The sequence below is a fragment of the Phyllopteryx taeniolatus genome, chromosome 16, assembly GCF_024500385.1.
Source record: "Phyllopteryx taeniolatus isolate TA_2022b chromosome 16, UOR_Ptae_1.2, whole genome shotgun sequence".
NCBI classification, from domain to species: domain Eukaryota; kingdom Metazoa; phylum Chordata; class Actinopteri; order Syngnathiformes; family Syngnathidae; genus Phyllopteryx; species Phyllopteryx taeniolatus.
Genome location: NC_084517.1, coordinates 498955 through 571043, shown reverse-complemented (window position 1 = coordinate 571043; position 72089 = coordinate 498955). Strand labels below are relative to the sequence as shown.

At 45.5% G+C, this 72089-nt stretch overlaps 1 protein-coding gene and 1 long non-coding RNA gene across 2 annotated transcripts; both read left to right on the top strand.

Annotated features, from left to right (window-relative positions):
- The first annotated feature begins 16647 nt into the window (after positions 1-16647).
- On the top strand, positions 16648-31369 carry LOC133466323 (paraneoplastic antigen Ma1-like). Its single transcript, XM_061749908.1, has 6 exons — positions 16648-16680; positions 16975-17107; positions 25499-25514; positions 29239-29266; positions 30056-30529; positions 31358-31369. The coding sequence occupies exons 1-6, from the start codon at positions 16648-16650 to the stop codon at positions 31367-31369; spliced, it is 696 nt and encodes a 231-aa protein (XP_061605892.1).
- Positions 31370-59220: 27851 nt separating this feature from the next.
- On the top strand, positions 59221-66780 carry LOC133465891 (uncharacterized). Its single transcript, XR_009784774.1, has 2 exons — positions 59221-63724; positions 63848-66780. It is a non-coding gene; the product is annotated as an uncharacterized LOC133465891 (long non-coding RNA).
- Positions 66781-72089: the final 5309 nt, after the last annotated feature.

Sequence of the window (72089 nt, the reverse complement as noted above, 5' to 3'; positions counted from 1 at the left end):
TCGGGAGTTGGTTGACATGATGATTAGGAGAAAGGTTGATATATTGTGTGTCCAGGAGACCAGGTGGAAAGGCAGTGAGGCTAGAAGTTTAGGGGCAGGGTTTAAATTATTTTACCATGGTGTAGATGGGAAGAGAAATGGAGTCGGGGTTATTTTAAAAGAAGAGTTGGCTAAGAATGTCTTGGAGGTGAAAAGAGTATCAGATCGAGTGATGAGGCTGAAATTTGAAATTGAGGGTGTTATGTGTAATGTGATTAGTGGCTATGCCCCACAGGTAGGATGTGACCTAGAGGTGAAAGAGAAATTCTGGAAGGAGCTAGATGATGTAGTTCTGAGCATCCCAGACAGAGAGAGAGTCGTAATTGGTGCAGATTGTAATGGACATGTTGGTGAAGGTAATAAGGGTGATGAAGAAGTGATGGGTAAGTACGGTATCCAGGAAAGGAACTTGGAAGGACAGATGGTGGTAGACTTTGCAACAAGGATGCAAATGGCTGTAGTGAACACTTTTTTCCAGAAGAGGCACGAACATAGGGTGACCTACAAGAGCGGAGGTAGAAGCACACAGGTGGATTACATCTTGTGCAGACGATGTAATCTGAAGGAGGTTACCAACTGTAAGGTAGTGGTAGGGGAGAGTGTGGCTAGACAGCATAGGGTGGTGGTGTGTAAGATGACTCTGGTGGTGGGGAGGAAAATTAGGAAGACAAAGGCAGAGAAGAGAACCATGTGGTGGAAGCTGAGACAGGACGAGTGTTGTGCAGCTTTTCGGGAAGAGGTGATACAGGCTCTCGGTGGACGGGAAGAGCTTCCAGAAGACTGGACCACTGCAGCCAAGGTGATCAGAGAAGCAGCCAGGAGAGTACTTGGTGTATCTTCTGGCAGGAAAGGAGAGAAGGAGACTTGGTGGTGGAACCTCACAGTACAGGAAATCATACAAGGAAAACGGTTAGCTAAGAAGAAGTGGGACACTGAGAGGACCGAGGAGAGGTGAAAGGAATACATTGAGATGCGACACAGGGCAAAGGTAGAGGTGGCAAAGGCAAAACAAGAGGCATATGATGACATGTATGGCAGGTTGGACACTAAAGAAGGAGAAAAGGATCTATACAGGCTGGCCAGACAGAGGGATAGAGATGGGAAGGATGTGCAGCAGGTTAGGGTGATTAACGATAGAGATGGAAATATGTTGACTGGTGCCAGCAGTGTGCTAGGTAGATGGAAAGAATACTTCGAGGAGTTGATGAATGAGGAAAATGATAGAGAAGGGAGAGTAGAAGAGGCAAGTGTGGTGGACCAGGAAGTGGCAATGATTAGTAAGGGGGAAGTTGGAAAGGCATTAAAGAGAATGAAAAATGGAAAGGCAGTTGGTCCTGATGACATTCCTGTGGAGGTATGGAAGCATCTAGGAGAGGTGGCTGTGGAGTTTTTGACCAGCTTGTTCAATAGAATTCTAGTGCGTGAGAAGATCCCTGAGGAATGGAGGAAAAGTGTACTGGTGCCCATTTTTAAGAACAAAGGTGATGTGCAGAGCTGTGGCAACTATAGAGGAATAAAGTTGATGAGCCACACAATGAAGTTATGGGAAAGAGTAGTGGAGGCTAGACTCAGGACAGAAGTGAGTATTTGCGAGCAACAGTATGGTTTCATGCCTACAAAGAGTACCACAGATGCATTATTTGCCTTGAGGATGTTGATGGAAAAGTACAGAGAAGGTCAGAAGGAGCTACATTGTGTCTTTGTAGATCTAGAGAAAGCCTATGACAGAGTACCCAGAGAGGAACTGTGGTACTGCATGCGGAAGTCTGGAGTGGCAGAGAAGTATGTTAGAATAATACAGGACATGTACGAGGGCAGCAGAACAGCGGTGAGGTGTGCTGTCGGTGTGACAGAAGAATTTAAGGTGGACGTGGGACTGCATCAGGGAACAGCCCTGAGCCCCTTCCTTTTTGCAGTGGTGATGGATAGGCTGACAGATGAGGTTAGACTGGAATCCCCGTGGACCATGATGTTTGCAGATGACATTGTGATCTGCAGTGAAAGCAGGGAGCAGCTGGAGGAACAGTTAGAAAGATGGAGGCATGCACTGGAAAGAAGAGGAATGAAGATTAGCCGAAGTAAAACAGAATATATGTGCATGAATGAGAGGGGTGGTGGGGGAAAAATGAGGCTACAGGGAGAAGAGATGGCAAGGGTAGAGGACTTTAAATACTTGGGGTCAACCGTCCAGAGCAATGGTGAGTGTGGTCAGGAAGTGAAGAAACGGGTCCAAGCAGGTTGGAACGGGTGGAGGAAGGTGTCAGGTGTGTTATGTGACAGAAGAGTCTCTGCTAGGATGAAGGGCAAAGTTTATAAAACAGTGGTGAGGCCAGCCATGATGTATGGATTAGAGACAGTGGCACTGAAGAGAAAACAGGAAGCAGAGCTGGAGGTGGCGGAAATGAAGATGTTGAGGTTCGCTCTCGGAGTAACCAGGTTGGATAAAATTAGAAATGAGCTCATCAGAGGGACAGCCAAGGTTCGATGTTTTGGAGACAAAGTTAGAGAGAGCAGACTTCAATGGTTTGGACACGTCCAGAGGAGAGAGAGTGAGTATATTGGTAGAAGGATGATGAGGATGGAGCTGCCAGGCAAGAGAGCTAGAGGAAGACCAAAGAGAAGGTTGATGGATGTCGTGAGGGAAGACATGTTGGCAGTTGGTGTTCGAGAGGAGGATGCAGGAGATAGGCTCTCATGGAAAAGGATGACGCGCTGTGGCGACCCCTAACGGGACAAGCCGAAAGGAAAAGAAGAAGAAGGAGGTCTTAAATGTTTTATCTCATTTATGAGTGAGTAGGTATTTCACAAACAGTTCCTTTTTGTGATCTTATTGTTTTTATTTTTATTATTCAAAGCTTGTAAGCCCTTGCCCTTCTATTCATTAAAAGCCTTTTTTCTATCCATCCATCCATCCATTTTCTGAGCCGCTTCTCCTCACTAGGGTCGCGGGCGTGCTGGAGCCCATCCCAGCCATCATCGGACAGGAGGTGGGGTACACAGTGAACTGGTTGCAAGGCACATACAAACAAACAACCAGTCGCACTCACTTTCACACCTGCGGGCAATTTAGAGTCGTCATTTAACCTACCATGCATGTTTTTGGGATGTGGGAGGAAACCCAAGTGCCCGGAGAAAACCCACACAGGCACAGGGAGAACATGCAAACTCCACACAGGCGTTTTTCTAATTATAGAAAAATGTCTTGTCCTTTTATTTTAAGAACATTGTGTTGATTGTGTTGGCAGACATAATAACACTATACCAACGAAGCCTATAATAATTTTACTCCTATTCTTGAAAGGTTATTTCGGCGATAACAGAAATTAATAACAGGTCCTGACTCTTGTATAAAGACCGTGTAGCGGACATGCCACACAAAATATGCCACCCGGCACCCCAGCCCCACACTACCGCCACTCCCCGCCAAGGTAGACGTTAACTGCATAGTCATATGCAGATTCTAAACGAATCAACGCCATAAACCATCAAAAAGAAGACACAGACATTTGCTTTGCCATGCCGACGCTAAGTGAATCACAGCTGCCTGGCGCTTCAAAGCGGAGACCCAAGGATGCCGAGTTCGCCCCCGGACGCTAAGTTAATTAATTCCCCACCAGTCGAAGGATTGCACCAACAAAGACGCCTCCACCCTGTTGAGTACTGCCACTTGGGAGTTGGAACAGGCGACAGCGACACCCACGGACGACGGAACGACACTCCAGACATGGGTTCATAAGACAGTCTGTGACTCGACTGGGACTTAATATTTTAAGAACTTTACATGAACACCACTAGTGACTGTATTGCTGCAAACTTGAATGTCTAACGTCAAATCTTTTGCTAGCTGAACCAGATGGAATGTCTCACCCCACGCCACAAATGTCACATGAAAATAGTGATGTTCTCCACACTACACAACATTTGAAACATTCATTACAGGTATGAAAGAGGATGAGCGTGGAACAATGCAGGGTGAGGAAATGGTCTCATTATCTTAAATCCAATAATTAATATTTTATTTTGAACCACAAAATAATCCTAAAATGGAAAAATAACCCCCTAAGGCAGTCCAGCCCCCCCCCCCCCTTTTTGACCCACTCCGGCCATAAAAGGGGCCGGAGCTGGGACCAGTAGAGAAGTTTTTTTGGAGTTTTAGTGGAGAAGTCTTCCTTTGGTCTCACCCCGACCAACTCGCCGATGACCGGGCCAGGCAGGACGCCCACCTCACCCGAGGCGGCAAGGACACATCGGATGATCCCCGGCTGAAGAGCCTCCTGCAAGCGGTCCGAGCCACCCTGTTCCCGGTGCAGACCGGGCCGGCCGAACACTCGGGAGCCTGAGTCGCCTGCCTCAAACGTGTTCCAGACACGTAAGTCCAACATTGCGGTCTACTAAAAGTACGGATTAGTGCATATTTGGGTTTATATTAACGAGAACAGGAGAAATTACGATAACCCAGAAGTGACGTAGGCGGCGCTTCCAACTCATCGTTTCCTTCTAAATTAAGCGCAATTCTTATTTCAAACAAAACCGCAACAACCGTCCAATTTATCCTAGGTCAGTACCAAGTGCCCGACATCTACTAAGGTTGTGCTGAGGAATATCAATCCAGAGAGCATCCCCTCTTTGAGGACAACAGCCAGGTGGATTGCAAATATTTTATTCTGTATAAATAAAATTACATTCCACAGAGCATCCACTCTGAGGACGGCAGCCAGGTGGATAGCAAATATTTTATTCTTTGTGAGCGGTACGGTGGTCAACTGGTAAGCACATCTGCCTCACTGTTCTGAGGAACCAGGTTCAAATCCGGCCTCCCCTGTGTGGAGTTTGTGTGTTCTCCCCCTGCCTTTGTGGGTTTTCTCCGGGTACTCCTGTTTCCTCCTACATCTCAAAAACATGCATGGTAGGTTAATTGAGGACTGTAAATTGCCCGTAGGTGTGAATGTGAGTGCGAATGGTTGTTTGTTTATATGTGCCCTGTGATTGGCTAGCAACCAGTTCAGGGTGTAGCCTCAAAGTTAGATGGGACAGGTTCCATCATGCCCGCGACCCACATGAGGATAAGAAGTATGGGAAAAGGATGGCTGGATTATTTTTTGTGAATAAAATCATATTCCATGTAATCTTTGAGGGTTTAGGACATCGATTTTTATCAAGATCAGTTTGCTGAGAACACCCTACGCAAGAAGCAAGGGACACCACAAGCTGTTGAGGACATAACCGAGGACAAAACAGACATCTGACGCTGATCGTCCGGTGAGAAGAAAGGCGTCGTAAGAGGCGACGTCACGTAACCAGGAGCTGCAGTTGATCCCTACACTATGCGCGACGGGAGGCCTTGGCCAGACAACTAAGCAACATGCTGAGATCGACGGTGACTCCAGCAGAGATGGCAGACAACATCCAGGGCTCTTCAAGAGGCGACGCCCAGATGGAGGTGTCTGTGCCTGGATCCCAAGGATGACACAACTTACCCATTCAACTTATACTCTACACAGGGGGTACAAATGGATGGTTAAACTAGTGAGAGATAGATTTGAGAAATTAAATCCTTCCACATTACCAGATGAACTCCCAGGTAAGGTGGATGGAATTATTAGTGAAAATGGAGTGAAGTAACAGAAACTACCACTGGGAGTGTCAGGGTCTGGTTAACAGTAGTTATAAAGCACCTGACAGCCCCAACGACAAAAGAAGACAGCAAAGAATGGATACAATGGTGGATGGAAATATTGAAGTCACCAATGGGACCCAATGTGAACAGGTTAAGCCCAGTGTTTGCCTTTGACCCCTATTTGCCCTGCTTTTTGCTGTTACTTGCCCAAGAGATGAAGACAGAATAGGAGTTAGTGGATGCAAACGCAAAATTGGCTACTCGATATAAAGAGTGTGCACAGATACTGGACTTGCTACAGAATCTTGTGCAACACCAAAGAGAGAGAAACATAGAAACAGTAATCCAAGAAGGGGATCCAAAAGTGGATTGGACCTCTAGATCAGAAATGGTTCCAACACCAGATGGAAACCAGATGTTATGTTCACACATAAAGCACACCGGATTATAAAGCGCATTAAGTGAAACAAGACAGTCAGATACTTCAAAGTTTATTCAACTCATTCACAATAACGCTCTTTTTTTTTTTTTTTTTTGTCTTGTTCAGCTGTTAGGTCAAGCAGAATGGAAAATCTATATCCCTTTTATGCCGGAACAGTTTTACTGTGTCACAGTGGAGATTTTAAGCTTCCGCTGTGGTATTATAATTAAGGTTTATTGAGAATCAGACTTGATCATTCGAACAGAACAAAGTTTCTTGTAGGGAGAGAGAAACAGACAAAAGACAAAGCACTAATTGTAAACAGGATGAGAGGAGTAAATCATTACATTATCTACAACAATGAATCGTTAAATATGAGTGTTGCATGGGGCTGTAGAGCTACACCCTGTGAGGGAAGGGCATGACAAGATAGAACAGGACAAGGACAGGAGAAAAAGCATGGAGGACAAGGGTCGTGAAGCCGGCTTTACAACTGAAGTGTGGTGGCATTAATTATGTAAATTATAAAAGTCTACAGGACGAGAGTATAAGTGAGGGAATACACAAGCGATTTGCATATTCATGAGTTATTTGTTGCAGACCAAAGACCCCTTATGATGACGACAAATGATGGACTTGGTTTTCCCTTGCCTGGACGCGGGTCACCGGGGCCCCCCACTGGAGCCAGGCCTGGTGGTGGGGCTCGAAGGCGAGCTGTGGGTCCCGGATACATGCACCTGAAATGAGTTTCCTCCGCAGGGTGTCCGGGCTCTCCCTTAGAGATAGGGTGAGAAGCTCGGTCATCCGCGAGGATCTCAGAGTGGAGTCGCTGCTCCTCGACATCGAGAGGAGCCAGATGAGGTGGCTGTGGCATCTGATTTGGATGCCTCCCAGACGCCTCCCTGGTGAGGTGTTCCGGGCATGTCCCACCGGGAGGAGACCCCGGGGACGACCCAGGACACGCTGGAGAGACTACGTCCTTTGGCTGGCCTGGGAACGCCTTGGGATCCCCCCGGAAGAGCTGGATGAAGTGGCTGGGGAGAGGGAAGTCTGGGCGTCGCTGCTAAAGCTACTGCCTCCGCGACCCGACCCGGATAAGCGGTAGAAAATGGATGGATGGATGGATGGATGGAGGGATGGATGGATGGATGGATGGATGGATGGATATTTGTTGCAGTAAGTGCGTGACCCCTCACCCAGTGAAAGAGTCCTAGGGGTGTGTGCCTGCGGATACATGCAAGTAAATTGATACCGTTTTACATGCACAAAGACTGACAGAAGTGTCCTGTAATTGCTGTGGCCGCACCGCGGCGGCTGAGGGCCCCACCCAATCAATCGAGGGGCCGGATCAGGCTCAGGGGTCCACCCGAGAGCAGCCCGACACGTCCCCCACTGAGGGACCCATGGCGGTCCGCCGGCCCCACTGAGGCGCCCCGACAACTAGCCACCCAGTGGGGGGCGCAGGGACCCAATGCAACCCCCCCAGACAACCACCCCACCCCACCCACCGCCCCAGGAGAGCCAGACGCCCCCCCCCCCCCCAACCTGCAGAGAGCAGGGCTGCCTGGCACTACTGCCTAACAGCCTTTCCGCAATATGGCTGCTGATATGGCTGTATTTTTTCATTTTTATTTTTTGATGAATATTTTGGAAAAACCCACGACGCACTGAAGCTGCAAAACGTGAAGTGCGAAGTGGCGAGGGAATACTGTAGCATGAAAATAGGTGTCCCGGGTGTTTTTGGTGCATTGCACGCATATATTAGATGGAGAGAAGCCCATTTTATGCAAAGTGTACTCTAGCATAGAGAGGCTGCATAATGTGCTGCTTCCCAAGAAAGTGAAGCGTAAAGTGTGTTCTATGGAGCATTTTATATTGTATAAACTGTAGATTTGTGTTTTTTGTCATTCTAAACATATTGTTACAAATCTGTATCCAGTAGCTACGGTCAGCAAACATGGAGAGGTCTTCTTCCCATTTGGTGATTGGTAAGTGCATTGATTTAGTACATGACATTAATTTACAAACTTTTGAAAGATTTATTTTACTTTTGGGGAGAAGCTTCATTATTTGCTTGACAAACTCCGGCAGTTCAAGGGTGCTCTGGAGTGTTGGTATTCTTTTTTTTATTGCTGCTTTTAATTTATTGTGTTGAAGAAAGTTTCCGGATGTTATTTGGAATTATTGGAACAGTTCATCACGTGTCCATTATTGTTAAATAGTTGTTGTAGATGGTTAATTCCATGTTGTTCCCATGTACTAAAATGAAGGGGTATATTATCAATTTCGAAATCTGGATTATGGCAGATTGGGGCGAGCATACTGGGAGCTAATTGAGATCCTGTCGAATCTAGACTTTGCCACCAAGACGTTAAGGTGGATGCAATTATTGGATTCTTGAAACATTTATGGCATTTAAGACTAGTAGAAATAAATGGGAGTTTTGGTAGTTTGATGTTGTTGCAGTCTGTTTGTTCCAATTCTAGCCAAGAATCACACTCCTCATTGTGGTGCAACCATTTTTAATGAGGTATTGTAATTGGTTAGCTAAATAATAATGTAAATAAACCCATTTAGGCCTCCCTCCAGTTTACTTTTCTGAATAGTAGATTCTATTTTTATTTATTAGAGACTGATTCTATTTTTATTTTTTAAATAAAATTTATTACAGCAGTATATAACGTTTGAAACCATTTAAATGTGGGGTTAAATGGAATAATTGAAAAGAAATAAGTTATTTGAGGTAAGGTTTTCATTTTTATTGGAGCTATTCTTCCCAGTAATGATATAGTTATTTCAGCGTCTTAAGTCAACTGAGATTTTTTTCCAGAAGTGGTGTGTAATTTAGATTGGTTAGGTCTTTGAGTTTTGATGAAATATTGATACCTAAATACTTAATGTTTCCTATAGGAATAGGGTACTCTGGGATTTGATCTGCAGGAGTCCATGAGTTTGCTGTTATTGGGGGTATTGTTGATTTTGTCCAGTTAATAGAGTAGTCTTATATTTGTGAAAATGTTTTAATGAGATTGAAAACTGCCTGAATAGAATACTTGGGTTCCTGTAAGTAAAGAATAATATAATCAGCATATAGATTGATTTTGTGTTTTGTCACTAGTGAGCAGATTCCTTTAATGTTAACATTCTGACCTATAGTGGCAGCAAGACGTTCGATAAATATTGCAGATTGGTGAGAGTGGAGATCCTTGTCTGGTTCCTCTTTTTAATGTAAAACTTTGTGAAGTGATCCTATTTGTGGTGACTGTCGCTTTCGGCGAATTGTATAATGTTGCTATCCAATGTATAAATGAATCTCCAAAGCCAAATTTGCGAAGTACTGCAAACAGGAAAGCCCAGTTAACTGTATCGAAAGCTTTCTCTGCGTCAAGTGACATGATGATTGCGTTTAGATTTTTACGCTGTGACATGCTTATTAAATTCAACAGACATCTGACATTATTTGTGGAACTTCTACCTTTAATGAAGCCTGTCTGGTCATAGTGGATTATCAACGGAAGTACCTTTTCAAGTCTCGCTACGAGGGCTTTCGAGATAATCTTGATACCTACATTAATCAGTGATAAGGGCCGATAATTCGCCGGGAGAGTGTGGTCTTTACATGGCTTTAGTAAGAACTTAATTGAAGCTGTGTTAATATGGCTACTAATTCTACCTTTATCCTTTATCTCATTGACTGTTCTGAAAAATAGAGGCGCTAATATTGGCCAAAAATGTTTAATGAATTCAACAGGGATTCCGTCTGGGCCAGGCGCCCGTCCCGGTTGCATATTTTTTAATGCGTTATGTAATTCTGTGATGGTTAATGGAACATCAAGGCTGTCTTTAATTTGTGTATTTAATTGAGGGATGTTTAGATCTTTAATGAAAGTTTCAATTTCTTTTTGATCTGGGTTGTTTGAAGATGCGTATAAGCTGCTATAAAAATTGTAAAAAAATTCATTTATTTCTAACGGTGACTGTGTACAGTTGCCGTTTGAATCTTAAATGGCTGTAATTAATGATTTTTCTTTATTGCGCTGAAGTTGGTTCGCAAGGAATTTTCCTGATTTATTATTGTACTCAAAGTTAGTGTATCTTAACTGTTGTTGTAGAAAATCTGTTCTTTTTGATAAGATAACATCTAACTGATGTTTTACCTTTTGAAGTTGGTTTCTAAGTGTATCTATCGGATTAATTGCATATTCTTCTGTGAGGTGTTTAATTTTTTTCTCCATTCCATTTTCCAATTTTTGTTCTTTTTTTTCTTATGTGAAGAATGTGATATGATTCGACCTCTCAAAAGAGCTTTCCCGGTTTCCCACAACAGAAATGGGGATATGGTTGGGGAGTCGTTGAATTTCAGAAACTCATGCCATTCATTCCTCACGAAAGAATCAAAATCTGAGTCCTTCAATAGGGACGTGTTGAAGCGCCATGTTGGTGGGGGTCCCAAATTTGATTCAACTTTTAGATTGAGAGAAATTGGTGCGTGATCGCTGATGATGATTGGATGTTTTTGGAAGTAATTCTTTGAGCTGCTGAATTGTTTGAAAGAAATAAATCTATTCTTGAGAAAGAGCGGTGAACTGACGAGAAAAATGTGTATTGTCTTTTTGTACGTTTTTTCAGCCTCCATATGTCAACGACCAAAGTCATCCATATACTGCTCTAGTATATTGGAGCATTTTGGCTGATTACTATTTTTGAGATTTGAGCGCTCTATTAGGGGATTTAGCGTAAGGTTAAAATCACCTCCTATAATAATTGTAGAAGTGGCTGACAAGTGTGAAAAGAGCATGTGAAAAAAGGCTGGATCATCTTTATTTGGAGCGTATACATTGACAATTGTATAAAGCTTGTTAAATATTGTAGCCTGTATAATTATATATCGGCCTTCTGGATCTGCTACTGTACTATTTATTGTAAAAAGTAGTCTTTTATGGACTAGTATTGAGACTCCTCTGTCTACAGTTATAAAAGGCAAAGAGTGAAATTAGTCAATGAGGCATTTTTCTTCTGACTTAGTAAGGTGCGTTTCTTGTAATAGGAGGAGGTCTGTTTTAAATTTAGTGGTATAATCCATAATCTTAATTCTCTTTGCCTGTGATCGAATGCCATTGACATTCCAAGACACGAATGTTAAGTGTGACATATAATGGGTTCCTGTTTTAGGCCAATTAAAGACGTTTTATACTGGGAGGTATGAATGTGAGTGCAAATGGTTGTTTGTTTATATGTGCCCTGCAATTGACTGGTGACCAGTTCAGGGTGTACCCCGCCTCTCGCCCGGAGATAGCTGGGATAGGCTCCAGCACGCCTGCTACCCTCGTGAGGATAAGCGCAACGGAAGATGAATGAATGAATGAATGAAGCTGCATCTCTTTCCTCCTGAGATGCTCGGAGACAGACCATCCCCAGGGGCAACTGATCTACGGTCGTGAGTAGAGCATGACAATCGTCAGAATGCACAAATTAGTGCCTAATAATTTTGGGGTAAAACACAAGCTTCACAAAAGTTCCAACTTTGTACTAGCGCAACACGCTGTAACCTATTCACGCTCACTTTGAGTCCAGCCACACAATGTCCTATTTTTCTTTACTATGCCTATTTTTCTTTCTATTACCATTAGTATTATTTTCTTTTTTAGTAAAATGCCTCTGCATTGTTTCCCTGAAGGTTTCCCTTTTAGATTTAATTAAATTTGCTATAAAATTCCATTTCCTGTTGTGTTTTGCGTGTGTTTGAGAATAACAGTAAAACCGCTGTAATCGAGAACTCTTATTTCATAAATGTAGCAGCCTTCTAGATAACAGAGATAGATATATGTTTTTCGTTGCTTTTTATAAAGTTCACACATGTAAAAAGAGACGGGGTGCCCCTTTTCGAGACAAAGATAGGTTGATTGTAACATTCGACGTACGTCTAAGTACACCGAACGTAAACACAGGCGTTTACCTTCTGATGTATTTATTTTCCAAATTAATTACGTCTTTATCCAAAACCAATATAGGCTACACATGCATTAATGAATCCTTGTTGTCTTGCAAAGAGAGGCTGCCGACGTGGAGGGGGAGCAAGTAAGGGTTTTTCCTTGGTTGTAAATATGTAAATAATCTGTGGGGTCACAATGGCGGCTGCATTGTGGCTCCTAAGAGGTTTTGATCATGTGTTTTATTTGTCCACCTTGGTGGAAGTTTGGAAAAGATTAAGAAAAAAAAATACATAGACACAACGAGAGGATATGAGGAGGAACAGGTTATTCAATTAGCATAGTGTAATAATTTTTCTTTTCATTCTATTCAAATCCAGTGTGTTTGGATACTCGAGTGAACCTGAAAACTACTGTTCGGGAATACCAGTGAAAGTTTTAATAACAGGATATACACCCATCAGTTTCTCGTAAATAAGTGCTGTTCAACTCATCTTTGTGTCCGAGAATCTGCTTCATGAGTTACAGGTGTCAGTGCTGTGCAAAAAATCTTCATCAGAGGGCATTTTTCCAAATGATAAGGTTTGCCGCTGCATGCTGCAAGTGGCCGCGGAGGAGGGCCTGGTTGAGACCGGTGCTGTGATGTGGTGAGGTAAGTTAACCAGTTTCGACACATTTTCACTAAAAACACATGCTGACAAATGGCTATCATGGATTCTTAATCTCCGGTCGTACACACCACCACACTTCCCCGTGCCATGTACTTCTTCTTCTTCTTTTCCTTTCGGCTTGTCCTGGTAGGGGTCGCCACAGCGAGTCATCCTTTTCCATGAGAGCCTATCTCCTGCATCCTCCTCTCGAACACCAACTGCCATCATGTCTTCCCTCACGACATCCATCAACCTTCTCTTTGGTCTTCCTCTAGCTCTCTTGCCTGGCAGCTCCATCCTCATCATCCTTCTACCAATATACTCACTCTCTCTCCTCTGGACGTGTCCAAACCATTGAAGTCTGCTCTCTCTAACTTTGTCTCCAAAACATCGAACCTTGGCTGTCCCTCTGATGAGCTCATTTCTAATTTTATCCAACCTGGTCACTCCGAGAGCGAACCTCAACATCTTCATTTCCGCCACCTCCAGCTCTGCTTCCTGTTTTCTCTTCAGTGCCACTGTCTCTAATCCATACATCATGGCTGGCCTCATCACTGTTTTATAAACTTTGCCCTTCATCCTAGCAGAGACTCTTCTGTCACATAACACACCTGACACCTTCCTCCACCCGTTCCAACCTGCTTGGACCCGTTTCTTCACTTCCTGACCACACTCACCATTGCTCTGGACGGTTGACCCCAAGTATTTAAAGTCCTCTACCCTTCCTATCTCTTCTCCCTGTAGCCTCATTCTTCCCCCACCTCCCCTCTCATTCATGCACATATATTCTGTTTTACTTCGGCTAATCTTCATTCCTCTTCTTTCCAGTGCATGCCTCCATCTTTCTAACTGTTCCTCCAGCTGCTCCCTGCTTTCACTGCAGATCACAATGTCATCTGCAAACATCATGGTCCACGGGGATTCCAGTCTAACCTCATCTGTCAGCCTATCCATCACCACTGCAAAAAGGAAGGGGCTCAGGGCTGATCCCTGATGCAGTCCCACGTCCACCTTAAATTCTTCTGTCACACCGACAGCACACCTCACCGCTGTTCTGCTGCCCTCGTACATGTCCTGTATTATTCTAACATACTTCTCTGCCACTCCAGACTTCCGCATGCAGTACCACAGTTCCTCTCTGGGTACTCTGTCATAGGCTTTCTCTAGATCTACAAAGACACAATGTAGCTCCTTCTGACCTTCTCTGTACTTTTCCATCAACATCCTCAAGGCAAATAATGCATCTGTGGTACTCTTTGTAGGCATGAAACCATACTGTTGCTCGCAAATACTCACTTCTGTCCTGAGTCTAGCCTCCACTACTCTTTCCCATAACTTCATTGTGTGGCTCATCAACTTTATTCCTCTATAGTTGCCACAGCTCTGCACATCACCTTTGTTCTTAAAAATGGGCACCAGTACACTTTTCCTCCATTCCTCAGGCATCTTCTCACGCACTAGAATTCTATTGAACAAGCTGGTCAAAAACTCCACAGCCACCTCTCCTAGATGCTTCCATACCTCCACAGGAATGTCATCAGGACCAACTGCCTTTCCATTTTTCATTCTCTTTAATGCCTTTCTAACTTCCCCCTTACTAATCATTGCCACTTCCTGGTCCACCACACTTGCCTCTTCTACTCTCCCTTCTCTATCATTTTCCTCATTCATCAACTCCTCGAAGTATTCTTTCCATCTACCTAGCACACTGCTGGCACCAGTCAACATATTTCCATCTCTATCCTTAATCACCCTAACCTGCTGCACATCCTTCCCATCTCTATCCCTCTGTCTGGCCAGCCTGTATAGATCCTTTTCTCCTTCTTTAGTGTCCAACCTGCCATACATGTCATCATATGCCTCTTGTTTTGCCTTTGCCACCTCTACCTTTGCCCTGTGTCGCATCTCAACGTATTCCTTTCGCCTCTCCTCGGTCCTCTCAGTGTCCCACTTCTTCTTAGCTAACCGTTTTCCTTGTATGATTTCCTGTACTGTGAGGTTCCACCACCAAGTCTCCTTCTCTCCTTTCCTGCCAGAAGATACACCAAGTACTCTCCTGCCTGCTTCTCTGATCACCTTGGCTGCAGTGGTCCAGTCTTCTGGAAGCTCTTCCCGTCCACCGAGAGCCTGTATCACCTCTTCCCGAAAAGCTGCACAACACTCGTCCTGTCTCAGCTTCCACCACATGGTTCTCTTCTCTGCCTTTGTCTTCCTAATTTTCCTCCCCACCACCAGAGTCATCTTACACACCACCATCCTATGCTGTCTAGCCACACTCTCCCCTACCACTACCTTACAGTTGGTAACCTCCTTCAGATTACATCGTCTGCACAAGATGTAATCCACCTGTGTGCTTCTACCTCCGCTCTTGTAGGTCACCCTATGTTCATGCCTCTTCTGGAAAAAAGTGTTCACTACAGCCATTTGCATCCTTGTTGCAAAGTCTACCACCATCTGTCCCTCCAAGTTCCTTTCCTGGATACCGTACTTACCCATCACTTCTTCATCACCCTTATTACCTTCACCAACATGTCCATTACAATCTGCACCAATTACGACTCTCTCTCTGTCTGGGATGCTCAGAACGACATCATCTAGCTCCTTCCAGAATTTCTCTTTCACCTCTAGGTCACATCCTACCTGTGGGGCATAGCCACTAATCACATTACACATAACACCCTCAATTTCAAATTTCAGCCTCATCACTCGATCTGATACTCTTTTCACCTCCAAGACATTCTTAGCCAACTCTTCTTTTAAAATAACCCCGACTCCATTTCTCTTCCCATCTACACCATGGTAAAATAATTTAAACCCTGCCCCTAAACTTCTAGCCTTACTGCCTTTCCACCTGGTCTCCTGGACACACAATATATCAACCTTTCTCCTAATCATCATGTCAACCAACTCCCGAGATTTTCCTGTCATAGTCCCAACATTCAAAGTCCCCACATTCAGTTCTAGGCTCTGTGTTTTCCTCTTCTCTTTCTGCCGAAGAACCCGCTTTCCACCTCTTCTTCTTCTTCTTCTTTGACTTCGACTTCGACCCCGTGCCATGTACATAAACTTAATTAATGCAAGAAGAAAAATCACATGAGCTAGGAATTTGAAAATGAATTGTGATCTGCTGGAACTGAGCGATGGGCCATTGTGGGACACACCTGCGGAGGACTTCAGGAGTCCTTTTCACCTCGATGTGTCTGAAAACAAAGGTATGGTGAGTGCTATGCTGTACCAGCACAATCCTCAAGGGAAGAAGATCCTTTGTTACAACTCTGGATCTTGTTGAGCCTGCTGAAAAAGGCCAAACACATGCGTAAGAGGAGTGTCAGCAATTGCAAAGCCCTGACTGGCACGTAACAACAGGGGGCGTCTGTCCTTTGTTTTGCTTTTTCCCTGCATTGTTCCCCTGTAGATTCTCCTGTTAGCTCTCATTAAATTTTCAATAAAAAGTTACTACCTGTATCATTTGTGTGTGTTTGGGTTCGACAAAAGATCTCTGGTTATCGATAACTCTTATCTAATTCCTGTAGCAACCTTCAGATTACGAGACAGAGGTTTTCATCACTTTCAGCACTTTTCATCACTGAAGTTTTACACATCTAAAAAGAGATGTGGTGCCCCTTTTTGAGATAAAATAATTTGATAAAATAAAATCATGCTAAACCGGAAGTAACGCAGGCATCGCTTCTGGCTTATTCTTTTTTCCTAAATGAATTACATTTTTATCCAAACCAATATACGCTACAACACTGTACACAATTGTGAAGTAGCCATTGAAGAAGAATTGGCACAAACAATCAGAGTACAAAGCACACCACAGCAAAAAACAGACATGACATTGTTTACAGACGGGCACAGTCACTTCGACCAAGACACGGGACATGTAGTCATGTCATATGTGATCACGACACCAAACACAGGAGAAGAGAATGTGTTTTCAATCCTAGAAGCAGAAAAACCACCACCACACCCAGTAGAAAGAACTCCATGCGGTCCACCTGGCATGTCAACTTGCAGAAGGTAAGACTGTGAACATATACACAGACTTGACCTATGTCTGGGGGGCACTGCTTGTAGACATGGCTGCATGGCAAATAACTGATTTCCTGACCACTATTGGCACACGAGTGAAACACCACAAATTCCCTCTCGAATTGGCAGAATCTCCAAAATTACCTCATGCAGTCTCCACTCATCAAAGTAGCAGGTCACTCCAAAGCTGACACATTTGAAGCACATGGTAACGCCAGTGCTGACTTAGCAGCCAAGTAGGTTGGGAGGTGTGCCTTGGTCTCTCTTTCCTCACCCATACAGATGTACAATGTGTCGGACCTGGACATTGCCAGACAGTTGTCCATCCCGCTGCCCACCTTCACAAGGAGGAAAAGGACCGCGGACCCCATGGCTGGGAGTCCGGTCTACGTCGATGCCATAAGAGTCCTGCGAGGTAAGTATAAATTAGTTGACCAAATTGCAGCATGTTTCGAGTCTATTTTCGTATGGCTAACCCCCAACAAAAACATAGATCGCATAAAATACATAGTACATAATGTTCAAAGGTTCACAAATTTTACACATGATGGCTTTGAGGCGGTGCATGCCCAACTGGCTGCCACCTCATTAGCCTGCCATTCGACTCCATATTGGCAGAAATAGGTGGCGTGTGCTCCATGTTTGGTGAAAGCTGCTGCACGTTCATTCCCAATAATACGGCACCAGATGCTTAACGGTCTGAGAGCAATAGCTAATGAACTTAAAGAACAATCAAGAATAACTGACCCGTTTCATGATCTACTGGAAATATGGTTTGGCAAATGGAAAGAGATAATTGGTAGTTTGATCATCTCAGTTGGCACTATACTTGGGGTTTTTGGGTTTTATGGTTGTTGTTGTATTCCCTTCATTAGGGCGCTGATCATCAGATGCATCAACCGAGCAGTGGGTCGTCTAGAGAAGGAAGTTGTGAAGTTCACTCCGGGCGCGCTCTCTGCACCCCGGAACCTTTGGTGTGTGCGTGCCACTCGATACAAGTAAAACTGACACATTCAATATGGCAGCTGTACTGACGTATCCCTAACAATAGTCAACACGTTAATTAGTAAAGTGGAGCACGCTGTCTCTGGGTCCCGCGTTCTCGGGGCACAATGGAAGCATTGGACTGAATTTTCGAATGGACCTCAAACACAGAAGGGAAGCTAGGATTGGTCCGAGACTGCATGACGTCACGATGGGAAGCTGTTTTGGCCCTAAAACACGCAGGCTGAAGCCTGGATGGTGGTCTCTTTCACATGTGCGTTATTCCGAACCAAGTGTGGAACAGCCCAGTGCTGATCCTTCACCAACTTTATTGTTTGACTTTGTATTTTCAAATAAGTTGTTAAACTTTTCATCCAGCCTAATAATTGAAGTATTACCTTGACCAGATCCGGGCAGTAGAGCTTTTCATGGCCGGCAGGTTATACCCGAACCGTTCTCTGTTCCTCCTCTCGAACAGCGCTTTCTCACGTTTGAACCTGGCTGCCGTGCGGTGTCGCCGGTGGCAGGAGCCATATGTGGTAATGAATGGACGGTGTGTGCGGAGTTGGTGAGTTGAGCAGGACTTGGAATACTTAGACTAAATCTGTTATTGTTTAGGTTTTAAGAATAAAAGGGGGGGAATGCCCTCTTTTGTTAAGAAATGAGAAAAAGACCAGTAAGTATGTGAATTGTTAGTGAAGGTTCTATCAGGACATGGAACAAGTTTGGCAAAAAACCTGAGGCCTGGTATAAATTTAGAAATCAGTATGAAGATTCCATAAAGAAGTGGAACATGTCCAGCGAGAAACCTGGCCAGGTACAAATGTAGAGACATGCACAGAGGAAGTGTGTTAAGATTAAGTGTTTATGTGATTTGAAAAGTTCCATAAGGAAATGGAACAACTTTGGTTTAAAACCTATGACCAGGTTCCAAATTTAGTTTAGAATGAATATTTCAGTGTTGGCTAGGTTACTAAATTTGGTATGTGTGTGGAAGAGTGCACTGTGGGGAAAGGAAATCGAGACCGGCAGTATCAGGTGTGGAAAAAAGCTAGCTTTACATGGTCATTAGATTTAAGTAGTTACAGCAGTGAGTTGTCATGCATACACAGATGAGGTTGGAGTCAAGGTGGAAGTGATGACGCAATTAATGAAAACCGTGGTACGATTCCCATCGATGAGTAGATTTTGTCTAGCCCGAGTACAAATTGTCAAAAAAAAAACTTTGAGTACATTTGAGTTACAAATCGACACAACGAGGCCAAGTTTGGCTGGAAAAGAGACTTGGAGGGAGATTTTAAAGACTGTGGACTTTAACGGGGAGGATATGAATTATTCTGAGAGATATGATTTATCATTGTGTACACAAACTAAAGAAAATTCAAACTTTCTTTAATTATTTTATTTACAACCAGTCACACTCACATTCACACCTATGGGCAATTTAGAGTCTTCAATTAACCTACCATACATGTTTTTGGGATCTGGGAGGAAACCGGAGTACCCGGAGAAAACCCACGCAGGCATGGGGAGAACATCCAAACTCCACACATACACATATACACCAAAAGGTACCAATTATATTGATAACTAAATAATGTGTGTGTATACATGATATACTATACATCCATCCATCCATTTTCTGAGCCGCTTCTCCTCACTAGGGTCGCGGGCGTGCTGGAGCCTATCCCAGCTATCATCGGGCAGGAGGCGGGGTACACCCTGAACTGGTTGCCAGCCAATCGCAGGGCACATACAAACAAACAACCATTCGCACTCACAGTCACACCTACAGGCAATTTAGAGTCTTCAATTAATGCATGTTTTTGGGATGTGGGAGGAAACCGGAGTGCCCGGAGAAAACCCACGCAGGCACGGGGAGAACATGCAAACTCCACACAGGTGGGGCCGGGGATTGAACCCGGGTCCTCAGAACTGTGAGGCTGACGCTCTAACCAGTCGGCCACCGTGCCGCCATATACTATACAATGATATGTAAAGAAGAGAAGAAGGTGGAAAGCGGGTTCTTCGGCAGAAAGAGAAGAGAAGAGGAAAACACAGAGCCTAGAACTGAATGTGGGGACTTTGAATGTTGGGACTATGACAGGAAAATCTCGGGAGTTGGTTGACATGATGATTAGGAGAAAGGTTGATATATTGTGTGTCCAGGAGACCAGGTGGAAAGGCAGTAAGGCTAGAAGTTTAGGGGCAGGGTTTAAATTATTTTACCATGGTGTAGATGGGAGAGAAATGGAGTCGGGGTTATTTTAAAAGAAGAGTTGGCTAAGAATGTCTTGGAGGTGAAAAGAGTATCAGATCGAGTGATGAGGCTGAAATTTGAAATTGAGGGTGTTATGTGTAATGTGATTAGTGGCTATGCCCCACAGGTAGTATGTGACCCAGAGGTGAAAGAGAAATTCTGGAAGGAGCTAGATGTAGTTCTGAGCATCCCAGACAGAGAGAGAGTCGTAATTGGTGCAGATTGTAATGGACATGTTGGTGAAGGTAATAGGGGTGATGAAGAAGTGATGGGTAAGTATGGCATCCAGGAAAGGAACTTGGAGGGACAGATGGTGGTAGACTTTGCAACAAGGATGCAAATGGCTGTAGTGAACACTTTTTTCCAGAAGACGCACGAACATAGGGTGACCTACAAGAGCGGAGGTGGAAGCACACAGGTGGATTACATCTTGTGCAGACGATGTAATCTGAAGGAGGTTACCAACTGTAAAGTAGTAGTAGGGGAGAGTGTGGCTAGACAGCATTGGATGGTGGTGTGTAAGATGACTCTGGTGGTGGGGAGGAAAATTAGGAAGACAAAGGCAGGGAAGAGAACCATGTGGTGGAAGCTGAGACAGGACGAGTGTTGTGCAGCTTTTCGGGAAGAGGTGATACAGGCTCTCGGTGGACGGGAGGAGCTTCCAGAAGACTGGACCACTGCAGCCAAGGTGATCAGAGAAGCAGGCAGGAGAGTACTTGGTGTATCTTCTGGCAGGAAAGGAGAGAAGGAGACTTGGTGGTGGAACCTCACAGTACAGGAAATCATACAAGGGAAAATGTTAGCTAAGAAGAAGTGGGACACTGAGAGGACAGAGGAGAGGAAAAAGGAATACATTGAGATGCGACACAGGGCAAAGGTAGAGGTGGCAAAGGCAAAACAAGAGGCATATGACGACATGTATGGCAGGTTGGACACTCAAGAAGGAGAAAAGGATATATACAGGCTGGCCAGACAGAGGGATAGAGATGGGAAGGATGTGCAGCAGGTTAGGGTGATTAAGTATAGAGATGGAAATATGTTGACTGGTGCCAGCAGTGTGCTAGCTAGATGGAAAGAATACTTCGAGGAGTTGATGAATGAGGAAAATGATAGCGAAGGGAGAGTAGAAGAGGCAAGTGTGGTGGACCAGCAAGTGGCAATGATTAGTAAGGGGGAAGTTAGAAAGGCATTAAAGAGAATGAAAAATGGAAAGGCAGTTGGTGCTGATGACATTCTTGTGGAGGTATGGAAGCATCTAGGAGAGGTGGCTGTGGAGTTTTTGACCAGCTTGTTCAATAGAATTCTCGTGCGTGAGAAGATGCCTGAAGAATGGAGGAAAAGTGTACTGGTGCCCATTTTTAAGAACAAAGGTGATGTGCAGAGCTGTGGCAACTATACAGGAATAAAGTTGATGAGCCACACAATGAAGTTATGGGAAAGAGTAGTGGAGGCTAGACTCAGGACAGAAGTGAGTATTGCGAGCAACAGTATGGTTTCATGCCTAGAAAGAGTACCACAGATGCATTATTTGCCTTGAGGATGTTGATGGAAAAGTACAGAGAAGGTCAGAAGGAGCTACATTGTGTCTTTGTAGATCTAGAGAAAGCCTATGACAGAGTACCCAGAGAGGAACTCTGGTACTGCATGCGGTAGTCTGGAGTGGCAGAGAAGTATGTTAGAATAATACAGGACATGTACGAGGGCAGCAGAACAGCGGTGAGGTGTGCTCTAGGTGTGACAGAAGAATTTAAGGTGGACGTGGGACTGCATCAGGGATCAGCCCTGAGCCCCTTCCTTTTTGCAGTGGTGATGGATAGGCTGACAGATGAGGTTAGACTGGAATCCCCGTGGACCATGATGTTTGCAGATGACATTGTGATCTGCAGTGAAAGCAGGGAGCAGCTGGAGGAACAGTTAGAAAGATGGAGGCATGCACTGGAAAGAAGAGGAATGAGGATTACCTGAAGTAAAACAGAATATATGTGCATGAATGAGAGGGGTGGTGGGGGAAGAATGAGGCTACAGGGAGAAGAGATAGGAAGGGTAGAGGACTTCAAATACTTGGGGTCAACCGTCCAGAGCAATGGTGAGTGTGGTCAGGAAGTGAAGAAACGGGTCCAAGCAGGTTGGAACGGGTGGAGGAAGGTGTCAGGTGTGTTATGTGACAGAAGAGTCTCTGCTAGGATGAAGGGCAAAGTTTATAAAACAGTGGTGAGGCCAGCCATGATGTATGGATTAGAGACAGTGGCACTGAAGAGACAACAGGAAGCAGAGCTGGAGGTGGCGGAAATGAAGATGTTGAGGTTCGCTTTTGGAGTGACCAGGTTGGATAAAATTAGAAATGAGCTCATCAGAGGGACAGCCAAGGCTCGATGTTTTGGAGACAAAGTTAGAGAGAGGAGACTTCAATGGTTTGGACACGTCCAGAGGAGAAATAGTGAGTATATTGGTAGAAGGATGATGAGGATGGAGCTGCCAGGCAAGAGAGCTCGAGGAAGACCAAAGAGAAGGTTGATGGATGTCGTGAGGGAAGACATGATGGCAGTTGGTGTTCGAGAGGAGGATGCAGGAGATAGGCTTACATGGAAAAGGATGACGCGCTGTGGCGACCCCTAACGGGACAAGCCGAAAGGAAAAGAAGAAGATATGTAAATGACTTGTGTGTGTGAAGTGGCTGTGGAGGCTGGATGTGTCTCGGTTGCACTGCGGCCCTCTTCTTCCGGGTGGGCGTAGTAGTCCGTCTGTGGTTCCAGGAACACATGTGACAGACCCGCCTTCTTTGACTGAGATTTGTTCCTTGTAATATGCCTTGGTGTTGCGGTTAGAGGCTGCTGGCCTTAGATGCACACTTTTGCACAGCCGGAGATGTGTTATAGCGCTGTTCGCGCCCGGTCGGAGGGGGGCTGCGACGTTAGTTAGTGCGCTTTTGGTTGTCCACGTTCGGCTGTGTGCACTGGGCTAAGTGAGTAGCATGAATGCTAATGTTACAAAAGATGTATAGTTTGCATGGAATAAGAGTGATGGGGATAATAATAAGTGTATAAACATGTTTTTGTATGATAGGAGTGGATCATGTGAGGTGCATCTATGCAATTTTATGTGTCTAGAATGGAAGTGTTAATATGGTTAGTCAGATAATTCATTCCATCTGAATATGTTGTTGAAGTTGTACATTTTTTGGTAGTGCATAGTTAAAGGTAAGGTGTTCAACAAAATAAAGCTGGCCCGTACGGGAGTATATTTCGGGCCACAAGATGAAGTAGACATTTTGGAGAAAAAGTAGGAAAATTAAGAAAAAAGTTTTTCAAAGTAATAAATGGAGATTATTTTTGCTCTGATGGGAAATATTAACAATGTCGAGGCTTAGGAAAAAGGGAGTATTTTTGATTAATAATATGGTTTCCATTATTATAGACACTATAATAATTGTTGGGAGATTTTTAATGAAAATACAGACAATGTCTGGACTCTTTAAGACACTGCGGTAATTTCCAGAATAAGTCAAGTAATAAAAGTGGTAGTGTAATAGTTTAGGTTAACATTTTAGTGTATGTTGAAGGATGTCCCATTTAAACCTTTTTCTCTTTGTGCTATCTCACACTAACAGGAGCCCGTCCAGCCCTGGTGGAAAAAAAGACAGGTATCTAATGCCCCCCCTCCTTAGTTGACTGATAAACGGCAATTTGATGGCAGAGGCTAATCCCGCAGGGGCCCAGTGGACATGCACTTAAGCATCTTGAAAGGTGAAAGAAAGAATAATTTGAGGTGTTTAAGGAGGATTAATAGTTATAAATGTAGTGTACTGACTAAAATGTGTTGAACTGTATTTGTTTGAATTGCTGTTGTGAAAACTAGTTAAAAGTTTGTTTGGTTCTTTGTGTGGATGGATACTGGGGTGTCCTACGTTCCGAGGGGTCTGTGAACATTTCAGGGTTTTTTCTGTTTTTAATGATTGATTGAAGGGGTGGTGCGTCCAATGGGATTGGGGGAAGGAGGTGGGTCGTGGGGAGGAAGAGCGGGAGATGCGGCGGGGGAAGAAGAGTTTTTTTGGGGGTCTGGACCTGGTTTTTCGACGCGAACGGATTTACTGTTTCAATGCAAACGGATTTGTGACTGTTTTCAACGCGAACGGATTTACTCTTTCAATGCCACGGGTCCTGCCTGCTCAATGTCATATGTGTGTGTGTTCCGGGTTTTGTCTTCCCCCCCTGTTTCACACACACCTGCTCCTGTGAGCATCTTCATCACCTGTGCCTCGTTCACCCTAATTACCCCTTGTATATAACCTCGTGTCTCATTTCCTCTCGTTGCCAGTTCGTTGTACCTTGTCGTCGCGTTCCAGCATTCCTTGTTTCCACGTCATAGATTCACAGTAAGACTTGACCCTGTTCCGATTATCGACCTTTTCTCTTTGCCTCATGTTTTTGGATACTGTTGCCTCTCTTGGATTGCCTGCCTGTGTACCGACCTATGCCCGTCTATTAAACATCTCTTTTTGGAAACTGTCAATTTGTTTTGGAGTCGTGCATTTTTTGGGTCCTATCCTCTGTTCCGTTCATGACAGAACGAACTGGCCAGAACATGGACCCAGCAGACTCAGACCCCATGCGCAAAGCCCTTCAAGCGCAAGGTCAACGCCTCGCGAAGCAGGATGAGCAGATTGCCGCCCTCCACCTTCATCTAGAGGGACTGTCAAGGAATCAGGACAATATGATGAGGCAGGTGGCCTCGCAGTTTGAACTTCTTTTGAAATTTTTTCAAGAGAAGGAACCAGTTGGCACCACACCCAGTACTGCCACGGTATTTCCGTGTGAAGTAGTCACCATGCAGCCACCTGCCACCTCCGCTGCTGCTGTCTGCCCACAGCTCTCTCGACCGGAGAGGTTCTCTGGAGAATCTGGGAACATTAAGCCGTTCATCACGCAGTGCGAACTCCACTTTGAACTGCAGGCAGCCGCCTTCCCCACCGAGCGGGCAAAGATCGCATTCGTCATTTCCCACCTGACTGGTCGTGCGGAGGCGTGGGCTACTGCTGAATGGAGCCGCAATTCCGCCGCGTGTCATTCATGGGCTTTTTTCGTCAAGACTATGGAGCAAATTTTTCAATTTTCCACTCCTGATCGTGAGGCAGCTCGCTCCCTTGTCACCTTACAACAAGGCAAGCGCAGGGTGTCAGATTACGCGATTGAGTTTCGCATTCTAGCAGCTGAGACTCATTGGAATAATCGGGCGCTACTCGATGCCTTTTTTCAAGGACTATCCCCCGCCATCAAGGATCATTTAGTCCCGCTAGACCTGCCAACCGACTTGGACACTCTCATCGCTCTCGCCCTCAAGATCGACAGAAGGCTTTTGGATCGCGAGCTGGATGGAGATCAGCGGAGGGATGCATCACCGCGCACTTGGAGGACGAGCCTCGGTGACAAGCCAAACCAAGGCAGATTCCCTGCTGCCAGTCTCAATCCACTGGCTAGCGTCACCACGGATGAGCCCATGCAACTGGGCAGGTTCCGTCTCTCCCCTGAGGAACGTCAACGTCGGCTGAGGGAAGGGCGGTGCTTCTACTGCGGTCAGTTGGGTCATTACGTGACCAACTGTCACGTCAAAGTTGCCGGTGCCGGTATCAAGGGCACGGGAGAGGTGAGTCTGAATTTCATTAAGGAAGACCCTACACGGGTTCTTCCTAAAGTGACACTATGCTCTCCTGATCAAGAAATTCATACACCTGTTTTAATTGACTCTGGTTCTGATGCAAACTTACTCAACTCCATCCTTGTTAGACGTATGCACCTTAGAACCTTTGGAATAAAACGCCACCGCAACACCTATGCTGCAGACGGCAGTTTTATGGGCAAGATCACTCACCGCACCCAAACACTCACATTGACATTCCCTGATTCTCACTCGGAACGTATTAGTTTTCATGTTTTTGACGCCATAAATCATGACCTTATCTTAGGGAACCCATGGTTGAAATTACATAACCCCCACATTGACTGGTCCTCTGGGCAGGTTATGTCATGGGGCAGCAATTGCGCCCGGAACTGTTTCAAGCCGCCACGTGATGTTCAGGGTCATGTTTCTAAGGACACTCCACAGACCCCATCTGCGGATCCTGATTTATCTCAAGTGCCCACCTGTTATCAGGATATTAAAGATGTTTTTTCCAAGTCCAAGGCCAAATCCCTTCCACCCCACAGACCTTATGACTGTGCTATTGACTTGCTGCCTGGAACCACACCCCCACGAGGGAGGTTGTTCTCTCTTTCAGGGCCGGAACACAAGGCCATGAAGGAATACGTAGAAGAATCACTGGCAGCCGGGATCATTCGCCCATCTTCATCCCCTGCGGGAGCAGGATTTTTCTTCGTGGACAAGAAAGACAAGACCCTGCGACCCTGTATCGATTACCGGGGTCTCAATGAGATCACGGTAAAAAACAGGTACCCTCTTCCTCTCATCTCCACCGCCTTTGAGTTCCTGGAGGGAGCCAAGATTTTCACAAAACTGGACTTAAGAAATGCATATCATCTAGTCAGGATAAGGGAGGGGGATGAATGGAAAACAGCATTCAACACACCAACGGGACATTATGAATATTTGGTAATGCCTTTTGGGCTTACTAACGCTCCAGCTGTTTTCCAGAACCTTGTCAACGATGTCCTGCGCGACATGTTGAATGTTTATGTTTTTGTTTATTTAGATGATATTCTGATATTCTCCCCGGATGAGGAGACTCACATTATTCATGTCCGCTCTGTTTTGCAGCAGTTACTGCAGAATCAACTCTATGTCAAGGCTGAGAAATGTGAGTTCCACCAGGCGTCCGTTTCTTTTCTGGGTTTCGTCCTGGCTCAAGGTGAAGTCAAGATGGACCCTTGCAAAGTCAATGCCGTTATTAATTGGCCTACTCCCACGTCACGCAAAGATGTACAAAGGTTCTTAGGGTTCGCAAACTTCTACAGGAAATTCATCAGGAATTTCAGTTCTATAGCCTCTCCTTTGCATGATCTTACCTCGCCACACAAACCTTTTGTATGGAACCCGCTTTGTCATGCAGCTTTTCAAAAACTTAAGTCGAGCTTTACCTCCGCTCCCATCCTTACTTTGCCAGATCTCAAACAGCAGTTTGTGGTAGAGGTCGATGCGTCTGATGCCGGAATAGGAGCAGTGCTCTCCCAGAAGTCTCTCAAGGATGAGAAGTTACATCCTTGTGCGTTTCTCTCCAAAAAATTGACCCCAGCTGAAAAAAATTATGACATTGGCGACCGTGAACTGTTGGCAGTCAAGGTGGCTTTGATGGAGTGGAGGCACTGGCTAGAGGGGGCACATACTCCGTTTTTAGTATGGACAGATCACAAGAACCTTGAATATATTAAAACTGCCAAAAGATTAAATGCGAGGCAGGCTAGATGGGCTCTTTTCTTCTCTAGATTTAATTTTACGTTATCATACCGACCGGGTTCTAAAAATGGTAAGCCAGATGCTTTGTCACGCATTTTCTCCGAGGAGAGTTCTTTGTCCGACCCTAAGACTATTTTGCCTAAGTCATGCTTCATTTCCGCTTTTGTTTGGGACATTGAGACTGCGGTTGAAGGGGCTCTGAAAGACACTCCTAGCCCTGAAGATTGCCCCGAGAACAGGCTTTATGTGGTTCCGACCTTAAGGGGAAAAGTCATCCACTGGGCTCACACGAACCGAACGGTATGTCACCCAGGCATTGCCAAAACGCTATCGGTGGTCGAACAGCGCTTTTGGTGGCTTAATGTTAGGAGGGATGTTAGCGATTACGTCAATGCTTGCCAGGTATGTGCTGCTAACAAGGCCTCTCATCAACGTCCTTCTGGGGAGTTGCGACCCCTGCCAATACCACAACGTCCTTGGTCAGACATTTCCGTAGACTTTGTTACAGGATTACCGGCCTCTAAAGGCAATACCACCATTCTTACAATTGTTGACAGGTTCTCTAAGATGGCGCACTTCATTGCACTTCCAAAACTCCCCTCAGCTAAAGACACTGCCGAGCTAATGATTAATCAGGTTTTTAAGTTCCATGGTTTCCCCAAGAATGTGGTGTCTGATAGGGGTCCCCAATTCATTTCGCAATTTTGGAAGGAGTTTTGTAAACTCATACGTGCTACCGTCAGTCTGTCATCCGGGTTTCATCCTGAAACCAACGGCCAAACCGAGAGGCTGAACCAGGACCTGGAGACGGGGCTCCGATGTCTCGCTTCACAGGAGCCACGATCCTGGTCTCAGAAACTGGTTTGGGTCGAATTCTCCCACAATTCCCTCCCCTCTGCATCCACTGGTCTATCGCCTTTTCACGTTGTGCATGGTTACCAACCATCTCTGTTTCCTGCCATAGCCCCAGAATCCACAGTTCCAGCGGCATTAACCTTGGTGAGACGTTGCAGGAGGACCTGGGAGCGAGCCCGCCAGATGCTGCTGCGCCAGGGACGGTCCTACAAAGCCGCTGCTGACCGTCGGAGGACACCGGCCCCGAACTACAAAGTGGGTCAGCGAGTTTGGCTTTCGACCAAACATATTCCACTCCGGGTGGAGTCCAAGAAGCTCGCTCCCAGGTTCGTTGGGCCCTTCCCCATCACAAAAATAATCAACCCTGTCACCGTGAAGCTGACGCTCCCAAGGTCTATGCGGGTCCACCCTACTTTTCACGTCAGCCTACTCAAGCCAGCCCGCCTTCCAGGCCCCCTCCTCCCCCCCGGTTTGTGGATGGGGGCCCTGTCTTCTCTGTGAAGCGGCTGTTGTCATCTCGTCGGAGGGGCAGGGGGTTTCAATATCTGGTGGACTGGGAGGGCTATGGGCCTGAGGAGCGTTCCTGGGTACCGTCTGCGTTTATCGTGGATGATTCGCTAATTCGGGACTTCCACGTTGCGCATCCAGGGGCCCCAGGGCCGTCTGGGGCCGGCCGTTAAGGGGGGGGTACTGTCATATGTGTGTGTGTTCCGGGTTTTGTCTTCCCCCCCTGTTTCACACACACCTGCTCCTGTGAGCATCTTCATCACCTGTGCCTCGTTCACCCTAATTACCCCTTGTATATAACCTCGTGTCTCATTTCCTCTCGTTGCCAGTTCGTTGTACCTTGTCGTCGCGTTCCAGCATTCCTTGTTTCCACGTCATAGATTCACAGTAAGACTTGACCCTGTTCCGATTATCGACCTTGTCTCTTTGCCTCATGTTTTTGGATACTGTTGCCTCTCTTGGATTGCCTGCCTGTGTACCGACCTATGCCCGTCTATTAAACCTCTCTTTTTGGAAACTGTCAATTTGTTTTGGAGTCGTGCATTTTTGGGCCCTATCCTCTGTTCCGTTCATGACACTCAACGCCACGGGTCCTGCCTGCTCAACGACACGGGTCCTGCCTGCTCAACGCCACCGGGCTGCCGCTTCGACGCGACGGGATCCAGTCGCTGTGCCTACTGAAGCGTTTTGAGGGTGCGTTCCTACGGCAATCGGTTTGGGTTTCTTTTCCCCAGTGAACTGAGGGTTCAACGGTTTTGTGAGTAATGCTACATGTGGGGGCTCGTCCGGGATTGTTATTGTTCACGAGTGTATTTGTGAGCAAAGAAAAATGTATTAATTAATTTAAAAAAAAACTCAAAACAAAACATGGAGTCCGAACAAATAAGCTTAGTGGGGTTTCTCTTGATGTTACTGATGAGAACATTTATAAGGTACTTGATGAAGTTAAAATTTTTGGTCGCACTAAAATCAGAGGACGGTGTCTAACACGCACAAACAACAATCAGTCCGTATTAGTTGAGACCACAGATGACATGACTAAAACTGACTTACCTGAACAGTTGGTTGCTGGGGACCCGTCAGACTTGTGGGTAGTAAGTGTCCCTGATTTTCAGACTTTCCATGTGACTAGTGACAAGAGGTTTCCAATCCAAGCTACTATCATTCTTAGCCAGTGAAGGAAAGACTTTAGATGATGTGACAGGTTTGCTTAAGACCACGCCTGCCCCACCCGCTGTTCCTGATTTAAACACAGAGCTTGTCAATGCCATCTCTTTGCTTGTGGAAAAATGTCAAACACCGCCTATGGACGGACAAGGCTATCGTAAACTTCGCTTCTTCTCGGGCATAAAGCCAACGCTACCTGGAGAAGAGGAGTATGACTCTTGGTCGGAACAGACCCCCCACCTGCTGGATGAGTGGCAATGTTCTGATGTTGTCAAGAAACAGAGAATCGCTGAAAGTCTCAAAGGGCCTGCAGCAGATATTGTCCGGGGTTTAAGAGTCACTAACCCCAGTGCCACTGCCAATGAGTATCTTAAGGCCCTAGAAACAGCTTTTGGGACCACAGATAGTGCAGCTGATCTCATGGTAAAGTTCCGTAACACATTCCAGCAAGAAACTGAGAAGTTGTCAGGATACTTACTCAGGTTAGACAAACTGCTGCACGCTGTTCATCGGAAAGGTGGGATCGACGTCACTGACATGAACAGGACACGCATCGAGCAAATTGCTAGAGGTGCTCTCACTCATGATCTTGCTGCACTTCGTATAAGGATGACTTACAAGCTAAACCCCGCTCCAAGCTTCACAGAGCTCCTACGTGAGGTAAGAGAAGAAGAGGGGATAGTTCTTGAAAGAGAAAGAGTGAAGAATGTTGTTTCTTCATCTGCGGTTAAGTGTGCAGGTTGTGCTACGGCGTCAGTGGTGTCAAAACAACCAGAGTCTGCACCATCAGTAGCTGTTGGAGTGGAGACCGACCATGCCATAGAGAGTCTGAAGAAGGAAATTCAGGGGCTTAAAAGTGATATTGCACGTCTGCTATCTGTCTCTGTCGCCACATCAGAAAGTCCACCACAGCATGCAATCCAGAACCACACTCAAAAAGCTGCTGTAAAATATGCAAGTGGGAAAGAGAGAACTCCCAGATTTCAATATGGTGCAGATGTTTTTTGCTACAAATGTGGTGAAGATGGTCATTTTCAGCGGGAGTGTGAAAACCCAGAGAATCTCTGAAACGTAAATAAGCGTCTCCTGAAAGCAAAACAGCTGATGGGAAACTTCCCAGGAGCTCAGTAAAGGAACGGCCTGATGCTCTGGAGAGAACACGTTCCACAAAGTGTGATACGCTAAAAGAAAGCAAGGCTGATTTGCCAGAGGGTTTAATTGGACCTAGTTCTGTTGTTCCTGTACAAGTTGAGGGCATCTACGCCAAAGCTTTGCTTGATAGTGGGTCCCAAGTTACCCTGCTGTACCGCTCCTTTTATGACAAGTATCTGAAACACCTGCCCTTGACCCCTATTGAGTGCTTGGAGATTTGGGGCCTCAGTGTAGACCGATATCCATATGATGGTTATATGTGTTTGAAACTTGAGTTTGCTGGAGATGTAGTGGGTGTAGCTAAGACCATGGAAACACTTGTGCTTGTGTGTCCAGACCCAGCCATGAAAGGTGAGATTTCTATTGTGGTTGGCACAAACACCTCTATAGTTCGGAGCTTATTTCATTCCTGCAAGACACAAAACGGAGATAATTTCTTACATAGCATGTCTGTTCACCCCGCAATAAAAGAGGCTTATGAGAAGTTTCGGAGCACCCCAGATGACACAGCTGACCTAAAAAGAGGAACAGTCTGGTTCACTCGAGAGAAGCCCTTAGTGCTGTCTCCTGGTGGCGTTGCAAAAGTGGTTGGCGTGCCAAAATTTGTGGGGGGGTTTTCTGGTCAGGCTGTTCTTGTAGAACGCCCAGAGGAGGGTTACTTCCCTGAAGAACTGCTAGTGATGCCTGTTGTTGATAAAGCAAGCGCTGTCCATTGTCGTCGTATCACAGTAACTTTGAGAAATGTATCAAATCATTCTGTGACATTGAAACGTGGTATGCAAATTGCTCATTTGCACAGGGTGGATGTAATAAATGCAGTCCCTGAAAAGAAGTCATCTAAGCCGTCCACATCTCAACTATCCCCCTCGTCTTTCAACTTCGCAGATTCTCCTGTGCCTCCTCAGTGGAAGGAGAGGCTGTGTCAGAGAATGATGGAAAGGAAAGAGGTTTTCTCCTGTAGTGAGTTTGACGTTGGTTGTGCAAAGAGCACACAACACAGCATTCGAGTGACGGAGGACAAACCATTCAGAGAACGCTCTAGACGCTTACCTTCAAAGGATTTGGAGGATGTGAGAAAACATTTAAATGATTTGAAAGAAGCTGGAATAATTTCAGAGTCTAGAAGCCCTATGCGTCACCTATCGTTGTGGTCCGCAAGAAAAATGGGACCATACGTATGTGCGTGGATTACAGGACATTAAATAGGAGAACAATTCCTGACCAGTATACAGTCCCACGTGTGGAGGATGCCCTGACATGCCTGAGTGGTAGCAAATGGTTCAGCGTGCTTGATCTCCAAAGTGGCTACTATCAGATCCCTTTATGTGATGCTGACAAAGAAAAAACGGCATTTACCTGTCCGGCAGGATTTTATCAATTTGAGAGAATGCCACAAGGCATCTGCGGAGCACCAGCCACGTTTCAGCGTATCATGGAAAGGACGGTTGGTGATATGAATCTGCTGGAAGTGTTAGTGTACCTTGATGATGTCATTGTTTTCGGTAGAACAATGGAGGAACATGAGCAGCGCCTTCTTAAAGTGCTTGACGGATTAAAGGAAGAGGGACTTAAATTATCTTTGGATAAATGTCAGTTCTGCTGTCCCTCTGTAACCTATCTTGGGCATGTCGTTTCTAGCAATGGCATTGCTACTGATCCTTCAAAGATCGAAGCTGTGAAGTCGTGGCCACGCCCAGAGAACATCACTGCTCTTTTCTTGGGTTTTGCGGATACTACCGACGGTTTGTGAAAGATTTTTCCAGAGTCTGTCATCCGCTCAATCAGCTACTGCAGGGCTGCATTGTGACTGGAAGGCCAGGAGGAAAGACTAAAATGGAAAAGAACAACAAAGAGAAAGAGAACTCAAAAACAGAGTGGTACCACCCCTCAGAGCCGTTTGGGGCAAGGTGGAATGAAGACTGTGAGAAAGATTTTGAGAAATTAAAGGTCAGTCTTACAGAATCACCTGTCCTAGCAATCGCAAACCCAAATCTGGCTTATGTTCTGCATGTTGATGCAAGTAGAGAAGGCTTAGGAGGTGTCCTCTATCAGGACCAAGGAGAAGGTTTGCGCACGGTTGCATTTGTAAGTAGGAGCCTCTCTCCGTCATAAAAAAATTATCCCACGCATAAACTTGAATTTCTGGCTTTAAAATGGGCTGTCACTACCAAGCTGCATGATTATCTCTACGGAGTCAAGTTTGAGGTTCACACAGACAATAATCCGTTAACATATGTCTTAACCACCGCTAAGTTGGACGCAACAGGACATAGATGGTTAGCGGAGCTATCAATGTATGATTTCAGCCTGAAATATCGCTCTGGAAAACAAAACATTGATGCAGATGCATTGTCACGGCGTCCTCATGCTGACAGCGATGTGTCTGGTGAAGAGGAAGTGTCCAAGCTGTCTGTCACATGTCGTCAATTAGAACACCTTATCCTCACCGTTGCAGAGCTGTGGATCTCCTGGGCTCATCCAAGCATGCTGTACCCAGAGCTTATTGTAGTGTGTTATCTGTAAGCACTCAGCCACTGCCCCAAATGTCTTTAGCTGACATCTCACATTCTCAGCAGGAAGACCCATGCATCGGAGAAGTGTGGTGTGCTGTTGTGCAGCGGACCGGGCTAACAAATGAAAACATCCGGATGTGTCATTGTTGTTAAGAGTGGGAAAAGTTAAAGGTCAAGGACTCTGTACTGTACCGAATCAGTAAGCCTCCCAACAAACCAGTTCGACAACAACTCTTACTCCCACAGAAGTTCAGAGAAACTGTTCTTCAGTCTTTGCATGACCAGTCAGGTCACCTTGGGTTTGACAAAACCTATGGGTTGGTGCGAGAGAGATTTTACTGGCCTCGTATGAAAACACAGGTTGAGACGTATTGTAAAAATTGTCCAAGGTGTATTCAGAGGAAAACGCTGCCCAAGAGAGCTGCTGAGTTGTCACATCTTACCAGCGAGGGGCCGATGGATCTTGTCTGTATGGATTTCTTGACAATTAAGCCTGACTCCAGAAACATTTGTAATGTGCTTGTAGTTACAGATCACTACACACGTTATGCTCAAGCTTTTGCGACTAAGGATCAAAAGGCGTCAACAGTTGCTAAGGTCCTGTGGGAAACAATATTTTGTCCACTATGGTCTACCGAAGCGAGTACACTCGGATCAAGGCAGAGATTTCGAGAGCTGCTTCATTCATGAACTGTTGCGTATGCTTGGTATAAAGAAGTCTAGAACCACACCCTACCACCCGCAGGGTGACCCGCAACCTGAGCGTTTCAATAGAACTCTTCTCAACATGCTCGGTACTCTTGATGCACAGGACAAAAGTAAATGGAGTAAATACATCAGTCAGCTGGTGCATGCACGCTAAATGAGTCAACAGGCCACTCGCCATATTTTCTCATGTTCGGTCGAGAGGCTAGACTGCCAGTAGATGTGGCATTTGGAGTCTCAAGTGATGGTACATCCACCAAGTCCTATCTGAAATATGTCAAAAATATGAAATGAGAATTACAGACTGCCTACCAGCTCGCCAAGAGCATGGCTAGAAAAAAAAATGAAGGGAACAAACAACGCGACGATCAGAGAGTTCGTTTCTGTCCATTAGTCTCTGGTGACAGGGTGTTAATCAGAAATCTTGGACTGCAAGGAAAACACAAGCTAGCTGATCGTTGGAAAGCTACACCATACGTTGTGGAGAGTCAACTCCCTGGTTTGCCTGTGTTCAAGTTGAAGCCAGAGAACGGACAAGGCTCTAACAAAGTATTGCACCGAAATCACATTCTGCCCATTGGACAGGAAGTGAAATTGAATGTGGAAAAGAACGAAGATACACTTCAACGCAAAAGGAGAGCCAGCAAAAGACTCAAAGCAAAGAGGGCTGAAAACTGTAATCTTTCTGGTGTACCAGCGCTTGATCATGTTGAAAAGATTGAGTCTGCATCTGACTCAGAAGAGGATGAAATGGGTGTGTGGTATGATTATCACTCCATATGTGAGTCAAGACAACCGGAAGCTCAGGAAACTGTTCAATCAGAACCTGTCAGCATGGATTTGGATCAAGTTGTCCCTCCAATTAACCAAGAGATGGATGAGGTTACAGTTGAGGCATCTGCGGCAACAGATGACGATGGATCCGTAGTGCAAGATGAGACTTTTGAAAGTACTGTTGATACTGGAAGGGACACTGAAGCACAGACATTCGATGTAACGACTGCGAGACAAGACAGTGTTACAGAGAGTTCAGACGAGGCACGACGGCCTCAAAGACTGAAAAGGGTTCCTACCCGACTAACCTATGACTTGTTAGGGAGTCCAAGCTCTGTGCCAGTTAGTACTCATACTGTCTCTCTAGCTAAGGTTGATGATAAGACAGATGGCTTATCTCCATCACCTTTGAGGTACAAGAGCACTTTTTATAAGTGGATTGGTTTGAGAGGGGAGTGTTTATCCTGTTCATAAAAGTTTATGTTGTTATACATGTCATGAGGGCATGACCATTTTTTTTTTGTGGGGGGAGAGTGTAGTGTACTGACTAAAATGTGTTGAACTGTATTTGTTTGAATTGCTGTTGTGAAAACTAGTTAAAAGTTTATTTGGTTCTTTGTGTGGATGGATACTGGGGTGTCCTGCGTTCCGAGGGGTCTGTGAACATTTCAGGGTTTTTTCTGTTTTTAATGATTGATTGAAGGGGTGGTGCGTCCAATGGGATTGGGGGAAGGAGGTGGGTCGTGGGGAGGAAGAGCGGGAGATGCGGCGGGGGAAGAAGAGTTTTTTTGGTGGTCTGGACCTGGTTTTTCGGCGCGAACGGATTTTTGACTGCTTTCAACGCGAACAGATTTACTCTTTCAACGCCACGGGTCCTGCCTGCTCAACGCCACGGGTCCTGCCTGCTCAACGCCACCGGGCTGCCGCTTCAACGCTACGGGATCCAGTCGCTGTGCCTACTGAAGCGTTTTGAGGGCGTGTTCCTACGGCAATCGGTTTGGGTTTCTTTTCCCCAGTGAACTGAGGGTTCAACAGTTTTGTGAGTACTGCCAGTGAGGGCTACATAAATATGGAGGCAGAGGATAAAAAAGGCAACAGAGTGTCGTGAACGGAACAGAGGATAGGACCCAAAAATACACGACTCCAAAACAAATGGACAGTTTCAAAAAGAGAGGTTTAATACACAGGCAGAGGTCGGTACACAGGCAGGCAATCCAAAAAACACAACAGTATCCAAAAACGTGAGGCAAATAGGCGAGGTCGATAATCGGAACAGGGTCTAGTCTTACTGTTAGTCTCTGACGTGGAAACAAGGAATGCTGGAATGCGACGACAAGGTACAACGAACTGGGAACGAGAAAGAATGAGAAACAAGGTTAAATGCAAGGGGTAATTAGGGTGAACGAGGCACAGGTGTTGAAGATGCTCTCAGGAGCAGGTGTGTATGAAACAGGGGGAACACAACAACCGGAAAACACACACCCATGACAGTACCCCCCCCCCCCCCCCCCCCCCCCCCCAACCCCCCTTTAAATTGTGGTATTTCTTTTCGAGGCCGATGTCTACGGAGATGTCTGACCAAGGACGTTGTGGTATTGGCATGGGTCGCAACTCCCCAGAAGGACGTTTACGAGAGGACTCGTTAGCAGCACATACCTGGCAAGCATTGACATAATTGGTCACGTCCCTTCTACCACTGGGCCACCAAAAGCGCTGTTCGACCACAGATTGAGTCTTGGCAATGCCTGGGTGACATACAGTCCGGTTAGTGTGAGCCCAGTGGATGACTCTTCCCCTTAAGGTCGGAACTACATAAAGCCTGTTTTCAGGGCAATTTTGAGGGCTAAGAGTGTTCTTCAGGGCCTCCTTTACCGCAGTTTCAACATCCCAAACAAAAGCAGAAACGAAACATGACTTGGGCAAAATGGTTTTAGAGTCAGACAAAGATTTCTCAGAAAATGCGCGATAAAGCATCTGGCTTACCATTTTTAGAACCAGATCGGTAGGATAACGTGAAATTGAATCTAGTGAAAAACAGAACCCATCGAGCCTGCCTTGCATTTAATCTCTTGGCAGATTTAAGATATTCCAGGTTTTTGTGATCGGTCCATACTAAAAACAGAGTATGTGCCCCCTCTAGCCAGTGCCTCCACTCCACCAAAGCCACCTTGACTGCCAGCAGTTCACGGTCACCAATGTCATAATTTCTCTTTCAGTTTTTTGGAGAGATAAGCACAAGGATGTAATTTACCATCCTTGAGACATTTCTGGGAGAGCACTGCTCCTATACAGGCATCAGACGCATCAACTTCTACCACAAACTGCTGTTTGAGATCTGGTAAAGTGAGGATGGGAGCGGAGGTAAAGCTTGATTTAAGTTTCTGAAAAGCTGCCTGACAAAGCGGGTTCCATACGAAAGGTCTGTGTGGCGAGGTAAGATCATGCAAAGGCGAGGCTATAGAACTGAAATTTCTAATGAATTTTCTGTAGAAATTTGTGAACCCTTAGAACCTTTGTAAGTCTTTGCGTGACGTGGGAGTGGGCCAATTAGTCACGGCATCAACTTTGCAAGGGTCCATTTTGATTTCACCTGGAGCCAGCACGAACCCCAGAAAAGAAACAGATGCCTTGTGGAACTCACATTTCTCAGCCTTGACATATAGTTCATTCTGCAGTAACTGCTGCAACACAGAGCGGACATGAATGATGAGTCTCCTCATCCAGGGAGAATATCAAAATATCGTCCAAATATACAAAAACATAAACATTCAACATGTCGCGCAGGACATCGTTGACAAAGTTCTGGAACACAGCGGGAGCGTTAGTTAGTCCAAAAGGCATCACCAAATACTCATAATGTCCCGTTGGTGTGTTGAATGCTGTTTTCCATTCATGCCCCTCCCTTATCCTGACTAAATGATATGCATTTTTTAAGTCTAGTTTGGTGAAAACCTTGGCTCCCTCCAGGAAATCAAAGGCGGTGGAGATGAGAGGAAGAGGGTACTTGTTTTTCACAGTTATGTCATTGAGACCCCGGTAATCGATACAGGGTCGCAGAGTCTCGTCCTTCTTGTCCACATGAATGAAGATGGGCGAATAATCCCGGCTGCCAGTGATTCATCCACATACTCCTTCATAGCCTTGTGTTCCGGCCCTGAAAGAGAGAATAACCTCCTTTGTGTAGCTGTGGTTCCAGGCAGCAAGTCAACTGCACAGTCGTAAGGTCTGTGGGCGGAAGGATTTGGCCTTGGACTTGGAAAAAACATCTTTAATCTCCTGGTAACAGGTGGGCACTTGAGATAATTCAGGATCCCCAGATGGGGTCTGTGGATTGTCATTTGAAACATAGCCCTGAACATCACATGGAGGCTTGAAACAGTTCTGGGCGCATTTGCTGCCCCATGACATAACCTGCCCAGAGGACCAGTCAATGTGGAGGTTATGTAATTTTAACCATGGGTTCCCTAAAATAAGGTCATGATACATGTCGTCAAAAACATGAAGACTAATGCTTTCTGAGTGGGAATCAGGAAATTTCAATGTGAGTGTTCGGGTGCGGTGAGTGATCTTGCCCATAAAACTGCTGTCTGCAGCATAGGTGTTGTGGTGGCGTTTTATTTGAAAGGTTATAAGGTGCATACGTCTAACGAGGAGGGAGTTGAGTAAGTTTGTGTCAGAACCAGTGTCAATTGATACAGGTGTATGAATTTCTTGATCAGGAGAGCATAATGTCACTTTAGGAAGAAGGCAGGGTCTTCCTTAATGAAATTCAGACTCACCTCTCCCGTGCCCTTGCTATGTCACCCAGGCATTGCCACTGGCAACCTTGACGTGACAGTTGCTCACGGAATGACCCAACTGCCCGTAGTAGAAGCACCGCCCTTCCCTCAGCCGGCGTTGACGTTCCTCAGGGGAGAGATGGAACCTGCCAGGTTGCATGGGTTCATCCGTGGTGACGCTAGCCAGTGGATTGAAACTGGCAACAGGGGATCTGCTTTAGTTTGCCTGGTCACCAAGGCACGTCCTCCAAGTGCGCAGTGGCGCAGCCCTCCGCCGAACTCCGTCCAGCTCGCGATCCAAAAGCCTCTTGTCGATCTTTATGGCGAGAGTGATGACAGTCAAGGGAGCAAGCTGCCTCACGATCTGGTGTGGAAAACTGAAAAATGTGCTCCATAGTCTTTACGAAAAAAGCCCACGAATGACACGCAGCGGAATTGCAGCTACATTCAGCAGTAGCCCACGCCTCCGCACGACCAGTCAGGTGAGAAATGCCGAAAGTGATTTATGCCCGCTCGGTGGGGAAGGCAGCTGCCTGCAGCTCAAAGTGGAGTTCACACTAAGTGATGAACGGCTTAATATTCCCAGAAACTCCAGAGAACCTCTCCGGTCGAGAGATCTGTGGGCAGACAGCAGCGGAGGTGGCAGGTGGCTGTATGGTGACTGCTTCACCTGGAAACGGTGGTACAGTGGCGGCATCTGGTGCTGTGCCAGCTGGTTCCTTCTTCTGAAGCATATTCATTCGCACTTCAAACTGTGAGGACACCTGTCTCATCATAGTGTCCTGATCCTCTGCCAGTCCCTTTAGATGAAGGTGGAGGGCAGCAAGATGCTGATCCTGCTTCAAGAGGCATTGACCCTGCGCTTGAAGGGCTTTGCGCACCGGGTCTGAGTCTGCTGGGTCCATGTTATGGCCAGTTCGTTCTGTCATGAATGGAACAGAGGATAGGACCCAAAAATGCACGACTCCAAAACAAATGGACAGTTTCAAAAAGAGAGGTTTAATATACAGGCAGAGGTCGGTACACAGGCAGGCAATCCAAAAAAGGCACCAGTATTCAAAAACGTGAGGCAAAAAGGCGAGGTCAATAATCGGAACAGGGTCTAAGTCTTACTGTGAGTCTGTGATGTGGAAACAAGGAATGCTGAAACGCGACGACAAGGTACAACGAACTGGCGACTAGAAAGAATGAGACACGAGGTTAAATGCAAGAGGTAATTAGGGTGAACGGGGCACCGGTGGTGAAGATGCTCTCAGGAGCAGGTGTGTACGAGACAGGGGGAAGACAACAACCGGAACACACACACACCCATGATACAGAGAGGAAGATGAGGATATTTTTCTTCTTATTTAAAGAGCCCTCACGCAATGTGTTTTGGATTCTGAAATTAATAAAAGAATGGTTGAGCCATACAATTGTGATAAATAAATTCAATGATAATGTGTTGCCGTGTTTCTGCTTGTTCCCAGGAGAAGGGATCTGACTTCCATTGTAAAACTGTGGAATAAGTATTTCTGCGTCTGACGGGTGTTTTGTTTGTGTTTACGAAGCGGCACACGAGAGAGCGAAGAAATATTTTTTATAAAGTGTATTTATGTTGAGAAATGTTTAAAAGAAGCGTATAAAAGATGTAAAGGAGCAGATTCTTGACTAAATTAGGATGAAGACAAGTCCGTGTTATATAAAAAAATTTGGGATACAGTGAGATTCAATAATTATATTGTCTCTATATATAGTTCCGTTTTATTTTCCTTTCGGCTTATCCTGTTAGGGGTCGCCACAGCGTGTGATCCTTTTCAATGTGAGGTCATCTCCTGCATCCTCCTCTCCAACACCAGCTGCCCTCATGTCTTCCCTCACGATATCCATCAACCCCTGGTCTTCCTCTCACTCTCTTGCCTGGCAGCTCCATCCTGATCATCTTTCTACCAATATACTCACCATCTCTCCTCTGGATGTGTCCCAACCGTCAAAGTCTGCTCTCACTAACTTTGTCTCCAAAACATCTAACCTTGCCTGTCCCTCTGATGAGCTAATTTCTAATTTTATCCAACCTGGTCACTCCAAGAGAGAACCTCAACATCTTCATTTCGGCCACCTCCAGCTCTGCTTCCTGTTGTCTCTTCAGTGCCTCTGTCTCTAATCCGTACAACATGGCTGCCCTCACCACTGTCTTCTAAACTTTGCCCTTCATCCCAACAGAGACTCTTCTGTCACACAACACACCTGACACCTTCCTCCACCCGTTCCAACCTGCTTGGACCCGTTTCTTCACTTCCTTACCACACTCACCATTGCTCTGGACTGTTGACCCCAAGTATTTTAAGTCCTCCATCCTTGCTATCACTTCTCCCTGGAGCCTCACTCTTCCCCCTCCACAACTCTCATTCATACACATATTTATCTTACTTCGGCTAATCTTCATTCCTCACGTTTCCGGTGCATGCCTTCTCCTTTCTAACTGTTCCTCCACCTGCTCCCTGCTTTCACTGCAGATCACAATGTCATCTACAAACATCATGGTCCACGGGGATTCCAGTCTAGCCTCATCTGTCAGCCTATCCATCACCACTGCAAACAGGAAAGGGGTCAAGGCTGATCCCTGATGCAGTCCCACCTCCACCTTAAACTCCTCTGTCACACCAACAGCACACCTCAGAACACCTTGTTCCGCTGCTATCATACATGTCCTGGACTATTCTAACATACTTCTCTGCCACACCAGACTTCTGCATGCAGTACCACAGTTCCTCGCTGGGTACTCTGCCATAGGCTTTCTCAAGATCCACAAAGACACAATGCAGCTCCTTCTGACCTTCTCTGTAGTTTTCCATCAACATCTTCAAGGCAAATTATGCATCTGTGGTTACTCTTTCTAGGCATGAAACCAGACTGTTGCTCACAAATACTTCTGTCCTGAGTCTAGCCTCCACTATTCCCCATAACTTCATCAACTGTGGCTAATCAAATGTATTCCTCTATAGTTCCCACAGCTCTGCACATCACCCTTATTCTTAAAAATCGGCACCAGCACACTTTTCCTCCATTCCTCAGGCATCTTCTCCCCCGCTAGAATTCTATTGAACAAGCTGGTCAAAAATTCCACAGCCACCTCCCCTAGATGCTTCCATATCTCCACAGGAATGTCATCAGGACCAACTGCCTTTCCATTTTCCATCCCCTTTAATGCCTTTCTAACTTCACCCTTACTAATCATTGCCACTTCCTGGTCCACCAAACTTGCCTCTTCTGCTCTTCCTTCTCTCTCATTTTCCTGATTCATCAACTCTCCAAAGTATTCTTTCCATCTATCCAGCACACTACTGGCACCAGTCAAAACATTTCCATCTCTATCCTTAATCACCCTAACCTGCTGCACATCCTTACCATCTCTATCCCTCTGTCTGGGCAATCTGTATAGATCTTTTTCTCCTTCTTTAGTGTCAAACCTGGCATACGTGTCATCATATGCCTCTTGTTTGGCCTTCGCCACCTCTACCTTTGCCCTATGTCGCATCTTAATGCATTCCTTTCTCCTCTCCTCGGTCCTCTCAGTGTCCCACTTCTTAGCTAACCTCTTTCCTGTACTTTGAGGTTCAACCACCAAGATTCATTCTTTCCTTTCCTGCCAGAAGATACACCAAGTACTCTCCTGCCTGCCTCTCTGATCACCTTGGCTGTAGTGGTCCAGTCTTCTTGAAGCTCCTCCTGTCCACCGAGAGCCTGTCTCACTTCTTCCCGAAAAGCCGCACAACACTCTTCCTTTCTCAACTTCCACCACATGGTTCTCTGCTCTGCCTTTGTCTTCTTAATCTTCCTCCCCACCACCAGAGTCATTTTACACACCACCATTCTATGCTGTCTAGCCACACTACTACCTTACAGTCAGTAACCTCCTTCATATTACATCGTCTGCACAAGATGTAATCCACCTGCCTGCTTCTACCTCCGCTCTTGTAGGTCACCCTATGTTCCTGCCTCTTGTGGAAAAGTGTTCACTACAGCCATTTTCATCCTTTTTGCAAAGTCTACCACCATCTCTCCCTCCAAGTTCCTTTCCTGGATGCTGTACTTACCCATGACTTCTTCATCACCCGTTTCCTTCATGAACATGTCCATTACAATCTGCACCAATCACGACTCTCTCTGTCTGGGATGCTCAGAACTACTTTGTCTAGCTCCTTCCAGAATTTCTCTTTCACCTCTTGGTCACATCCTACCTGTGGGGCATAGCCACTAATCACATTATACATAACACTCTCAATTTCAAGTTTCAGCCTCATCACTCGAGCTGATACTCTTTTCACCTCTAAGACATTCTTAGCTGACTCTTCTTTTAAAATACCCCTACATAATTTCTCTTCCCATCTACACCATGGAAAAATAATTTAAACCCTGCCCCTAAACTTCTAGCCTTACTGCCTTTCCACCTGCTGTCCTGTACACACAATATATCAACCTTTCTCGTAATCATCATGTCAATCAACTCCTGAGATTTTCCTGTCATAGTCCCAACATTCAAAATCTCAACAGTTCTAGGCTTTGTGCTTTCCTTTTCTCTTTCTGCCGAAGAACCCGCTTTCCACCTCTCGTTCATCTTCGACCCGCAGTAGCTGAATTTCCACCGGTGCCCTGCAGGTTAACGATGACGTTGTTAACCTGGGCCACGACCAATTCGGTATGGAATTCTTTAGATGAACCCTCATATTTGTTTGGCAAAGCCAGATGCCTTTACTGACGCAACCCTCTGGATTTATCCGGACTTGGGACCGGCCTACAGTTTCCACTGGCTTGTGCCCCCCATAGGGCTGCATTGTCTATACATAGTTCATGTTTGTGGCAAAACCTTTTTTTTTTTTTAAAAAAACCAAAACAATTCGATGATACACAGTAAGCCGAAACAGGTTTTTAGATTACGTCAATGGAAAGAGAGACTTGTGTAATGTAGTTCATTATGTTATAGTGTCGAGCCAATACTGATTCCTGTTCTGCCAATGTTTCAAAGTAAAATACATCGGAAAACCTTGTTAGTTAATCGCGACTCTCTTCCTATAGTGGCCGATGGCAGAATGACAGGATGAGGGGAGGGAAAGATAGGTAAGAGGCGAGAAGAGTGTGATTATGGGAACCAAATGCAACCATGAGGTGGCGCCAATTAGCATTTTGTGCAGTGACAAATGACATGTTGAGTACTTATTTTTTGAGAATGACTTTTTTTGGTGATCATTAATCAATCTGATTGTCTCCTCCAGATTCAACACTACAGGCAAAGAGGAGGAACACACTTTAAATGAAGACGATGCCTGTGAATTAAATGTTCAAATTAAGGAGTTAAAACAATTTTTCATTCAATAATCCGTTGCATTGAGTTCTGCTTTTGGAGAATCATCAACACATATGAGTGAGGTGGTATGACAAAATTGTTCAGGGGGTACACAAGAGAAAAAAGGTTGTGAACATCTGGCCTACAATACAGAGTGAAACAGAAAGAAAGAAGAAGAAAGAAGCAATTGCATCATTCAATATTTGAACAGTCCTGTTTTACTGTTATTTTGCGTGGATACACTTTCCAGCATTTATTTGATTCTGATAAAATGGTAAATTCACGTAATATTTTAATCACAGATGCATAGATTTAGTGATTTGTTCCACACCCATTTTGAACAGATGATAGAATTGTGAATTGTTAATTGAGAGAGGCCTTCTGTTGAATCCAGAACGGAATTACAATTTGATTTAAAGAAGGGTGATCTTTTGTGGGGATCATGGTAGTTTTATTGGGAATTTTAGAAAAAAATTGGGTCAACATAGGATTGAAGAAAATGAATAATTAAGGCTAAGAAATCGTGATTAGAAGAGTAGAACACAACAATGGATGGGAAGGTTTATTTACGGTAATGATTATGATTGGCATAAGGTCACAATAAATTAGGAAATCTTAATAGTGTAGCACAGTACATTAAATGATAGGTACTGGTTGATACATTTTGATTGAGTTTATGTCAAACTTTTAGAACTTGGCAGAGTTATTGCTAGGTCACAGTGTCATGAACGGAACAGAGGATAGGACTCAAAAATGCACAACTCCAATTTGTTTTGGAGTTTCACAAAAGAGAGTCACGGCATCAACTTTGCAAGGGTCCATTTTGATTTCACCTGGAGCCAGCACGAACCCCAGAAAAGAAACGGACGCCTTGTGGAACTCACATTTCTCAGCCTTGACACATAGTTCATTCTGCAGTAAGTGCTGCAACACAGAGTGGACATGAATGATGTGAGTCTCCTCATCCGGGGAGAATATCAAAATATAATCCAAATATACAAAAACGTACACATTCAACATGTCACGCAAGACATCATTGACAAAGTTCTGGAAAACAGCTGGAGCGTTAGTTAGTCCAAAAGGCATTACCAAATACTCATAATGTCCCGTTGGTGTGTTGAATGCTGTTTTCCATTCATCCCCCTTCCTTATCCTGACTAGATGATATGCATTTCTTAAGTCTAGAGGGTACCGGTTTTTCACAGTTATGCGTTAAGACCCCAGTAATCGATACAGGGTCGCAGAGTCTTGTCCTTCTTGTCCACAAAGAAAAATCAGACTCCCGCAGGGGATGAAGATGGGCGAATAATCCCGCCTCCCAGTGATTCGTCCACATACTCCTTCATAGCCTTGTGTTCCGTCCCTGAAAGAGAGAATAACCTCCCTCGTGGGGGTGTGGTTCCAGGCAACAAGTCAACAGCACAGTCATAAAGTCTGTGGGGTGGAAGGGATTTGGCCTTAGACTTGGAAAAAACGTCTTTAATGTCCTGGTAACAGGTGGGCACTTGAGATAAGTCAGGATCCCCTAATGGGGTCTGTGGATTGTCATTTGAAACATAGGCCTGAAAATCACATGGAAGCTTGAAACAGTTCTGGGCGCAATTGCTGTCCCATAACATAACCTGCCTAGAGGACCAGTCAATGTGGGGGTTATGTAATTTCAACCATGGGTTCCCTAAAATAAGGTCATGATTCATGGCGTCAAAAACATGAAAACTAATGTGGTCCGAGTGAGAATCAGGAAATGTCAATGTGAGTGTTTGGGTGCGGTGAGTAATCTTGCCCATACAACTGCCGTCAGCAGCATAGGTGTTGCGGTGGCGTTATATTTGAAAGGTTCTAAGGTGCATCCGTCTAACGAGGAGGGAGTTGAGTAAGTTTGTGTCAGAACCAGTGTCAATTGATACAGGTGTATGAATTTCTTGATCAGGAGAGCATAATGTCACTGAAATTTGAAATAATGTCTAATGAAATTTAGACTCACCGCTCCTGTGCCCTGGCTACCAGCACCGGCAACCTTGAAGTGACAGTTGCTCACGGAATGACCCAACTGCCCGCAGTAGAAGCACCGCCCTTCCCTCAGGGAGAGACGGAACCTGCCCAGTTGCATGGGTTCATCCGTGGTGACGCTAGACAGTAGATTGAGAATGGCAACAGGGGATCTGCTTTGGTTTGGCTGGTCACCGAGGCTCGTCCTCCAAGTGTGCGGTGACGCAGCCCAAACTCCATCCAGCTCGCGATCCAAAAGCCTCTGGTCGATTTTTACGGCGAGAGCGATGAGTGTCCAAGTCGGTCGGCAGGTTTAGTGGGACCAAATGATCCTTGACGGCGGGGGATAGTCCTTGAAAAAATGCGTAGAGCAGTGCCCTGTTATTTCACTGACTCTCCGCTGCTAGAATACGAAACTCAATCGCGTAATCTGAAACCCTGCGCTTGCCTTGGTGTAGGGTGACAAGGGAGTGAGCTGCCTCACGATCTGGTGTGGAATATAGAAAAATGTACTCCATAGTCTTTACGAAAAAAGCCCACGAATGACACGCGACCTGACTGACAACAGTAGCCAGTCAGGTGGGAAATGACGAAAGCGATCTTTGCCCTCTCGGTGGGGAAGGCAGCTGCCTGCAGCTCAAAGTGGAGTTTGCACTGAGTGATGAATGGCTTAATACTCCCAGAATCTCCAGATAACCTCTCCGGTCGGGAGAGCTGAGGGCAGACAGCAGCGGAGGTGGCAGGTGGTTGCATGGTAACTGCTTCACATGAAAGCGTTGGTACCGTGGCGGTATCGGGTGTAGTGCCAACTGGTTCCTTCTTTTGAATCATTTTCATAAGAACTTCAAACTATGAGGCCACCTGTCTCATCATATTGTCCTGATGTTCTGATAGTCCCTCTAGTTGAAGGTGGAGGGCAGCAAGCTGCTCATCCTGCTTCAAGAGGCGTTGACCCTGTGCTTGAAGGGCTTTGCGCACCGGGTCTGAGTCTGCTCGGTCCATTTTATGGCCAGGTCATTCTGTCATGAACGGAACAGAGGATAGGACCCAAAAAGGCACGACTCCAAAACAAATGGACAGTTTCAAAAAGAGAGGTTTAATATACGGACAGAGGTCGGTACACAGGCAGGCAATCCAAAAAAGGCAACAGTATCCAAAAACGTGAGGCAAAAAGGCGAGGTCGATAATCGGAACAGGGTCTAGTCTTACTGTTAGTCTGTGACGTGGAAACAAGGAATGCTGGAACGCGACGACAAGGTACAACAAACTGGCGACTGGAAAGAATGAGACACAAGCCATTTATCAACAACACCCAGAAACGCCACCAACTTCTCTGGGCCCGAGCTCATCTAAGATGGACTGATGCAAAGTGGAAAAGTGTTCTGTGGTCCGACGAGTCCACATTTCAAATTGTTTTTGGAAATTGTGGACGTCGTGTCCTCCGGGCCAAATAGGAAAAGAACCATCCGGACTGTTATGGACGCAAAGTTCAAAAGCCAGTATCTGCGATGGTGTGGGACTGTGTTAGTGCCAATGGAATGGGTAACTTAAGCTGCCATCCAAGCAACGTCTTTTTCATGGACGCCCCTGCTTATTTCAGCAAGACAATGCCAAACCACATTTTGCACTTGTTACAGCAGCATGGCTTCGTAGTAAAAGAGTGCGGGTACTAGACTGGCCTGCCTGCAGTCCAGACCTATCTCCCATTGAAAATGTGTGGCGTATTATGAAGCGTAAAATACGACAACAGAGACCGCAACAAATTCCACCAACAAAGCTTCAACAATTAGTGTCCTCAGTTCCCAAACGTTTATTGAATGTTGTTAAAAGAAAAGGTGAGGTAAACATGACCCTGTCCCAGCTTTTTTTGAACGTGTTGCAGCCATAAAATTCTAAGTTAATGATTATTTGCTCCACCTGGACCACCATCTAACCCTAAACATAACCCTAACCCTGCTCCGACTGACCGGGCCAGGTCCTGAGACAGAACCACCGAAGGTGTCTACCCTGCTTTTCTCTTTAAATGGACTCTTATGTCATCTTAATGAACATTGTAAAGCATCTTGCTATCGTAATGAACTTTGTACAGCACCATACTATGTGATAAATGTTGCCCACTCGGCATCCATTGCACCTGGTCATCCTGGTGTCTGCATCTGCAGTCTTTTCTCAAGGTTTATTTTTTTCCCAAATGGGGTTTTGAATTTTAGCGGCACGGTGGACCACTGGTTAGAGCATCAGCCTCACAGTTCTGAGGACCCGGGTTCAATCCCCGGCCCCGCCTGTGTGGAGTTTGCATGTTCTCCCCGTGCCTGCGTGGGTTTTCTCCGGGCACTCCGGTTTCCTCCCACATCCCAAAAACATGCATGAATTGGAGACACTAAATTGCCCGTAGGTATGACTGTGAGTGCGAATGGTTGTTTGTTCCTATGTGCCCTGCGATTGGCTGGCAACCAGTTCAGGGTGTACCCCGCCTCCTGCCCGATGACAGCTGGGATAGGCTCCAGCACGCCCGCGACCCTAGTGAGGAGAAGCGGCTCAGAAAATGGATGGATGGATGGATGGGTTTTGAATTTTTCCTTGCCCGATTGGGGGTTTAGATTAGGAGATGTCGTCAATCATTGCCATCTGTGGGCCTGTTAAGCCCTTTGAGAATCTTTCGTGACGAAGGGCGATACAAATGAACTTGACTTATTTTATTGAAAATTGAAAGCCCAGTGTGTCCGATCTCATATTTCGTTGCAGTCGCCAACTATTTCACCGTCTCTCTCACGGAAATGGACAGAGACTATTGAAGCATGCTGCGCAGCCATGCAGGGGGGCATGACTTTGAGTTGATTTTTAATTTTTTTTGCCATGAACGAATCAGAGATTCTCCAACATGTTGGCACCGTCTGTAAGAAAAGAAATCTCCCTCAATGCATAATGTGAGTAAATGCAAGGCCCTTAAGGAAGAAACCATAAACAGCTGACCAAAAGAGAGCAAAATTATACAATGAATCGTTTGCAAAGTTGGAAGCAGTAATGTGATGAAGTCTTTAAGTCGGAAATGAAATGGACTACTGAAAGCAATCAAGGTCACTGACTGGAAGATGATGGAGCAGGTTGAGGGTCAGTGGCTGGGCATAATCTGGTGGTGACACACTTGTGGTAATTTGAAAATTGGTATTAAGCATGTATCCTGCCCTAGAAGGACAGGAACAAAGGCGAAATGATATGAATGATATACACTTATTAAATATCTGTGAAGTGATACTTTGTTTTTGGCTAATGGGAGAGTTTAATTAAGAACTATTAGTTAATTTCAGAACATCATACTTAGGAGTAAAAGATTTCACTGCGTTAATAAATCGAATATTAATAGTATCAGACTCAGTTATTCATCCATCCATTTTCTGTACCGCTTATCTTCACTGGGGTCATGGGCATGTTGGAGCCTATCCCAGCTATCTTCGGGCGAGAGGTGGGGTACACCCTGAACTGGTCGCCAGCCAATCGCAGGGCACACTCAGTTATTCAATAGATTTAAATTTAGTGGCCATCTGAACATGCCCTACAGTGCCACCAGAAGGTATTCTAACCACTGCACGTTTTTCACATTTTGCTATGTTACAGATGTAGTGTATATTGGCATTTGGATAAAACGAAACTTATTTAAGAAATAAATTCATCAAAGGTGCACGCCGGCGTTCACTTCCGGTTTAGTCAGATAGACGTTTAACGTTAGAATCAAACACACTTTGTCTCGAAAGGGCACCACATCTCTTTTTATATGTATAAAATTTAGGAAAAACGGACTGGTCTTTCTCCTCGCATCACGGGAGGCACGGAGCAGGTATGGTTGAAGAAGATGCACAAAAATAAAGCAAAAAGAGGCGGAAAAAAGAAAATTGTGTTCCCCTCGGGGTGCGCTCGTAACTTTCCTGCCGATTGAACTTGTGGCGGGCCCATTCTTGCTCTCAACTGGCCGGTACAGAATGCTGGTAGTTGCTTACTGAGGCTCCACCAACAGATTGCGGCTAGGAAAAGCAATTGAAGCCGCATGGCTGGTTTCCTCGATCGAAAGAGCCGCCGTCGGGTTGAGGCGGGCGCTTGCGCACGTGGTGGCACCTGGTGGCACCAGAGGTTCACGGAAAGCCAGTGACAACCGAGCCATAGTCATTACATATCCCCCCTTCGTCGGCTCGATTAAGCTCGATGGTGGGTCTTGGCGATGTCTCTTTGGAAGATGGTACAGGTTGGTATGAGGACACACAACAATGCAGTTACCAAAGTACAACATTAGTGCATATCACCCCCCTTATGGCGATAGGCGATGACAACTTCTTACTTTAGGTGTGTGAGTATAGATGTCAATGTAGCTGTGTCTATGTTGTGAGGTCAAGAGGTTACAAAGTTGAAAGAAAAAGCTAACACCAACGTGAATGAAAAATATTTGTAACGTTCTCCCAAAGATAGGTAAGAGGGAGAAGCAAAAAGAGGAACCCAAAAAAAATTTCAGCCCAGCTCCTCAGCAAAACAGAGGGAGTCTGAAAAAAAAAGAAGAAAAAACAGAATCTCATGTTAGGTGTGGAACCTACTCCTGCACAGTTTGAGCTGGGTCAATGTCGGGTTCAGCCATTCCTTTCCTACGGAAGACCTCAGGCAAGCATTTTTGTGCTGTTTGAAAAAATCACAATTTGGCTGTCGTAACTGCCAGACGGCAGGTGGTCCCAAGTGTAATCCTCAATATGAAAAGTGGCATCTTTGAGGGCGTCACTGATTGAGTGAGCGACAAGGAGGGCTTTTCCTCAGAACTCAGAATTGACACACAGATCTGTGAAGCTTGTAAGGAAAAACATGAGGTGGGCCGGATTAGTGGGGCCTGTCAGGGCCGTAGACAGAAAAATTCTGTCTATTGCTAAATTGGGATCAATTTTCATATAGCCTGTCGTTCGTCAACATGTTAGCAATCTGTGTGTTAAACCGTTAGGAGCACAGACAACAGTGTTGTTATGGCCTGCCTATTTTGGTTTAAAGCTGCACTACAATCGTCGAGAACTAAAATGGCTACTTTTAGCGTGTTGCTTAGCGACCAGGAATTGGTTACTTTGTTAGCCATGCGTTGTCATGTGGTGGGATTTTGGACTGCAATTCCCAAAGTTGTGTCTCGATAGTACTAAGGCTACAAGCGTCACCGGTGGGGGCACTGCGGATGCGTTTTATGTCGCTCGTTTTGTTATTAGTTTGCGGCAAAGCAGCGCGTTCGCTTTTGTCTGTGCTTTGGTTGAGCATCTGCGTTGGCAGACTTGGTGTGGCGAGGATGCTGTCACGGAGGTTGGATCTGCTTGATTGGTCCGCTCTCACTGTGTTGACCATCCTTCGTTTCGTGTATGGTGGGCGGACGCTTGTGTGACCCCCCTTTCGTTACGTGAGGCCACGAGCGTCCACGATAATGCAAATGAGCAGGTAAAAAAACGAGGAGAAACCAGAGTTAACCTTGCGCAGTGCGCAAGGAGGAAGAATTGAAAGAGTGGCGGCCAAGGCGAACCCCAGAAAGATCAAACGAAAAGCAGGCACTTATGACATCACGAACAACGCAGAGGAGAAGAAAAAGGCTGGGAACAAGCACAGAAGGAAATGCACATCCCAAGTGGTCATTGCATGTGCAACAGAATAGTTGGGGTCCAAGGCGTTGCCTGGGAAACTAAAGGGTGGGCAAAATGGCACTGAGGTGCACTTTGCAAGGTGTAGAGAAGAAGTGCACGGTAAATCCGAGGTCTCTGAGAAGAGACAAAGAATCAGAATCAGAATCATCTTTATTTTGCCAAGTATGTCCAAAAAACACACAAGGAATTTGTCTTCGGTAGTTGGAGCCGCTCTATTTTGACAACAGACAGTCAATTGACAGAGAATACTTTTGAGACATAAAGACATTGAGAAAAACAGTCACTGCGCAATAAAAGGTTGCTAGTAATCTGGTAATGCCAGTACAATTATTATTATTATGTTTTGTTTTTGTTTTTTGACAATTGTGCAAAAAGAGTCCTCTCGGAATTAGAGCAGTTTCAATGACTAATATAACAATAGTCCGGTGCAATGACCATTGTGCAAAGGGCGCCAAGACTTCAAGGAGTGTATGCAGTTTAAAGTGATTAGTAGTGCGATAATCTGGGACAATGTCGATTGTTCAAATGTTGCAGATACTCCTCAGTCAGTGTGCAAGTAGTGCAGACGCTACTCTGGTATGAGTGGCCAGTATTGGTCAACAACAGATATGCAAATAGTGCAGCGTGGCGAGACTACTACAGTGAGTGCTTGTAATTGGCCTGACAGAAATGTGACAACAAACTCAACACACACAAAATTGGCAGCATGTTGCAATGGAATTGTAGGTTAGCTGTTTAAGAAGTTGATGGCAAGAGGGAAGAAGCTGTTGGAATGTCTGCTCATTCTAGTTTGCGTTGATCGGTAGTGCCTCCCTACGGGAAGGAACTGGAAGAGCTGGTGACCAGGATGTGGAGGGTCCAAGAGGGTTTTGCACGCTCTTGCCTTAGTTCTGGCAGCGTGCAAGTCCTCAAGGGTGGGTAAGGGGGTACCGACAATCTTTTCAGTATTTTTGATTGCCCGTTGCAGTCGGAGCTCGTCCTTTTTTGTAGCAGCACCAAACCAGACTGTGATGGAAGAACACAGGACTGATTCGATGACCGGTATGTAGAACTGCCTCAACAGGCCGTGCTTCAGTTGATATTGATCACCCACTTCAGGTCCTGAGCGACTATAATTCCAAGGAACTTGAAGGTCTTGACGTTTGACACAAGGCAGCTGGACAGCGTGAGGGGCAGGTGGGGCGAAGGATGCCTCCTGAAGTCCACAATCATCTCTACAGTCTTGAGCGTGTTCAGCTCCAGGTTGTGTTGGCCGCACCACAGGTCCAGCCGCTCCACTTCCTGTCGATATGCAGACTTGTCTTTGATGAGGCCGACATGTCCTGTCCTGTTGAAGCAATGCATGAGTAAAAGTCACAAAAGAAGCAGACTGACTTAACAGCCACTGAGAGTGGTGGCCAGCTAAGCAGGAAAGACACAAACAAGGCATGCATGACAGCTGAATAGGTGGACCAATGATTAGGGACAGGGCCCATCATATGCGACTCAGAGGGTCCAATTCTGCTTTTCTGTTTTAAGGGAAGGGACCGTTGAGTTCTGGAAAAGTGTGCCAATTGAAAAATACCCTAACATCAAACGAGCTGCGCTTAAGATACTGTCCATGTTTGGGTCAACGTACGTCTGCGAGTCTGTGTTTTCTACCCTGAAACATGTGAAATCAAAGCATCGATCTGTTCTGACTGACACTCATTTGAAAGAATTGCTTAGAGTGGCAACAACAGAATACAAGCCAGATTTGAAGAGGATTGTTCAAGATAAGGAATGCCAGAAGTCTCAGCATAGTAAGAGAAAGATGTTATTGAAAATTATTCTATTATTGTTTGTGGACTTGCTTGAACTGAGAGTTTGTGTGTGTGAGACAGTGCACACAATGTTAACTGTTGAAAATTACTGATATTATTATGTTGGTGTGGTTATTTTCATTAGATCTGGCTGAGCAGAGGTCTGTGTATGTGTGCATACATTATTAAAAGATGATGTTCATGTGTACCCGTGTATGTGGCTCTTTGCAGTAACACAGAAAAAAAAGTGGCTCTTAGTCTCTGACTAGTTGGCCACCCCTGCTCTAGTGTGTTTCGGCATTCGTAGGGGTCTCCGCACCAGTGCATAAATCTCACACCTAGTATTGTTAATTAATGGCATGAAACGACTTAGCAGATCTTGTCCAATGAACAAAGATACTGACTTGACAGGTGACATGAACACGGGATGAATTATGGAATGTGGCCCTATTGTCCAATGTAATGACATGAGCAAGTCTAATTGGGTGTTCACTAAGGCAAAGGCGCAAATTCTCATTTCGCAGTGTTGGAGGTTGAGTGTACGACCCTCCTGCTGTAATTTTTCACGCAATAAGTCAAACACGTCCTCGGACATGACTGTGATGTCTGCTGCAGTATCCACGAGTCCGTCATATTGGAACGTACGTTCAAGTGTGGTTGTCAAGTAAAATTTCCCTGACGTGTCATTAACGGTTAGATTACCTAGAAGACGTCGAAATGGTTGTTTGTCTTTTTTGTTTGACAAGTTGCCGGAGTCGTTCGGTGACTGTTGATCTTTATTTGACACACTGGGTTTTCGCCTGTGCCGATGAGGCTTGTCACGCTCAGGCGAACAGGACCGGGAGCCTGTTTTTACCGGTTAAAGGTTTTGGGGCGTGTCATTATTTTGCTATCTCAAACCCAAAATATTGTGATCCCACAGCTTTGTGTTGGTCTTTTTATGTTTAGCGAAGCCTTTAGCGGCTAGGTTGCGCAGTTGTGAGCTGGACAGCCTGCGAGGGCATGCTGCCACTCCCAAATGGTGTTTAACATTGAGTTGCATGTTTTCAACAAAAAGCATTTAAAAATGTATGTCTTCTTCCATGTTCGGTTCGTTTAGAAACCCGAAATATGCTTTGCGTAAATGACAGTAATAAGCTTGTGGCTTTTCGAGGCTCCCCTGTTTAACAGTAAGAGCGGCCGGTAAGCCGGTTACGGGTCGTCAAATTTGCGGGACAAAGCTGGACAAAGGGCTTGATAGTTTGACAATACATGTGCCGGTTGTCGTTCCATTACTCACGTCTCGACTAGAAGTGACCTTGATAAGGTACAGTTATCCTCTGTGGTAGCAAATGGGAATCGTTTAAGGTAAAATTCAATGTCTTTAAGGTATGCTGCCGTGTCATGGGAGCCGTCAGTTTTAGGTTCAAATCTCGGAATGTTGTGCGTAAATTTGTGTAAGTCTTTTAAGCTCATAGCTGTAGAGACACCAAGAAAAGTGACTGATGAATGGGAGTCTTTAAGGCGGGCTCTACCTGGCGCGACGGGCTCTCTAGGCTTTACCAGAGTCAGAGAGGGGATCTGCGAAGTGGCACGGGCCTTTGACAGTATCCCAGGGAGGTCTGGACCAAGCTCTGGGAGAGGTTCGTCGAATCTGTGAAGCAGACAGGCAGGTGTGCTCTCATTGATTTCATCAGACACTGTTTGCTGTAGGAAGATTTCTGATAACACCCAAGGCCAGAGGTACCTTCTGCTAAACATATATATCAAAACCTTCTGCTGAACAGTCCTAACGAAACCTTCTGATGTGAATAAAAGGAGTTAGCTCAAATAAACGAGGTGTGTCATTCAGTGAACCTGCACTCTGGTGTACAGTTGATTGAATGCACCCTGAGACTCAGCACTTTGGTGTCTTATTTTTTTCCTTTCTTTTTGGACAAAGAAAACAAACACGCAAGGACGATTGAAGGTTCCATGATCTATTGAACATTGACATTATATTACGTCCTTAACAGATGGTGACCCTGTGTCGTGGTTTGTCCGATAGGAGAGGTTAATTTTGGTCATCAACTACTTGCCCTGGACTCACAAACAGAGCGCTCACAAAGCAGAGACCTTTTTAACAAAATTCTGCACATTGACAATTACCAAATTATTTGTGAGTCCGAGACAAGTAATTTTTTCTAATCCTAAATTTTGTGTGACTCGCGAGATAGAGAAATCCTACAACAAAGGTTGTGGAAGGTTAGCCTCCAATCACGACAGATTGGAGAAGGTTATCCCCCAGTGACGACTGGGGAAGGTTATCCCCTGACGACGGTCAGGGAAGATTTACCACTATTAAAAGGTAAATATTAGAAGTGAAGGATCCCTCTGGTTAGAGACCAGGGAAGGTCTTGCAGGACAAGAATAATACAGTGTTATTTATGTGTAGAAAATTCTTTCAGGCATTTTTAGTACACGCCGAAAGAACTATTAGAAGAATTCCGAAGTGAATTAAAAAGATGTATGAAGTGTGGGGAAACCCCAAGGAGAAAGGCGCCACTTGTGGTAGACACTTCCTTTCTCACATTTGAAATATCTGTCACTGAGACATTCACTTTTCTACAAATTCTCCCCATATTTATATGATGGAAGGAAATTTTTCGGCACGGTGGGTGACTGGTTAGAGCATCTGCCTCACAGTTCTGAGGATCGGGGTTCGATTCCCGGCCCCGCCTGTGTGGAGTTTGCATGTTCTCCCCGTGCCTGCGTGGGTTTTCTCCGGGCACTCCGGTTTCCTCCCACATCCCAAAAACATGCTTGGTAGGTTAATTGACAACTCTAAATTGCCCCTAGTTGTGAATGTGAGTGCGAATGGGTGTTTGTTTGTATGTGCCCTGCAATTGGCTGGCAACCAGTTCAGGGTGTACCCCGGCTCCTGCCCGATGATAGCTGGGATAGGCTCCAGCACGCCCGTGACCCTAGTGAGGAGAAGCGGCTCAGAAAATGGATAGATGGATGGAAGGACATTTTGACAAACATTGTCAATTGGTAGAAAAACCCGAATTGGTATTGGGAGATTCAGGTCACGAAGGGGGAAAAGGTGGCAATTCACAAAGTTACTGTTACATTATACGGGACTAAGGTATGTAGGGGAGAAGAAACAGAAAAAGGAAAGAGAGAAAATAAGTAAGTGATTTGATAAAAAAGAGGAAGAAGGACAAATCAGAAAGACTGAGCCTTTGCTTCCTGAGTTTCACCGTCTAAAAGACAGACTAGTTGTAGAAATAAAACTTCTAAAAAACAAAAAAACGTCCGTCTTTAAGAAATCCGCAGTGAACTCTAAAATCGCTGAAAAAGAACAAACTCTGTGTACAGTGATCAATGTACTTGCATTGGTGGGGATGATTGAACCAAAAGATGATGCCATGATTATGGCATGACAAAAGGAAAAAAGAGAAAGAAAGGAGGATGAAATTGAAAAAAATAATAATAAATAAAAAAATAAAAAAAACACGATATGCGCAGGCACCACAAACTTCCTCACTATACCCAGAACTAAGAGTACTTCACTTTATGAAAAGATGGATAGACAAAAAGACTTCTGAAAACAGTGAGATAGAACAAATGCAGAAAACCTTGCATCGAAGGCGCTGCCAAAGAAAATATGTCACAAAAAAAAAAAACAGGCACTATTGTCATGGCACCACAGCTACTGTCGCAGGACCTGACGTGGGCCACTTTGCTACTACAGCAGCAGACTAGAGGGGGGTCGGAGGTGGTTTCAGGGGTCACTCCCGCGGCGCAAAGTCCATAAGTTGCTTTGTATGTGGAAAAACTGGACACGTTGCACGTGTCTGTCGAGGCCCTGCTGATGCACAGAGTAACTACAGTAACTACACTTATGGACAAGAGGGACACACTGACAACTGTTGTCCCAACCTGCTGCCCAGAGGACGTGGTGAAACAACAGGACGAGGCAGGGGAAATGTGCCAAAGAGACATTTTACAGAAATGTAATGCTGCCATTGTCTGTGCAGTACACAGACTTGACATTGTGTTTCCAGATGAAACCATGCTGCTGGCCAAAGGAGACCTGCGTACACATGTGCTGGCATTTACCTGATGGCGACTACCAGTGTGGTTGCCTCGGTTACGCGCTCTCTAGTATTGCTTTTGTTTTTGTGTTTTTCGTTCGTCTTTGGAGACATTACATGACTCACTTACACAAGGGGAGACTTGCTAACCATCAATGTGGCTACTCCGGACTTTCTTTCACCAACTTTCGCAAATCCGCTCAGTTTTTTCCCCGAGTTACTTACCGGAGCGGCGTCCGCGGTTTTCGGCGCATGGAGGCGGAGGTCGATTGGCGTTCTAACGCTCGCCGAACAAGTGTAGTATATTTTAATAGTAACACAATCAGAGTTCCTTTGGGAGGGTCAAAGGGTGGAAGACCTGTATTCACTCAAACTGTCTTTTCTTTGTACGTCTAAATCCTTAAATCAGTTATATGGATAGTGGGATTTCCGGCTAGTCCTTGACCGAAACCTGACTGGTATTTACAACCGGGGTCAGGTCATCAGAGAGGACTGGTTTTCATTATCGCAACCAAATTGACAGAGTAAAGACACACCCGCAGGGGAGTGCAAGTCCAAATATGGTCATGAGGAACGGCCCTCTCACGGGTGCCCCAAGGAGGGACTAATTCCACGCCCAGAGAATTAAACCTTGATAAACTGAGATGAAGGGGTTTTTCGGGGGCTTTTTCGTCGTTCTGACAATGAAGCAGCTGCTATGACACTAAGACCTGTTCAATAAATTGAATTAGCCCAAACGCCAAGTGTCTCGAAGTCTTCATTCACCCCATGCCAGACGGAAGTCGAAGTTCTCCCGGGAGATCAATCGACTCGGAAGCACAGGTGCAAAAAATAAACCACATAAGTGGCGTCACGAACAGGATTCTTTGCGGCGCGGCCAAGAGTCAGCGACGCTGGGTCGCTTCAGATTTCATGCCGGCTAAAAAGGTGAGTCTTTTCTCACTGTTGGAATCTGACGGCCGTGCGCCGCTGACGCGAGTGGCTTTTGCGCTGTATTGAAATCGACAAGTGGGCACGTCCCTGTGTTTCCGTGTCGGCGGGGGGGTGTTGAAGTATTCGTCTAAATTTTTTTTGTTTTTACTGGTATTTTGGACCCACGAAGGGGAAGGCCCTTCTATAATGAATGATTTCGACACGCAGTGATGTCAAAATAAGTTTTAAAGTGTTAACAGTAGAATGCTCGATTTGGGACGTGCGCTTAGTTTCAGAACGGATGTGTTCATGCGGAGCTCGTATGCTGGCATGAGTTCAGTCAGGCCGTTAAATTAGCAAGGCACGTCACCAGATGAGTACCATAGCCCATAGTCGTTAAGTACCGATTGAACACAACCTGGCCAGGTTACTATTTAGCAGAATGAGTGTGCAAGCGTAGTCTGAGAGAAGTGACGTCGGCGAGCCATGAGAGGCCGCCAAAAGCTAGCCAGACGCGGGAATTGGATTAAGTTATCACACGACGTTCTTGGTGGGAAGATGAGGAAACACGCCCACGTATACGGTGGGGCCAAAGTGGGGTGCAGACTGCATAACACAATTTCGAAGGTTCGACTCCTGTCGGTTTGGTTATGCTAATCTGAGGCTAAAACGTCATTCCAGTGTGAGCAAATTAAGGAACGGACGAGGTGAGCTCTATTTGGGAACGAAAGAGACTTCATAGTAGTTCTAGAAGAAGCCCCGTGGAACTAATTGTGTGTGATACGGATACTCTGTGTGATACGACTTATTAATTGTGTACACAATATGAAGAAAACCCTAGAACTATAATAAATATAATTATAAAAATATATATGTAAACAGCTATAAAGCGCTCTAAAAGGGTACCCATTATCGTTATAAAAAAATACAAGTAAGGTATGATAAATTAATATAGATATATATATACAACGCGGATGCCGGGCGGCCGTGAATACGTCAGAATTGCATCGTGCTGTTCCATTTCCGGGTCAAAAAGAGCTGGCCAGTGTTCCCAGGGAAGCAGCCGAGACATGACCCTGGATGTTTTTGTTGGCATGCACGCTTCGCGCTAGGAATACAGGCGGTTGAATTGGTGTGGCCGCTCCTGAGGTTACGGAGCCGTGGCACACTTCGGGCTGCACACGGAGTTTGAATGAAGGGCGAACAAAGTGCTGGTTTGGATAGTATGTTATGAGCAGGAGGTGAAATGTAAGAAGTGGATGAGAATGTATTTTAGTGTGTTACGAGTGAATCATGAGGTGTGTATGTGCGGGATTTTATTGCGTGTGCGGAGGGCGGAAGCAGCCCAATGTGTTCAACAGAGGTAATTAATGTGATATGTGGCGGAATGAAATAGAAAGTCAGTTGTCAGCGGGCATGGAAAGGAAGAAGTATCAAAAGAAACGAGTCGAATTTAGAAGTGGGTGAGAAATGTGGAAAAAGGAAAATAAGATAGAAAGGCAGAAATGTACGTTGTTTCACGTAACAGATGAGTTTCGGAAGGAAGAAAGAGAGGTTGTTTTGAAAGGAAAAGATGAAAAAAAAATTTGATGCTTAAAGAGCATGGGAGGTGATAGATGATTGGGAGAAGCACATTAACGCATACGATGGCTTTAAACTTGTTTATGCCTAGAAGAGGAGTAATGAAAAATGTGTTAACTTGTGTGTCAGAGGGAATCATTTTGTGTCTTTACGGAATGGCACACAAAAAAAGTGGCAGGATGGGTATAATTGTGAATATACAGGGAGGCTGTGATTTTTGTAATTGGATATACATAGAAGTTCCTGTTTGGGGCAAACCGTCCATCCATCCATTTTCTGAGCCGCTTCTCCTCACTAGGGTCGCGGGCGTGCTGGAGCCTATCCCAGCTGTCATCGGGCAGGAGGCGGGGTACACCCTGAACTGGTTGCCAGCCAATCGCAGGGCACATACAAACAAACACCCATTCACACTCACATTCACACCTACGGGCAATTTAAAATTGTCAATTAAAATGTTTTTGGGATGTGGGAGGAAACCGGAGTGCCCGGAGAAAACCCACACAGGCACGGGGAGAACATGCAAACTCCACACAGGCGGGGCCGGGGATTGAACCCGGGTCCTCAGAACTGTGAGGCTGACGCTCTAACCAGTCAGCCACCAGTCGGCCATAATTAAGAAAATTATGCGAGGTACACCAGTCAACTAAAGACATCCTTACAATAGTTGATACAGTCTAGTGACTATTAATACAGCATAGCGAATGCAACTCTTTTCATTCACAGAATTGAAGGATATGCCATAGAGGGGTCAAGATTAAGTTGCTACTTATGGTACATACGTCATGAGACTGTGCCTCATTTGCATCATGTACAAGGGAAAGTGTGGAGTACATGTTTTTGAGAATGGCTAATATGGTATGAGGATTAATCTGTTTGATTGTCTCCCAGATTCAGCACAAGAGCAGGGAAGACAAAGAGGATTTTTCCATCTGTCGGGCAAGTTAATTTTGAGGAGGTTTATTTATTTGCATTCTATCCCCTCAATCAGGTTGATTACAACAATTTGTGGACAAGCGGAGAGCTACTTTTTGAGCTAAAGGGACAAATTTATCAGGGATAGGATTCTTAGATTTCTAAAAAGAAGATAACATTGTTGCCCCAGTTATTGGGGACTGATTCCTTACAGCGGTTGGGAAGGCTTGGTCAAGGCATTGATCATGTGAGACATAAAGTAATGATACACAAAAGGGGTAATCGGGAAGCACCATATATAGATTAATAAATACAAGTTAAGGTTGATTGAGGAAATAGCAGACAGAATAATCTGGGAAGTCCTGCGGTGCCCTGCGCCCTAAAATAGCCTGGAACTTGCACTAAAATGTTAAATGACCGGACATCGGCATCCCAGCTAGGGGGCCCGTTTTACAACTGGTGCGTGTGCAAAGTTTACGATAGGCAGGGCTTACGTCTGAGGATAAGAGACAGAGGTCAGGAGGGTTGCAACTCAGAGACAACTGTAAATAGGAAGAAAAGAACAAAGGTTAGACTTAAAAATCTTCCGCTGACTTAATTGAACAAGCGAGAAAGTAAGCGGATATAAACCAAATTTAGAAGCTATGACAGAAACGCCGTTTACTGAACAGGTGACTATGGGAGGCTCGGTCGTGCTAGCGTGACCTTATTGACAAGTGAAAACCCAGTGTGTCCCCTCTCATATGCTGTTACAGCCGCGGGTCGGTCGCCGGTTTCGGCTTTTCAGTTTATCCACAAAAATAACAAAGACATAAGCAATGCCGTAAAAGCCAGGAAGGGGGGCGCAACTGTTATTATTTGTCACGAGAGACTGAGAGACTCTTCAACCAGACGATTGCATCTATATGAAGGATGTTTCTCATGACAGAAAGAGAGCCAAGGAAAGGACTTTGTGGTGGAGACGGCGAAAAGCTGGAAAGGCAAAGAGCAGCTGAATGGTCCTGTGTCTCCACGTTTACCAAGCGGATTGGAACAATATGATGAAAAGTCTGTTTCAGTGGGGGACAAAGTGGACACATCTCAAAGTCATCAATGATGCCGTGTGGCGGAGGTCGGAGTCGGTCGGTGATCAGTGGCTCGTCGGAAGATGGTGGGGACACACTTGAGGTAATTTGGTAATTGGTATTAAGCAGGTCACCTGCCCTTGAACAGCAATAAAGGGTAAAGGCTAGGCAGGGCATATATTTAGGAGTTTTCAGTATAAGGAGGGTTAAATTTTACTTAAGAGTCAGAAATCTCCCTAGTCAGTGGGGTGGGCAGAGGCACTAGATAGGATTGTGGGAGAAATTATGGCTAGAAATATTTTTGCCATTATGGGAGTATGAGGTCATGCAGTCCTCAGATAGAATTCTACTTCAAAATTTATATTAAACGTCAGTAGGGGTTGAAAGAGAGAGGTCAGAAAGGAGCAGCCCTCCTACTTGATTTCACCTACCATTGGTTAATGAGTCTGTTAGTAGTTTGTTAGCAAAAGCCTCCTACGCTGCACATGTAAATACCGATGGACCAAGACCATCTACTGTATTTGGGCCCTAGGGGGTAATATACAAAGGGGGGCATTGATCGATTAATTAATCTGGTCTGACGTGGAAGAGGGTGACTTGATTTGCGGATTTGTCAGATGTGATATTGGAAATTAGGCAAAAAGCAATGAAGGATACCTGTAGACTGGTAGAGGGATCAGGGGGAAATTATGCGCAGTGACATGGGTGTAGCAAGCCGTTTCTTGTACACCCGGGGAGTAATAATCAGAAATCAGTCGGTACCAGAGCTATTTTTAAATTGGTCAATCGAGCAGGAATATAGCGGTACTGAGGAGGAAAACCACGTGTAGTGATTGTAATAATTAGTTCAAACCGATCAACTTTCAAATACTAGTTACGTGATGGCAGGGGAGAAGGCGGTTTTTGCCCAAACAGGAACGAGGAAAGAGGGATATTAATTGCGTTAAAAACAAAAGCCTCAGGAGGCTGCCCAAGTTTCATAGCTCGCGAATTACAAATTTAGATCCGCGGATTGGGTAAGCACACAAAATCTTCCAAAGGGGTTGGTTGGGAATTACGAGTCAACCAATATATATTCTGTGTTCAATGCTTATGGTTTGTGGTCAATGTTTATGGTTTGTGTTAAATGTTTACGTTTTGTGTTAAATGTTTGTGTTGTGTTGATTAAAAGCAGAAATGAAGCACCACTGGGTCAAATTCACTCATGTGGAGAAGGCTTTTATGCACTTTGTGGGGTCATCTGAGACTACCATGTTTATGACGACCAGGACATTGTGACAGACAAGTGGGTAAGGTCTACACAGACTGTTGACTAATAGACCTTTGTGACGGTGTACATAAGGACACGGGGAAGACTCTGCTTTTTGACTCTGATTTGTAGACATAACTATATTTTTTACAGGACGCCCAGGAGGATGGAGGGTGACAGTGTTGATTTATTGCAGGTTATGGGAGTGCTGACTTAACGCCGATTCTTATGTGATTCTTGGGCTATTGACATTGCCGCTGTTGGGAAACGTGTTAACAATGAATTATCAGTGTTAACATGTGATTCGTTATTTATGGAAATAATATCAATGTTTGGTGACCATTGTCGACTTGGCCCTTCTCTGGAATATGAAGGCAGAGATTCTGGAGTCCTGGCAGGAACATCTTTTGCAGAGGTATGATTCATTTATTAAAGGACTTGTTTACAGGACTCGTCAGCTGGGCCTCTGCAACGGGGAGATGACCTGTTTAAATGTGGATGGTGGTTTTTATTCCTGTTGTTGTGTATTTGCCTCTAGGAACTTTGCTGTAATGCATCCCACCCGTACCATCTACGGCCGGCGGACCGGAGACAGCTGTCGAAGAAGGGTTCCGTGACCCGGATAAAGTGGACACATTGATGCGTAATGTATCCGAACGGGAGGTAAGTAGTCCAATTCTGAGCTTTGATTCAACATTATACTGATATTGGAGGTTGCTAGTTTATGCAGGTTCATCACAGGATGTTGGATGGAGGAGAGCTTAGGAAGACACTGTGCATGCATGACTGGTGGGATACAGAGTAGGACCAATATTGGAATGTCTAATACAATACTATCGAAGGAGTTCACCTGATATGGTAGTAAGTACCTTAGCGTGACACTGACGGTAAGTATGATATGAGTGGTAATGAATAATACGAAACAGCTATTGACACCCCTGTAAAGGTTATGATTTAAAAAGTGACAGATATATGGAAGTTGGCATGAACAATAAATATAGAGTAACTATGGTATAATGAGCTATTAGAGTCTGGGGGCTAATATGGATTTGATGACGCAGTCGGGTCCGAACTAGGGTCTCTACGAGGTACGGAACTAAAAGGGGAATGATGTGAAAATTAACGCAGATTTAAGTTACAGGACGACGGGGGGGTAAGATATTGCAAGCCGCTGCGGATGATTAGGGGAGCGTGCCAAGAATCCACCGAATTGGGTGAGGTAAGTCACGAGGGCAGGGACTAGCCCATGCCGCAAGTGGGGTGAGAAGTGGGAAATTAGGAAAGAAGAGGGGTTGGGGCACCTGTTAAATAAATGGTAGAAATTATCATAGTTTGGCTTAGTTTGCATTAATATTATGGACAATTTTGATGGAAAGAATTGCGCAACAAAGAAGTCTGCGGAAGAATAAACCTAGGGTAATACTAGTCACTGGCAAGTCAAAGGGACGACGGAGTCCTGTACGTACTTAAATTCCATGTTTCAGGTGGTTTGTAAAAACGTTACTAGTATCGTGTGAATGTGTAGAAGTATGAATGTATACGACCGGATTGCAAGTTACAACTGGGTTTGGAAGCAGGTGCAAGAATCCTCCGCCCCATGTGGGTAAAAGTTTGAGGAGTACCAAACCCCAGACATTCAGTGTCACCCTGTCATTTTGAATAGTCAGTATTTAGGTCACTCGAGGTGCAAATAAACTGACTTCCAAATTCACAAAATAAGGAAAAATAACAGTAAAACGGATTCAAAAGAACGCTTAACGTGTAAAGACTGGAAATATGTTCAACTCCAAACCCCTTACAAAATGAAACATTTAAACACATGGATAACCAAATACGATCTTGCGGGCCAGCTAAATTCTAAAAATTGGTTCAACGTCGAGATGAAATAAAAGTCGACATAAAAATAATAGAAAAAAGAGGGATATGACGACGTAGTTGTCTGGCTAAACATGGTGTCTAAAATAGAAAAAGGAAGTAAGAAAAAGAAGGACTTAGAAAATGGATGGAAAAGGCCTTCAGTGACATTAAACAACATCTGGTGTCCAGTAACGCGCTGGCCCTTCCAAATTATGATAAAACATTCATTCAAATGGTAGAGTATAAAAGCTATTACATGACCTCCGTACTTACGCAACAATGCGGTGATAAACTAAGACCAAGAGCTTATTTTTCGACTAAATTAGACAGCGTGATGTGATAATGGCCGGCACGGTGGACGACTGGTTAGAGCGTCTGCCTCACAGTTCTGAGGACCGGGGTTCAATCCCCGGCCCCGCCTGTGTGGAGTTTGCATGTTCTCCCCGTGCCTGCGTGGGTTTTCTCCGGGCACTCCGGTTTCTTCCCACAGCTCAAAAACATGCATTAATTGGAGATTCTAAATTGCCCGTAGGTGTGACTGTGAGTGCGACTGGTTGTTTGTTTGTATGTGCCCTGCGATTGGCTGGGAACCAGTTCAGGGTGTACCCCGCTTCCTGCTCGATGACAGCTGGGATAGGCTCCACCACGCCCGCGACCCTAGTGAGGAGAACCGGCTCAGAAGATGAATGGATGTATGGACGTGGTGATGGAAGTTAGGTCATTTTCTTGGCTCAGATTCCTTCATGCAAGTGTGTTACAAAATAAAAATAATATCCAGCGGTGGTACGCGTAGGAGTCATATCCGCAGGGGTTTGGAGGCATACAGCGATGCAAGGGGGGTATTATCACTTACGGATTAAGCAACTGCCACTACCGTGTCTGCCTCAGATGTGTAGAACTGACTGCCCTCCATATGTTGTACTGTTAGATATCCATTTGAAAATGGGTTGGATTAAGGTTGATTTTGTTGCAAAATACTGGCAGATGTTTTTGTTCTTCCAGGGGTGGTCTGGAGCTGTTCGGGGTCCCGCGTGTATAAACCTGGACTCTGGGACAATTTCATGGACTGTGATTATGGACAGCGGGCCCTGGGCTGCAGGGGTTACAGTTTCTTCAACAATGACATGAGCTGTAGACCATATGGAGGGAGACCACCTTTAGGATTTTTATTTTGTGTGTATTTTGATATGTGTGCTTCCACAGTTCTTTTTTGTGTTTTACACTGTTTTTTGTTCATTTATTTCAATGTTTGTATTATTCTGTTGTGTATGGTTTACCATCCGAGTCAGGGTCCCTTTGGGTGTTTTGATGTACGGGGCTCTGAAGGACACTTGATCTGACTCTCGCTCTTTTCCTCGTCTCATTTGAGAGAGGTTTTTCGACCGAGAGCCGCGAAACCTTGGCGCTTCCACGAGGCTGCGCGTACAAATTGATAAATTTGGGATTGGCTCCTTTTTGATAGCGGGGAGGAGATTTGGTTTGTTTGGCTGTTTGGTACGCACGTGTGGCCTCAGGGGGCGACAATGAGACGCAGGGAGTGATTCAGCCTTATTAGAATAATTGTTTTTCCTAGTAAATGGTTAACCTTAAATAAATGCCTTGGAGCATGATAGATTTTCTTGACCAAGTAGATTCTTCCAAATTGTAGATAATAGGTTAACTTTTTGGACAAATGCTGGTTTGTTGTTTCTGGCCAGGTGTCATTTGCTAACTCTAGGTTTTGTAATGAGTTTGGGGATCTCATTAAAGGGGGGTTATGGAGTATATTTTAATAGTAACACAATCAGAGTTCCTTTGGGAGGGTCAAAGGGTGGAAGACCTGTATTCACTCAAACTGTCTTTTCTTTGTACGTCTAAATCCAAGGACATCCTTAAATCAGTTATATGGATAGTGGGATTTCCGGCTAGTTCTTGACCGAAACCTGACTGGTATTTACAACCGGGGTCAGGTCATCAGAGAGGACTGGTTTTCATTATCGCAACCAAGGGCCCCAGGGAGGGGGGTAATTGACAGAGTAAAGACACACCCGCAGGGGAGTGCTAGTCATATGGTCATGAGGAACGGCCCTCTCACGGGTGCCCCAAGGAGGGGCTAATTCCACGCCCAGAGAATTAAACCTTGATAAACTGAGATCCAGGGGTTTTTCGGGGGCTTTTTCGTCGTTCTGACAATGAACCAGCTGCTATGACACTAAGGCCTGTTCAATAAATCGAATTAGCCCAAATGCCAAGTGTCTCGAAGTCTTCATTCACCCCATGCCAGACGGAAGTCGAAGTTCTCCCGGGAGATCAATCGACTCGGAAGCACAGGTGCAAGAAATAAACCACATAAATCAACGAAATTGAAAAAAAAACACCCGGACTCACCCCTCATTATGCTCGGGGACTTTAACAAAGCTAAACTCAACCACGAACTCCCTAAATACAAGCAGCACATCGACTGTCCTACCAGGGAAAATAACATTTTAGACCACTGCTATACTTGTCATGAACGGAACAGAGGATAGGACCCAAAAATGCACGACTCCAAAACAAATGGACAGTTTCCAAAAAGAGAGGTTTAATAGACGGGCATAGGTCAGTACACAGGCAGGCAATCCAAGAGAGGCAACAGTATCCAAAAACATGAGGCAAAGAGGCAAGGTCGATAATCGGAACAGGGTCAAGTCTTACTGTGAATCTATGACATGGAAACAAGGAATTCTGGAACGCGAATCATCCACGATAAACGCAGACGGTACCCAGGAACGCTCCTCAGGCCCATAGCCCTCCCAGTCCACCAGATATTGAAACCCCCTGCCCCTCCGACGAGATGACAACAGCCGCTTCACAGAGAAGACAGGGCCCCCATCCACAAACCGGGGGGGAGGAGGGGGCCTGGAAGGCGAGACCAGAGGGGACTCCCGGGCTGGCTTGAGTAGGCTGATGTGAAAAGTAGGGTGGACCCGCATAGACCTTGGGAGCCTCAGCTTCACGGTGACAGGGTTGATTATTTTTGTGATGGGGAAGGGCCCAACGAACCTGGGAGCGAGCTTCTTGGACTCCACCCGGAGTGGAATATGTTTGGTCGAAAGCCAAACTCGCTGACCCACTTTGTAGTTTGGGGCCGGTGTCCTCCGACGGTCAGCAGCGGCTTTGTAGGACCGTCCCTGGCGCAGCAGCATCTGGCGGGCTCGCTCCCAGGTCCTCCTGCAGCGTCTCACCAAGGTTAATGCCGCTGGAACTGTGGATTCTGGGGCTATGGCAGGAAACAGAGATGGTTGATAACCATCCACAACGTGAAAAGGCGATAGACCAGTGGATGCAGAGGGGAGGGAATTGTGGGAGAATTCGACCCAAACCAGTTTCTGAGACCAGGATCGCGGCTCCTGTGAAGCGAGACATCGGAGCCCCGTCTCCAGGTCCTGGTTCAGCCTCTCGGTTTGGCCGTTGGTTTCAGGATGAAACCCGGATGACAGACTGACGGTAGCACCTATGAGATTACAAAACTCCTTCCAAAATTGCGAAATGAATTGGGGACCCCTATAAGACACCACATTCTTGGGGAAACCATGGAACTTAAAAACCTGATTAATCATTAGCTCGGCAGTGTCTTTAGCTGAGGGGAGTTTTGGAAGTGCAATGAAGTGCGCCATCTTAGAGAACCTGTCAAAAACTGTAAGAATGGTGGTATTGCCTTTAGATGCCGGTAATCCTGTAACAAAGTCTACGGAAATGTCTGACCAAGGACGTTGTGGTATTGGCAGGGGTCACAACTCCCCAGAAGGACGTTGATGAGAGGCCTTGTTAGCAGCACATACCTGGCAAGCATTGACGTAATCGCTAACATCCCTCCTAACATTAGGCCACCAAAAGCGCTGTTCGACCACTGATAGCGTCTTGGCAATGCCTGGGTGACATACAGTTCGGTTCGTGTGAGCCCAGTGGATGACTTTTCCCCTTAAGGTCGGAACCACATAAAGCCTGTTCTCGGGGCAATCTTCAGGGCTAGGAGTGTCTTTCAGAGCCCCTTCAACCGCAGTCTCAATGTCCCAAACAAAAGCGGAAATGAAGCATGACTTGGGCAAAATAGTCTTAGGGTCGGACAAAGAACTCTCCTCGGAGAAAATGCGTGACAAAGCATCTGGCTTACCATTTTTAGAACCCGGTCGGTATGATAACGTAAAATTAAATCTAGAGAAGAACAGAGCCCATCTAGCCTGCCTCGCATTTAATCTTTTGGCAGTTTTAATATAGTCAAGGTTCTTGTGATCTGTCCATACTAAAAACGGAGTCTGTGCCCCCTCTAGCCAGTGCCTCCACTCCATCAAAGCCACCTTGACTGCCAACAGTTCACGGTCGCCAATGTCATAATTTTTTTCAGCTGGGGTCAATTTTTTGGAGAGAAACGCACAAGGATGTAACTTCTCATCCTTGAGAGATTTCTGGGAGAGCACTGCTCCTATTCCGGCATCAGACGCATCGACTTCTACCACAAACTGCTGTTTGAGATCTGGCAAAGTAAGGATGGGAGCGGAGGTAAAGCTCGACTTAAATTTTTGAAAAGCTGCATGACAAAGCGGGTTCTATACAAAAGGTTTGTGTGGCGAGGTAAGATCATGCAAAGGAGAGGCTATAGAACTGAAATTCCTGATGAATTTCCTGTAGAAGTTTGCGAACCCTAAGAACCTTTGTACATCTTTGCGTGACGTGGGAGTAGGCCAATTAATAACGGCATCGACTTTGCAAGGGTCCATCTTGACTTCACCTTGAGCCAGGACGAAACCCAGAAAAGAAACGGACGCCTGGTGGAACTCGCATTTCTCAGCCTTGACATAGAGTTGATTCTGCAGTAACTGCTGCAAAACAGAGCGGACATGAATAATGTGAGTCTCCTCATCCGGGGAGAATATCAGAATGTCATCTAAATAAACAAAAACATAAACATTCAACATGTCGCGCAGGACATCGTTGACAAGGTTCTGGAAAACAGCTGGAGCGTTAGTAAGCCCAAAAGGCATTACCAAATATTCATAATGTCCCGTTGGTGTGTTGAATGCTGTTTTCCATTCATCCCCCTCCCTTATCCTGACTAGATGATATGCATTTCTTAATTCCGGTTTTGTGAAAATCTTGGCTCCCTCCAGGAACTCAAAGGCGGTGGAGATGAGAGGAAGAGGGTACCTGTTTTTTACCGTGATCTCATTGAGACCCCGGTAATCGATACAGGGTCGCAGGGTCTTGTCTTTCTTGTCCACGAAGAAAAATCCTGCTCCCGCAGGGGATGAAGATGGGCGAATGATCCCGGCTGCCAGTGATTCTTCTACGTATTCCTTCATGGCCTTGTGTTCCGGCCCTGAAAGAGAGAATCACCTCCCTCGTGGGGGTGTGGTTCCAGGCAGCAAGTCAATAGCACAGTCATAAGGTCTGTGGGGTGGAAGGGATTTGGCCTTGGACTTGGAAAAAACATCTTTAATATCCTGATAACAGGTGGGCACTTGAGATAAATCAGGATCCCCAGATGGGGTCTGTGGATTGTCCTTAGAAACATGACCCTGAACATCACATGGCGGCTTGAAACAGTTCCGGGCGCAATCGCTGCCCCATGACATAACCTGCCCAGAGGACCAGTCAATGTGGGGGTTATGTAATTTCAACCATGGGTTCCCTAAGATAAGGTCATGATTCATGGCGTCAAAAACATGAAAACTAATGCGTTCCGAGTGAGAATCAGGGAATGTCAATGTGAGTGTTTGGGTGCGGTGAGTGATCTTGCCCATAAAACTGCCGTCTGCAGCATAGGTGTTGCGGTGGCGTTTTATTCCAAAGGTTCTAAGGTGCATACGTCTAACAAGGATGGAGTTGAGTAAGTTTGCATCAGAACCAGAGTCAATTAACACAGGTGTATGAATTTCTTGATCAGGAGAGCATAGTGTCACTTTAGGAAGAACCCGTGTAGGGTCTTCCTTAATGAAATTCAGACTCACCTCTCCCGTGCCCTGGCTACCGGCACCGGCAACTTTGACGTGACAGTTGCTCACGTAATGACCCAACTGACCGCAGTAGAAGCACCGCCCTTCCCTCAGCCGGCGTTGACGTTCCTCAGGGGAGAGACGGAACCTGCCCAGTTGCATGGGTTCATGCGTGGGGACACTAGCCAGTGGGTTGAGACCGGAACCAGGGGATCTGCCTTGGTTTGGCTGGTCACCGAGGCTCGTCCTCCAAGTGCGCGTTGACGCAGTCCTCCGCCGATCTCCATCTAGCTCGCGATCCAAAAGCCTCTTGTCGATCTTTACGGCGAGAGCAATGAGAGTGTCCAAGTCGGTCGGCAGGTCTAGCGGGACTAAATGATCCTTGACGGCGGGGGATAGTCCTTGAAAAAAAGGCATCGAGTAGCGCCCGATTATTCCAATGACTCTCAGCTGCTAGAATGCGAAACTCAATCGTGTAATCTGACACCCTGCGCTTGCCTTGTTGTAAGGTGACAAGGGAGCGAGCTGCCTCACGATCAGGAGTGGAAAATTGAAAAATTTGCTCCATAGTCTTGATGAAAAAAAACCAGTTGACTAAAGAAATTAACATTGCAAAGAGGAACTATGCAGCAAAGTTAGAAAAACAGTTTAGCGCTCATGACTCTAAATCAGTCTGGCATGCATTCCAATCGCTGACTAATTACAAGCGACGATCCCCCCAAGCTGCGGATTATGCAGTCAACATGAAACTGCACTTCATCCTAGAACACCTCGACAGTGCAGGGACCTACGCGAGGATCCTCTTCGTGGACTTCAGCTCAGCGTTCAACACCATCATCCCTGAACTCCTTTCATCCAAGCTTCTCCAGCTCAGCGTCTCACCTGCCATCTGCCAATGGATTTACAGCTTTCTGACGGGCAGGACACAGCAGGTGAGGCTGGGGGAGGCCACCTCATCCACACGCAGCATCA

Coding starts and splice junctions, on each gene's coding strand:
- LOC133466323 (XM_061749908.1), top strand. CDS start 16,648: ATGCGGTCCACCTGGCATGTCAACTTGCAGAAG. Junction 16,681..16,974: donor GGCATGTCAACTTGCAGAAG/GTAAGACTGTGA, acceptor TCACCCATACAG/ATGTACAATGTGTCGGACCT. Junction 29,267..30,055: donor TTTTGGGCCCTATCCTCTGT/TCCGTTCATGAC, acceptor TCGGGCATAAAG/CCAACGCTACCTGGAGAAGA.